General features: G+C 45.7%; 2 protein-coding genes across 3 annotated transcripts; both read left to right on the plus strand.

Moving 5' to 3' along the window:
- Window positions 1-291: 291 nt before the first annotated feature.
- moxd1l (monooxygenase, DBH-like 1, like) lies at window positions 292-15,760 on the plus strand. 2 transcript variants are annotated; one of them, XM_056294545.1, is made up of 14 exons: window positions 292-380; window positions 646-947; window positions 1,149-1,295; window positions 4,129-4,281; window positions 4,591-4,674; window positions 5,074-5,229; window positions 6,053-6,155; window positions 6,446-6,618; window positions 6,748-6,839; window positions 7,492-7,588; window positions 7,753-7,812; window positions 8,151-8,281; window positions 8,449-8,557; window positions 14,282-15,760. In XM_056294545.1, exons 2-14 carry the CDS (start codon window positions 675-677, stop codon window positions 14,450-14,452), a joined length of 1,749 nt encoding a protein of 582 aa, XP_056150520.1. In that variant the 5' UTR covers window positions 292-380; window positions 646-674; the 3' UTR covers window positions 14,453-15,760. The 2 variants fall into 2 exon arrangements, with proteins under 2 accessions (XP_056150520.1, XP_056150518.1); XM_056294543.1 differs by lacking the exon at window positions 292-380 and having other exon boundaries at window positions 453-947.
- A 223-nt stretch (window positions 15,761-15,983) lies between these two features.
- On the plus strand, window positions 15,984-47,981 carry rps6kc1 (ribosomal protein S6 kinase polypeptide 1). The gene is made up of 16 exons (XM_056294455.1): window positions 15,984-16,125; window positions 17,359-17,394; window positions 20,593-20,713; window positions 22,393-22,508; window positions 22,617-22,710; window positions 22,803-22,856; window positions 23,011-23,439; window positions 23,928-24,052; window positions 27,207-27,305; window positions 30,120-30,167; window positions 30,800-30,932; window positions 32,021-33,715; window positions 34,899-34,988; window positions 40,690-40,772; window positions 42,811-42,906; window positions 46,130-47,981. The coding sequence occupies exons 1-16, from the start codon at window positions 16,024-16,026 to the stop codon at window positions 46,229-46,231; spliced, it is 3,423 nt and encodes a 1,140-aa protein (XP_056150430.1). The 5' UTR covers window positions 15,984-16,023; the 3' UTR covers window positions 46,232-47,981.
- Window positions 47,982-54,512: the final 6,531 nt, after the last annotated feature.

Consider the following 54,512-nt stretch of genomic DNA (forward strand, 5'->3'; position numbering starts at 1 on the left):
AAGGAGAAAAAAATCATATAAAAATAGTTTTGCAACATTCAAAAATACTGTGTTTGAGGAATTCCTTTGAAGAAGTGTAGCTGTCCTCTCTGTCAAGGCAGACACCCTTCCTCACTACTCTGTCTCCTCATATAACCTAGCAGAGACATGAGGCCTGGTTACCTGTAGTCCATTGCCAACAGTGGTCTTATTTGTCTGTTGATGGACAAGAGCTGGCGCAACAGGTTGATATCAGTATGAAGGGTGGAGCCTGTGGACAGGTCAAATTCTCAGCCCACTGTGTTTCAAAGGGAAAACATAATTCTCTGAGCAATGCAGATTTCAACACTGGTGATTCAAGGTTCCCGGCAGAGTGTCAATTTAAGGAAGCAGAACTTTTGGTAACCTGACATTGTGCAATCTCTGACGATGTGATGCAGAAATCAATCGCTGCGTGAGAATTTGTTGGGAAACGGAGTTGAATGTGCTTGAGTTTAAATATTCAGAATCGTGGATCTGTGAGTCTTTCTCTAGCGACGGGAAAGACTGACTGATTCAGCATTACTCGACTGTTATACTTTGTGTTATAGTCTTCATCTAACTGAATAGGGGTGTGTGTGTGTGTGTGTGTGTGTGTGTATGTGTGTTTGCACTGTGGACAAGCAGTTTTAGGGACTTTGAGTGGCTCGGGCAGTATGTATACTATGCTTCTTTTCTTGTCCGTGTTGCTGGCCTGGCCAACGGCAGCAGGGGCACACAAGGACACAGAAATGCCCTTCATGGAGTACCTGGACCCAAACCAGCAGGTCAAACTGAAATGGGGTTTCAGTGAGATCCAAGGAAACATCACCTTTGAACTGAGCATCAACACGACAGGCTGGGTGGGCTTTGGATTTAGCCCCAACGGAGGCATGGCGGGATCAGATATTGTCATTGGGGGAACCGGACCTAATGGAAACTACTTTAATGTAAGCCTGGGCTGTATTCTAAATCCCAGAGTAGTTGACACTTGGGATAACAGCTGGGTTATCATTTCAAGTACAGTTTGTTAGTATCAAGTTATCAGCGGGGGCTGTGGTAGGTTGTTTGTAATTACTTCTGTTCAAAGACAAACAGCACAATGATAAGGTTTTAAGCTACCACAGTTTTGTTCTCTTGTTACATATTAGGATTACCATGCAACAGGGAATAACTTTCCTTTGGTGGACAAGCAGCAGAGCTACAACCTCCTGTCTCTGACTGAGGTCGAAGGTCAGACAACCATGACATTCTGGAGGTCCGTTCGCTTGTGTGATGAGGAGGACTTTCACATAACTGTAAGAAATCTCTTTCTCCATCTTGTTCTACCTCTACTGTTGGACTCAAAACTCTTGATATAACGTTATTGTTGGTGGAACAACAAACACATTTTATGCAAAATTGTATATCCGATTATAATATAGAGAGCGTTAAGATGTTTACTTGTGAAAATTGTTACCAGGCCAGTGGTGTTTTAGTTGTTTTGCCTGTGTATTCTTGATGGCTTTTTTCACAACCAGTCACACAATCTATTTTCTTTAAAGTTTTTTGGTCCAAAATCACAATTATTATCTGGGAGAACAGGTTTTGCTGAGGAATCAGTATGTCTCAGTACACAGTCCATTTGCACTTGAAAATAAAGCAGAGTTCCTGTAGATTTCCCAACCATTTCTGTACACCTCTACAGCTGGCATGCTGTCTGATGCCTCTTTATTTACAAGTTTCAATGCCAAGTCATTGTGGCGTATTATTTGCAATGCTTATACATGCTTGCATGTTTACTTCAGTTCTACATGCAAAGAGATTGAGTTTCTTATTCGCACACAAAAGTTGTTTTTTTGTGTGATTTGCCTTAATTACATGTTCATATACATATCTACTACTACTTTCGGCTGCTCCCGTTAGGGGTCGCCACAGCGGATCATCCGGTTCCATTTATTTATTTAATTTTTATTTCTGATTTTTCCCGTTTTTCTCCCAATTTAGTGGCCAATTGATCCCTATTTTAATTCAAACACCCACCCTCGTATTGCATGCGTTCGCCAACTGCATCTCTCCGGCCGGCAGTCTCGAAGGAAAGCGCCTCCCCACTTTCGTGACAAGGCGAATCCAAGCCGAACCACTGATTTTCCGACACACACAGAGACGCATTCACGTGACGAACACAAGCCGACTCCGCCCCCCTCCCGAAGACAGCGTTGCCAATGATTGCTGCTTCATCGAGTCCGGCCATAGTCGGATCTGACTAGACCGGGGCGCGAACCCCAGTCCCCAGTGGGCAACTGCATCGACACCAAGCCGATGCTTAGACCGCTACGCCACCGCGGACATCCGTTTCCATTTCTTCCTGTCTTCTGCGTCTTCCTCTGTCACACCAGCCACCTGCATGTCTTCCCTCACCACATCCATAGACCTCCTCTTTGGCCTTCCTCTTCTCCTCTTCCCTGGCAGCTCCATACATGTTCATATACATATATTGTAGCGAATTCGGGGGACAACGCAACCACAGGAACTGCCGCGGCCGGGAAGCGAACCCATATCGCCCGCACCGCAGGAGACATCGCTAAGCGCTCGACTAAAGGGTCCGACCCGCCAGCCAACGGCCAGCGTGTCTTCTTATCCATGCACGTTACACTATATATATATATATATATATATATATATATATATATATATATATATATATATATATATATATATATATATATATATATATATATATATATATATATAATGCCTTGTATTCAGTGTTATCAGGTTGCAAGAAGCACAGTGGCCAGAAGAGAAGGAGGTATAAAAAGGCCTTTCTTTCCAGGAAACACTTGAAATACAACATATCTTTGGAGAATAAAACTGAGGGCTAACAAGCACAAACACAATGACAGTAGAGTTTTGTAAAAAGCTGGCACTGTAGTCCAGACCAAGACAAGTCAAGTTCAGGTCAAGTTCGAGACTGGGGCGTATCGAGTCTGAGTCAAGTCTGAGATGTTAGAGAGGCGAGTCCAAATCAAGACCAATGAAAACAAACGTTATACACTAAAGACTGACACCAGAACTGTGCCAGTCCAATTTAACATCATGACTGTTACTATTGTAAACTACTAATAACACACGTTAGCCCCTAGCTAACGAGTTTGACCCTTTAGCCGAGCGGTTAGTGATGTCGCCTTGTGGTGCAATACACCTATATCGAATCCCGCACCGGGCAAGAAAATAATCGGTTACACTGTCGTAGTAAAAGTCAATATTTAACTACACTGTAATATCTACTTAGGTTTGTGTCCTCTGCTGAGGAAGGAATGTTTCAGATTTAAATTTTCCAACCTTTAAGAGATATAAATTAGTAATAATAATGTTAATGATAATAATGCTAATGCTAATAATGCTAATTCTAATAATAACGATAATCATAAACAAATGAGATTAACTTGTACTGTTGATCTCCTTAGGGGAAGTTTGATATTCATTCAAGAAGTAAATTACAGTCTTTACCAACTAGTCTTGAAAAATGGTCATAGATCCGCACTATCTGTTATGGCCAAGTCATTACATTGTGACACCCGAGATGAGGTGGAGACCTTCAAATATGGACTCGACCGGAATCAAGACTAAGTCCAGTCAATACACAAGCATTACAACCACGTGAACAGCTATTAATATATTTGTTATTCATACACGTATATATTGATTTAACATAGATTGCCATCTAACTAAAAGGTCTGACAGTAAACCTAATTTGTGTCAGAAGCCAACAACTATTTTATGCCACCCATTCTGTAGAGTCTATGCATATTGTACAGTCTTCTTCCACATATACATATATTTGTTATTTTCCCCCCTTTTTCTCCCCAATTGTACTTGGCCAATTACCCCACTCTTCCGAGCCTCCCCTCTGCCGATCTGAGGAGGGCTGCAGACTACCACATGCCTCTTCCAATACATGTGGAGTCGCCAGCTGCTTCTTTTCACCTGACAGTAAGGAGTTTCACCAGGGGGATGTAATGTGTCTTACAAGTGCTGGCACAGTGCAACGCAGATCTCATTTCTCATCACTCTTGTGTAATCCCTGTTGATTTGCTAACTCCTTTGCGGACAAAAGTCTGACTTTTCCCCTCACCATCTTTCATATAGAGCAGGCCCGTCAAACTGATCTATGCCTATGGGACCACTGATGACATCAGCTATCATACTACACGGAGAGGCACCAAGGAGGTCAACCTGCTCAACTATATGCCCAGGGTCAACATACCAGAACGCCATTACTTTAATTTCACTATGGACAATGTAAGAATAATCAGGTTAAGACGGTGAGATACACGATAACTTTTTTGGGCTATTCTGTGGTGTGGGAGTTCCCAGTTATAAATGCTTTAGTCATATGAAATGTTTTGAATGCTCACCTATTACCATCTTGAAAGGAGAGGTAATACACATTGCGACACATGGTTCAGTAATAATGGTATGAACCAATGTCAGTGGTGTTTAGATTAACCTGTGCAGCCTGCAACCTTGGTTCTTGTCCAAACTGAGAAATTGCAAAAAAAAAAAGAAAAAAGAAAAAAAGATGTGGTGTCTTTACAAATCCCGTTGCAGGTTGATATCCCTGCGGTGCATACTTACTACCACTGCAAGGTCATGAAGTTGCCAAAGCTCAATGGGAAACATCAGATCTATCGGGTAAGGTCATTATCCCTATATCACAAGTCACTGTTTTTCATAGCCAAATTAGTGCTGCAGCATTCTTCAGGCATTGAGAAGAGTCGCATGAATTTGTACAAAGATGGTCTCTGAGGCAGCAGTCTTGAAATTTCTCCAAGTTTTTTTTTTTTGGGTTCAGGTTTCAAACGTTATTCAAAGTGACAGGATGATTAATTTTTACTATGGGAGCCACATTCCAGCAAGAGTATGCTGTCACGTAGCTGGACCAGATGAAATACTGCCACATTTATATTGTTGAGGAGGGCTGAGAGGTACTCTTTGTCACACTTCATCATCATCGCCCTTTCTTTCCTCATTCCTTATTTCCAATCCATCTTTTAATTTCCAAAACCCCTCTCCCACCCACTTTGAACTCAGATTGAACCATCTATTGAGCACGTGGATATTGTTCATCACATGCTGCTGTACAGCTGCCCATCATCTGTCTCTGAGGCCTACAACAGACAGTGCAACAAGGGAGGTGATGAGGACTTGTGCATCAGAGTGGTGGCCACTTGGGGAGTAGGAGGAGGGGTGAGTGAGAGATACTTATATGGTGAGACACTTTTCAGCCTGTCTTTCCACTTACAGATAATTCTCAGCTGCTTAGCAAGGGCAACCCGTCTTGCCTTCAAACATTCCTCCATCTGTTTGCCCCGACTTGACTCTGACAACCCAGACAACAACTCATTAATCACAAATCAGGCATAACATGTACAATTAACACAGGTCTCCATTCACGTATCTGTTTTTATTTCAAAAGATCAATAGTAGCTTGAACTAGGGGTGTGCGGGTAGCGTAGCAGTCTATTCCATTGCCTACCAACACGGGGATCGCTGGTTCAAATCTCCGTGTTACGTCCGGCTGCGGGTGGGAAGCCAGGCATCCCTACAGACACAATTGTCCGTGTCTGCAGGTGGGAAGCCAGATATGGGTATGTGTCCTGGTTGCTGCACTGGCACCTCCTCTGGTCAGTCGGGGCGCCTGTTCAGGGGGGAGGGGGAACCGGGGGGAATAGTGTAATCCTCCCACGCACTACGTCCCCCTGGTGAAACTCCTCACTCTCAGGTGAAAACAACCGGCTGGCAACGCCACATGTATCGGAGGAGGCATGTGGTAGTTTGCAGCCCTCCCCGGATTGGCAGAGGGGTTGGAACAGTGACCGGGACAACTCGGAAAAGTGGGGTAATTGGCCGGGTACAATTGCAGCGAAAAAGGGGGGGGGGTCCAAAAGAAGAAGCTTGAACTGCTTCGTTGTGGGTTACGTGACTGTTTCTCCTTGTTGGGAAAACCTTTCCCAGTCAGCATCATTTTCAACTAAATCCAATACTGAGCCCTGAAATATCACCACCTCAGGCATTTGAATTTCCGGAAAATGCTGGCATTTCCATCGCAGGAGAGAACGCTGATGTCTTCTACAGGTTGGAAATCCACTACAATAACCCAACAAGCAAAGCAGGTAAACTAATTTCTACCATATCCCTGAGAACTTTTGGCTTTTTTGCTGATTTAAAGCAAGAACATCTTTCCATTTTTTCTTCAATTTTCAAGTTGTGTAGCTTAAAAAAAAGTCAAATTAGTTTAGCATCATATTCAAGTCTTGTTGTGTGCATTTGCAAACCATCTGGCAAATTTGTCAGGCTTTGCAAATGTTGCATGAAAATCCTGGCCAACAATCATAATAAATCTTGTCTTTGCATTCTGTGCCTATGATGCTATATTTTGTTATCTGCTGTCTTTCTCTCCCAGGTAGAAGGGACAGCTCGGGGCTGAAGCTATACTATACCGCCAAACTCAGGCAACATGATGTAAACATCCTGATGACAGGCTTATTGGTCGCTCCCTACCCGCACTACCAAATCCCACCAGGCACTGCTCAGTTTCACACGTACGGAGTGTGCCATACCACTGCCTTTTCCAAGGTGTGCAATTGTTTAGTTGTGGAGTTTGAAATTGTGCTCAACAGTTATGAGAGATTCACACGAGTGTAAAAGAGGGGACTTGTGGTCTCCTGGGTCCTCTTGCTTATGATCACTTATCTCCACCACCAGTTCGTGGAGGAACCTGTGCCTGATTTGCAAGTGTTCGCAGTGTCAATGCACACTCACTTGGCTGGGAGGAGAGTCAGAGTTGGCCATTTCAGGTGAGAGTGAGAGAGCGAGAGAGAGAGAGCGAGTGAGTGAGAGAGAGAGAGAGAGAGAGAGAGAGAGAGAGAGAGAGAGAGAGAGAGAGAGAGAGAGAGAGAGAGAGAGAGAGAGAGAGAGAGAGCGAGAGAGAGCGAGCGAGAGAGAGAGAGCGAGTGAGTGAGAGAGAGAGAGAGAGAGCGAGTGAGTGAGAGAGAGAGAGAGAGAGAGAGCGAGTGAGTGAGTGAGAGAGAGAGAGAGAGAGAGAGAGAGAGAGAGAGAGAGAGAGAGAGAGAGAGAGAGAGAGAGAGAGAGAGAGAGAGAGAGAGAATGTTGATAGAAGTTTTGTTTCAATAAGAGGATTCCACCGTTTGCAAAGACACCTCTTAATAAACTTGGTGCACATGTACAAGCAGTTATGTAATTTATAGGGACTCTATAAGCTAAACTAATAATTTTGCTAACCAAACAGTAACCTTAGTGAGGATGAAATAACCTCATCTTTGAAACAGTGAGTGGTGAGTTTAAAGGTGGCAAATAATTCTCAAAATGAAAGTGTGCCCTTTTTGACAGATGATCAATTTTTACATTTACGCTATACCCTCATTTTGACGGGTTTTCTTTTTTTTTCTTCCTGATATTTCTTGTCATTACACTCCTGGGCCCCTATAGGAATGGAACTCAGATAGACTTCATGAGCCTGGATGAGAACTACAATTTTGAGATGCAGCAGATCACTGCTTTGGGCAGCATCAAGACCCTCAAGCAGGTAAGCAGCCATTTCCTCCCCGAAAAACCACTGTATAACCAACCATACCTTACCAGGCAGTGTGCAGGATGTGTTTGGTTGTTTGCATTGTTATAAATATCAGTGTGATATTTATGTCTATACTGTGTAGTTTCTAATGCACCATTACTCGTGTCTTACAACAGGGTGATGAGCTCCTAGTGGAGTGCACCTATAACACAACCAGTCGCACAGGATTTACAAAGGTTGGTGCACATACAATACAGCCCCTATGCATCTAATGAACACCGCATTACTGCTTGTTTTTGTTTTTTGAAGGAGGGGTGCACAAAAAAATTAACATGCAAAAACATTAAAATGTTTGTCTAACCATGCTTTTGAATTAACGTGGCTCAAAACTGACTAGAAAATCCCCTTAAAGGCAGACTCCGGCCAGGACTGAATGGAAAGCATGTTTGACAACTCCTTTGTAGGGCTATACAGCTCTCTATAATAGGGAAAAAACAAATCAGTTCATGTAGTAAATAAAAACAGATTTACGTTTTCAAAACTCTGTCATGACTCGTTCTCTCCTCTCTCATAGATGGGATTTGCAACCACCGATGAGATGTGTCTAGCCTTCTTATTTTATTATCCTGCAATTGACATCAGTACCTGTGTAAGCCACCCCAATATGGAATATGTCAAGACCCAGCTGACTAAGCAAGACAACCAGTAAGGAGCGACAAAATCCCTCTCAAACAATCGCTCTTCTAATAGACATTGAATCATGCAGTTTCATTTATGGCTGAAGCTACAGCTTAGGCAATACAGTGATTTGTTTTTCCATGCAAACGTATCTTAAATTCTCCATATTAACTAGATCTATTTCTTTCCAACAGTGTGCTCGAAAGCATCAGCCTCAGCAAACCTTCAGACCAGGATGCTATTACTGATTATGAGAAATTATTGACTACTGTACCGCAGCAGTCGCTGATAAATGGATTCCCCGTAAGCATGTGAATTTTGTCTTGAATTTGATCATTTTAATTGTCTGTACTTTCCATTATGTTAGGGTTTGTGGAAGACCCCAAGCGCACGACACCAGACAGAGATGGGGTTAGCTGAAAACTGGCGTACTTTATTCCTTACGCGTACAAATAGTTAAACATAGGAAGGCAATGAGCGACAAGGAAAAAACGGAAAGTCCAAGGGGAAAAACTCGCGGGTAGTCCAAACGGGAACCAGGCAGGATACTTCCACGGGGAAACTTTGCAAGGGAAAAACATGAACCAAGGGCTGGGATGAGTTCGTAGAGAAAAGGACCGTGGGAGGAGAGTAGCCGCTACTGCGGGGAGGTTACAACACGAACTGACAACGGGGACGTGGGAGGCCACCAAACTTAAGCCCAGCCCTGATGACTAAGCCCGGCCCTGACGAGCCGATTGGCTGCCGGCGCGGGGTGGGTGGGCCACGGCGCGGGTTGAGCGAGCCATAACAGTACCCCCCCCTCCACGGGAGCCACCAGGCGACTTGCCCGGCTTGTCGGGATGGGAATGATGGAACTCAGTGAGCAGCCCAGGGTCCAGGATGAGCTGGCGGGAGACCCAGCTACGTTCCTCCGGACCGTAGCCCTCCCAGTCCACCAAATACTGGAACCCCCGTCCTCGGTGCCGGACGTCCAGCAGCCGGCGGACCTTCCACTGGGGGTGCCCATCCACGATCTCAGGGGGAGGCGGAGCCGGGGCCGGAGGCATCAGAGGACTGTGGGAGACAGGCTTAACCCGAGAAACATGAAACACGGGATGGGTCTTCAAGGAAGCCGGAAGCTTAAGACTCACCGCCGCGGGGCTGAGAACCTTCCTGATCTCAAAGGGCCCGACAAACCGGGGGTTCAGCTTCTTCGCGGTGGACTGAAGCGGGAGATCCTTCGAGGACAGCCACACCCTTTGGCCTGGTTGGTACGTAGGTGCTGGGGACCGGCGTAGGTTGGCTCCCCGACTGGCGCACTCAGCTGCCCGGAGCAGAGCAGCTCTGGTCACCTCCCAGATGCGACGACACTGGTTCAGATGGGCCTGCACGGAGGGAACCGCCACTTCCGACTCCTGCGCAGCAAAGAGAGGCGGCTGGTAGCCCAGGGACACCTCAAAAGGTGAGAGGCCGGTGGCAGAGCTGACCAGGGAGTTGATGGCATACTCGACCCAGGGGAGGAACCGGCTCCAGGAGCTGGGCTTCTTGGCGGCCACGCACCGGAGGGCAGACTCCACGCTCTGGTTCATCCTCTCTGTCTGTCCGTTAGTCTGTGGGTGATAGCCAGAGAGACTAACAGAGGCACCCAACCCCTTACAAAAGGCCCGCCATACCTGGGAGACGAAATGGGGCCCTCGGTCCGAGACGACGTCCAGGGGAAGGCCGTGGAGACGGAACACGTGGCTCGTCAGGAGGTCCACCGTCTCAGAAGCTGATGGGAGTCTGGGGAGGGCCACCAGGTGCACTCCCTTACTGAAGCGGTCCACCACTGTCAGGATCACAGTGTTACCCTGGGAGGGAGGCAGTCCGGAGACAAAATCCAACGCCACATGGGACCAGGGCCGGCTTGGAGTTGGGAGGGGCTGCAGCAGACCCGCGGGTGCCTGGTGAGAGGCCTTGCTGCGAGCACAGACGGAGCAGGCCCCTACGAAGTCCCTGCCGTCGTTCCTCATGGTGGGCCACCAGAAACGCTGAGCCAGAAAGGTGAAGGTGCGGTGGACACCTGGGTGGCAAGCAAACTGACTGGCATGGCCCCACTGGAGAACCCGGGGCCGGACTGCGTCCGGGACGAATAGGCGGCGTGGAGGGACGTGGCTCGGGGCGGGATGGGAGCGCAACGCCTGCCTGACCATGGTCTCAATGCCCCAGGTAACCACGCCAACCACCCTGGCCTCAGGAAGGATGGGAGTCGGCTCCTCTGTAGCTGGCTCCCTCCTCGGGTGTTGTCGGGACAGGGAGTCTGCCTCCGTGTTGCGGGACCCGGGGCGATAAGTCAGCGTGAAGTCAAACCGACTGAGGAAGCTGGCCCACCGTGCCTGCCGACCATTGAGGCGCTTGGTTGCCCGGATGAACGTCAAGTTCTTATGATCCGTCCAGATGGTGAACGGCTGTTCCGCCCCCTCCAGCCAATGGCGCCACTCCTCCAGAGCAGCCACCACTGCCAGCAGCTCCCGGTTCCTGACATCGTAGTTCTCCTCGGCGGGGAGGAACCGGCGAGAGAAGAAGGCGCATGGGTGGACCTTCTGGTCAGACGCTGACCGCTGGGAGAGGACAGCCCCCAACCCGGTGTCCGAAGCGTCCACCTCTACGATGAACTGCCTCTTGGGGTCGGGGTGGAGCAGGACCGGGGCGCTGGTGAACCTCTCCTTGAGGGACTGGAACGCAGAGCGGGCAGCCGGGGACCAGATGAACGGCTGGGAGGGGGAGGTCAGCCTGGTGAGAGGTTCTGCCACACAGCTGTAGTTCCGGATGAACCTCCGATAGAAGTTCACAAACCCGAGGAAGCTCCGTAATTCCTTCCATGATGTGGGATCGGGCCAGTCCACCACAGCCTGGATCTTGCGGGGGTCGGCCCGGGTCTGTCCCCTCTCAACAACGAAGCCCAGGTAGTCAACGGATGGGGAATGGAACCGGCACTTCTCTGCCTTGACGAAGAACCGGTTCCGGAGGAGATGTTCGAGTACCCGGCGGACATGCTGGACATGTTCCTCGAGGGTCCTGGAGAAGATGAGGATGTCATCGAGGTACACCACCACAAACTCGTCGAGCATGTCGCGGAGAATGTCATTCATGAGAGCCTGGAATACCGCCGGGGCGTTGGTGAGGCCGAACAGCATGACCAGATACTCATAATGACCCCGGGGCATCTTAAAGGCCGTCTTCCACTCGTCCCCCTTCCGGATCCGGACCAGATGATAGGCACACCGGAGGTCCAGCTTAGTGAAGACAGTAGCCTGGGTGAGGGGCTCAAGGGTGGAACTCATGAGAGGAAGGGGGTACTTGTTTTTGACGGTTATCTCATTGAGTTGGCGATAGTCAATGCAGGGTCGGAGGCCCCCGTCCTTCTTCTTCACGAAAAAGAATCCAGCTGCCACCTGGGAGGACGAGGGCCGAATGAGCCCCGCTGCCAAGGACTCGGAGATGTACTCGTCCATCGCAGCTTTCTCGGGGATGGTCAGACTGTACAGACGACTGCTGGGAAGGGGTGCCCCAGAGTGGAGGTCGATAGCACAGTCATAAGGCCGATGAGGAGGAAGAGATTGGGCCCGGGTCTTGCTGAAAACCTCACCTAACTCGTGGTACTCAGGGGGAACAGAGGAGAGGTCGGGAGGCGGGGTACTAGGGGCACGTCGGGGGGATGGGGCAGGAGCAGCCTGGAGACATTGGGCATGACAGGAGGAGCTCCACTCCATGATGGTACCGGAGGCCCAGGCGATGTGTGGCTCATGCTGCACGAACCAGGGGCGCCCTAGGATCACAGGGACTAACGGGGACTGGATGATGCAGAACCGAAGTCTCTCCACATGGTTACCTGCTATGGTGAGAGAGACAGGGTGGATGCGTTGGGTGACGCTGGCCAGGCAGCGCTCGTCCAGCACGAAGGCCTCCATGGGCTTCTCCAGCGTCTCTAGCGGGATGTTAGCCTGGGCAGCAAACTCCGAGTCCAGGAAACACTCATCAGCCCCTGAGTCGAGGAGTGCACCCACCGTGAGCCGCTGGTCAGCCCAGGCCAGGGTAACGCTAACTAGGTGGTTCTGTGGGGCAGGACGGCGGGAACAGGAAAGCTCACTAGGATCTCCCGGGGCCCCAGTGAGCCTAGTCTTTTGGCCGAGTGAGGCAGCCGGTGATCAGATGTCCCTTCTGGCCACAGTAGGGGCATTGACCCGCCTTGAACCGGGCCTCCCGTTCGGCCGGACTAAGGCGCGTGCGTCCCAGCTGCATAGGTTCCTCCCCCGTCGTGGTCTGGGGCGCGGGGGGAGAAACGGCCACAGGGAAAGTGGGGCGAACAGGAGTAGGGATCCTGTTAGGAGTGCTGGACGACGCAGGGCTCGCTCGCGCCTCCTCTCCCGGAGGCGTCTGTCGATGCGGATGGCGAGCTTGATCAGGTCCTCGAGGGAGGTGGGCTCCTCCAGGGTGGCTAGCTGGTCCTTGACAGCCTCGCTGAGACCTCTCCGGAAGGTGACCCGAAGTGACCGGTCGTTCCAGCCGCTCTCAGCTGCGGCCAGCCTGAACTCCACCGAGTAGTCTGTGACACTGCCACTGCCCTGCTGGATACTGCTCAGCCGAGCACCAGGGTCCTGGCCACCGACTGGATGGTGGAAAACCTTCCGTAGTTCCGCCTCAAAGGCCTCGTAGGTGAGGCAGAAACTGGCCTTCATGGACCAGGAAGCAGTGGCCCACTGAGCTGCTCAGCCTGTGAGCAGGTTGGTCACGTAAGCGACCCGGGCAGCATCAGACGTGAACATGCTGGGTTGGTGCAGGAAGACCAGCTCACACTGCATGATGAACGTGGCACAGGTCTCAAAGTCGCCATCAAACGGTCGTGGGCTGGAGAGGCAGGGCTCCTGGGGAACTGGGTTGAGCCCCACAGGGTTAACCGGGGCAGCGGGCCCAGGGGGCGGGTTACCCACGACTCCAGGGGCACGCTGGCCCGGCGGCTGGATGGTGAGAGCCGCCGTGATGGTTTGCAACTGCCGCAGGATCTCTGCTTGTTGGCTCACCAACGCCGCCTGCTGGCTCGTTAGGTTACCCACACAGGCCTGGAGGGGCGGGACCCGAGTCTGAAGATCTCTCACCGCGGCGGAGGTCGCCTCTAGCTACTGGGTGTGGGAGTTAGTCAGATGGATCTGTTCGATGAGAGCCGCTCGAAGCGGGCTGGCCGGTACGCTCTCTGTGTCGGCTGGGGTCGTCATGGTCAGTTCGTACTGTTAGGGTTTGTGGAAGACCCCAAGCGCACGACACCAGACAGAGATGGGGTTAGCCGAAAACTGGCGTACTTTATTCCTTACGCGTACAAATAGTCAAACATAGGAAGGCAATGAGCGACAAGGAAAAAACGGAAAGTCCAAGGGGAAAAACTCGCGGGTAGTCCAAACGGGAACCAGGCAGGATACTTCCACGGGGAAACTTTGCAAGGGAAAAACATGAACCAAGGGCTGGGATGAGTTCGTAGAGAAAAGGACCGTGGGAGGAGAGTAGCCGCTACTGCGGGGAGGTTACAACACGAACTGACAACGGGCACGTGGGAGGCCACCAAACTTAAGCCCAGCCCTGATGACTAAGCCCGGCCCTGACGAGCCGATTGGCTGCCGGCGCGGGGTGGGCCACGCCACGGCGCGGGGTGAGCGAGCCATAACACATTACTTGTATTAAAGCCCATTATATCATACCTATAGTAAAATGTTGTCATCTGGAGACATTAATGTTATATTTGCTACACTGCTACACCTGTCTTCATGAATAACTTTTAGTATCCTCTTGCATATGATGATGTGAGGAAACGTCTGTATTTATGTAACGGGCCAGACAGTCACCATCAAGTGGGTGACTTCCAGTACCCATGAACTAACCTTTTTTTTTATCATCATGCTGTCTTTGGCATGCAGATCCAATTGATGATTATATAAACAATCTATTGTTTTGTATTTGGATAAGTATTTGTAACAAGATTTCTTCAAACCTTGTTTTTTAAATCCTTTTTTACAGGCTCCCCCCCCAGTGGACCTAAACAGCATGATCAGGAATATGATGGAAACACCCTCTGTCATCTGTCAAAATGATCCTGTCATTTCCCGAGCAGCTCCCAAGCAGCTCAGCACCTGCTGGGATGTGACACTGGCAGGTGGCATAATGCTGCTTTGGAAGGCAGTGCTGTAAAATAGGGGCGGGCAGCTCATTTACTATTGTTGGCAAGTACAGCCAATAACACCTGTGACCCTCTGAGACCCAAGCAGTTTCTGGGCGTTTTTTTTTGTGTGTGCACTTTACACATTTTTTTTAAATCACTGTGAGCTCCTTTTTCACTGCAATATATGTCCTGCACCTCCATCAAAAATGTATTTTGTGCAGTGTAACACAGTTATAATAGCATGAATCATGAAAAAATAAAAAAACTCAAGTTGAATTTATATGATAATTTATTTTGTAAATAAATACATAAACAAAAACAAAATTTTCCCACAAATGTCAACAATATATGGGGGGAAAGGGGGAGGAGGCTCCACATGCGATACATATTAAACTATTGACATGTGTAATAATTATGTATTAATACACAATAATACAGCAGGATGTGACACAGCCTGCGATTCAGTTGCCTCAGACGCTGATTCGCTGATTTTTTTCACGTGCCCCTAAACCCGCTTGCACGAGCCTGTCATTGCACGCTTTCAGTTGCGCGGAAGAGCGCAGAATTTTATTTTTTATTTTATGTTATTTTTACAGAACCTGGCTCGTGCAGACGATTTATTTTTAGCGAAATTTTAAATGAGACACGTAGAACCAAGTAATTTCGATGAAACTTCGGTATTTACATCTTAGATTGTTATTTTCGATGACGGAACCGTTCATCTCTCATGGTGCATTCAAAGACCGTCGAAAATTTGATAACCCGACAACTATTTTTATTTATGAAGTTTCTGGCTATGATGAATGGTGTAATTTTGGCGATTTTTTTATTCAAGAAAACATATCCCTCGAACTCCCCGACGGTTTTTGGGGTTTCAGAAGGTTAGCATTTGTAATTTGTGATATTGGGCTTAAAATTGACTTGACTTGACTTAAGATACAGTGCCGGAAATTTTATTCTAAGAAAGACAGTCAGTTAACCTTTTAATTGTGAATTATAAATTCCATACGTAAATATTTAACTGTTTATTTCTTTCTGCATTAATTTGATTTATTTTTTTTAATGAAATGAATGGCATTTTGTTTTGCGCACAAATCCTTGCAGATATTAGCCTGGATCTGATATTGCATTCGCTTACACCAAAAATTCACAGTTTTACAGTAGTCGGAAAGGTCAAAATTTTTATATATAATGGAGAATATCATGTTATGAAGGGAAAATGCTGGTTGTATACATTTTAGTCATTTTCCAAATTGCATCCTTATGATAATAAGGACATGACTTACCATGTATCAGAGGTCATGCATTGCAATGTTTTTCTAAATAAATTTGTACTATGCTTACAATATATTTTCTGTTTCTTGCTCCATGCCACGTGTTATTATTGTTAGCTAGAAAACGACGGAGAATCAGAATGGACGCCCTTCGGCTGATGAAGACGTTAACTCGTACCCCAGCAGTTTGAGTGACTGTCCTCACAGGGGCGCTCTCACCGGTTTGCCTTGTTTATGGCCGTCGTCGGCTGCTTGTGTGACAGAGTTGATGTGTGAGGCTGGGCTCAGTAGGATTAGCGGGTTTTGGCAATGTTGTCACCATCAGAATGATATCGCAGCGGGAAAGAGGGGAAGTCGCTCGGTTTTATACTGTCACGGATCCTAAAAAGCACGATAAAGGATACACTGTGTACAAAGTCACTGCCCGGGTAAGTGGACCACCCTGTCAAGCTGAGCTACGGCTTAGCCGCTGCTAGCCATTTGCCTTGAGTTTCGATAGCTGAGATAGCGCGATGCTAACGTGAAAAGAGTCAGAGGAGCGCTGTGGATGCCGGTGTGTTTGGCTAACGATGACGCCCGTTTCGATGTTAGTTAGCAAACACATTCAATTTGTCAGAGTTGCTGATACGTTTGGCTTGAGAAAACGGAACGGCCGTCCAGCTAACCTAGTTTAACCTCCACATGAACTGACATGAACCCACCCACTGTCAGTGAATGACAAACGCAGCTTCAGTTAGTGCCAGTTGCCAGGGTAAGCTAACGATAGTATTATGAGCTAAATGCTAACGTTAGCCAGCCAGTCTGAAGCTGCCCAACTACAATATGTATGTATGGGGTGAGGCTATATCTCATGGCCAAGCCAGTGACAACTCGGCGTATGAATTTTCTTTTTTAATTTCTTGTGGCTATTCGCGTTTTGCAGTTAGCCAACAACAGCTAACCGGTTATCTTGGATTTATGTTAGATCCAGGTGCTAGTTTTCCTCCTAAGGTCCCAGACAAGAGCACCTAACTGTCAGAAAACAGTCGGTCACAGATGGAAGTGATGAACAAAAACAGCCTAAATCATCCTCTCTCCCACTCTCGTTTTCTCGTGGGTATTGTAACGATTTTTGAAGTTGCAGGGAAAAGGCCATATTTCTAAAATCTTAGACCACCTAGTTTCGATTCATCAACATGAGCTTTCTCTCCCATTAACAATCTCCACAAACTCACAAAAATCCAGTTGTGAGAAAAATTCAAGACCAGTCTTGATGTTTTCAAGCGAAATTGTGGAGCTGTTCTGTTGATAGTGGATGTGAGACCAATTTTGTGGACTCAGTATGGCGAGCTTATATGAATGTGGATACATTTTCCAGTTTACACCTGTTAGGACAGCACAAATCTGAACTCAGCGTCCACATTTTTGTCATGTTTGGTGGTGATGTCTCGTTCTTACACCCAGGCCCCCCATCCTTTATTTTACAATGCAGTCATTGTCAGACTCCGAGCTAGCGCCAAGAAAGAAAACCCTATATAACTAAGTGCTTGGTAGAGCTCTGAACCATCGAGGCAATCCACGATTGGTACTGTACAGCTTGGTGCAGTCCTTGTAGAGATGAATTAGCAACAGGGTTTAAATGTATAGAAAGCCATGAGCACTTTTCTCTCTCATTCCCACAGATAATCTCCAGAAAGAGCCCAGAGGATGTCCAAGAGGTAAGAAATCCAATGGCTGTTACTTTTCTTACGGTACATTTCAGAGAGTTCTTAATGTACTGGAATGTTTCGGTTTTTGAAAAACGATTGAGAGGAGCAATATGGAATGTTTCTGATGGGGTGTTTTGTACCAGGCTTGGAAGATAAGCATTGTAATATGGTGTAATATGTCACTTGGCTGTGGCTCCCTCAATGGACCAAGCTCAAAATCAAAATCATGTAATCAACCTACATGGCCATGTAGGTTTCCATATACATGGAATTTGACTCCGATTTCGTGGCTGTCTCAGTGCAGTTAACATAGAATGTTATTTGTCCGTCGCAGTGACAAGGAACATCTAGTCATTGTGTGATGGATGACAGATAACTTGTGCAATGATTAAAGTGAGGAAGAGTTGCGCATCATCAGCCCCACTCTCTCGTCCGAGACCACCTACTACCAGTGGCAAGACTAGCGAGACAACTGGCAACGGAGACGGATGCAGATTTTTTCTCAGGGTTTCTTCCCAAAGCCTTTCTTGTTGACGAGTATACCCGCAAGGCAGTGGAGGTTTTAAATCCGTTTTCTTTCTCCTAGTTTAGCTGCCTGATAAGGCTAACAAGCTTCATCTATCCAGGTTTGAAATCAGAGTTGACCTTCTCCTAGATTGGCTGCCAACCAAGGCTAATGAGTCCAATCAACCCACCCAGTTATACCACTGGGAACCCAGTTGCCCCCACAGCAGACTTTGTAAAAACAGGAGGTACCACGAGAAGGTGCTGCTGTGGACACATTTGCATAGGAGCGGCCATATACTAAGGTCCTGATGGACCTGCGGCGATCACTACACCAGGAAGCAAGTGGCCACCACTTCGCATTCCTTTTGGCAAGTAGGGAATCTGGCCCAATACTCGCCACCTCCCGTAACATAGAATAATAACACGACAGCACAACAATCTTCAGATATATACACAAGGTGAAATAAGAAGTGATAAAGGACTGTTCTCCCCCCTGCGCTCTGGGAGGCGCTACAGGAGCCTCAGAGCCCGCACTACCAGGCTCAAAAACAGCTTCATTCCACAAGCTGTTGCCCACCTGAACCTGGCTACCCACTGAATGTCTGCAGATATTTTTAAATATTTTGTACTCCAGCTCTTTTTTCTTTTTTTTAACTTATTTTTAGCTTTTGGTCTTCATGTGTGTATATCTTATACTGTGTTTGCTGTGTTTGTCTGTGTCTGTCTTGCACTGTTTGTTGAAGCCACAGCCCTCATTTCATTTTTAACATGTGCCTGCACATTGTTTTTAATGACAATAAAATTGAATTGAATTGAATTGAATTGAAAGTGCAATGGTGCAGAGAATATATCAGAGATTTTTCATGACCAGCCAAATCAAATCACACCTAATTCTACTTGGAAATGTTATCCATTCTCCTCACAGGGAGAAGTGACATAGTTGAACAGTGTTAATTAGTAGGCTGCCAATTGTTTGATACTAAAAAGGGAAGTCTCAATATAACAAATCCAAGCCCTTCATCTATGAGTCAGAGACGAATAATGGCCTACATCCACAGTCTTTCCATGTTAGCTGCTAAAATCCTGGCTTTAATATTTGTCTAACAAAATAATTTCCTCCAGTATGAGTTTATGAGCACTATTTTTAAATAGACTTCTCATTCAAGGTGAATTGAAAAGATGCTGGGAGTATGGGAGTTGTTTTTTTTTTCCTCTCCTTTTGGTGGCCATGGTGACTATCTGTCCCTTTTACTCCCATGTTGTGTCATTGAAGATGACAGTATGGTTAACTCATGTTTGTATCCTCTGTGATCTAGTGTGTTCAAAGCTTGGATATGAACTTAGTTGGTAAGTTTTCTGGTTGAAGAGCCATTCGCTAGCACACTCACTGGTATTCCAGAGTGATATAAGGTAAAGAAAGATTATGTTGGCTGTTTGCCTCATAAAACACAAAAATATAGTCAGGTACACATACAAACCTGAATAGGACAGGTCCTGGATAAAATAATGTATAGAGGGTACAAAAGGTAAGTTATCTGTACACATTGTGTGGCTAACTTTCTTACCTTGATTCCTCATCCCATGGCAATTATGGCGAGTTCCACAGCAGATACACATGCATATTTTGTTTATTTATATATACAGTGCCTGCCTCAGTATCGGAAAGTTGAAGCATACAGAGGTGAATGTGTGAGGACATTTGCGGTATTAAAGGATGCGGCGCCCCCTGTTGGTTTGCTTACCAAAATAAAGATTCCAGGCTGGAATGCAGCCAGAAATCTCAATACCTGGCATATGCAAAGCTGTTGTTTTGCTGTTGGTATAGGCTGACAACTCCTTCTAACCTCACCCAATACACGATGGTCATTATTGACTATGATACAGTGAAATTTTCACTGATAGTACCATTTAGAAACGATGTAATGCTTATGAAAATCGATACAATAAGATGCTGTGGCAATATTCAACTGTATCGATATTTTTTTTAAACCCCTCATACATATAAGTGGTAGACTTAGTAGTCGATATGTTAAGTTTCTCCAACACATGCATTTATTTGACACGCTAAGGAGAGGAGGTGTGGTCGGACCCAGCTCTAATATAACATGCATGATGCCAATTACATGCTGTGTCAGTGAGGGATGGAGAGAGTGAATACCGCTTGGAAAGGAACACATCTTCATTGTTGGGTGGTGCTCCTACTTGGGAGTGGTGCTTGTTCCAGTGTGCTCCACTTCAGCGGCCCAGCCTTGAGTTTTCCAAGTTGGGATTTCCTTAGCTTGCGCAGGTTTGTAAAAAGCTGTCTGTGTATGATGTTGTTCCTTGTATTTGGGTATATTGTGCAACTTGCCCATGTTGTGAGGTTCATGTGACGAGTCCATTACTTTAATTTGTTGGTATGTAGTTAATAGTATATGTTTTCTGCTACTTTCTCAAAGTGTTTCACCTAAAGGACTGTTTTTTCAGACTTTTATGGGCTTGTTTGACAGCATCATCTTCTGTTGATTGCAGAACTTGGAAAAGGTGGTGGCTCTGATGCACAATAATGTAGCTATTCTATGCTTCACCACTTCACTCATTGATTATTTCGGGTGTAATGTATCAAATTTGTACTTTTTCACAGAAAAAAACCTCTCTCTCTCTCTCTGTCTCTCTCCTCCTTTCTTTATTTCTCTCTCCCTTCCCTAATTTCTTTTGTAGATAACGGTATGGAAGCGCTATAGTGATTTCCGTAAACTACATCAGAACCTCTGGCAGCTGCACAGGGGCCTATGCAGCCAGTCCGAACTTTTCCCTCCATTTGCCAAGGCCAAAGTTTTTGGTAAGTGAGCTTGACCTGATATGTATTTATATTATGTCAATGGTAATGTGGCATAATGTAAATGTAGATTAATTCTTCACTACACTATAGTTGTGCCGTTACTGTTTGATGAGGAGACATGACTGATAAGACATTGGTTGAGTATCAAATACCCGAAATCCCAGTCTTGGACCCTTGGCCCAGTGGATAAGTACATCTTTGTACTCAGCAGGACATGGTCTAACATAATTCAACCATAATTTCACAGTTATTATTAAATATAATTGATCCTTTATGTACACATTTGTAGAAGTGTACATAAGTTTACATTGAAGTTTCTTGTGAGATAACAATTGCTGTATCTGTCATGATTGTAATCTGGTATCACGCTTACAGTAACTTTTCCTCCGGAGCTTGTTAAATAACAGTTTATTCATTTGATGCTTAACCTATTTTATGTTTCATTTTTGCATTCCTTTAAATATGTTTTTAATACTCGCCTGGGGTGTCAAACTGAGCCAAATAGCTTCAGGCATTCCTGCTGGGTTCTCTTGTTTTCTCTTTATGGGCCACTATCACCACCTATTGATTTTTTTTTAAAATGTCTCCCTCCATTTCTTCAGTTGCTGCGCAACAGTTTTTGACACCAGAGTTTTGTGCACCACCATATTTACTCGACATCTTTTTCTGCCTCATCCACACCCTACCACTGATGACATCATGGTTTTAACATGGCTCGCTAAGGCTGTGTAAGGCTAACAAAACTATGACTGGTTTGAAACACAAGCATGTGAAAAACAGGCGATCCTGTACTCAAAGGCATTGTCATCTAAAATCCAATCTAAGGCTTTATACTTGTTTGTTTGTAAATTGATAATTTATGGCTTATACATGTCTAAATCTCCACATCTATTTATAAAAGTTGTTATTAGGCCTCGTTAGTATATTTACAATAATGTCACATAGCTTTTGGCATCGATCTGTTTACAAAAACAAAAAAATAACGTAGCAATATGAGACCAGAAAGGGAATTGGAGGGGATGCATTCAAAGTTGGGCAAGGACAAAATCCCATCCCTGGTGCATGGCCAAGGACACAGCTGCTGTAGTTGTGATTTTGGCGACACCTAGAGGCATTGGATGGGGAATTTTTACAGTGTAGTTATTTAGTATATAAGGCTGAACAATATATTGTTCAGATCGACAATATACACGTGCAGTGTGAGGCAAAAAGTTATGTAAGGCTAAAAATCTTATTGCTTGATAGAAAATGAAATCTAGCAAGGTCTGCATTTTTATGACTACTCTTGATGAAAAATATCCTAGTGCATCTGACAAGTGTTGTAATTTAGTCTGTTTTAATGACTTCTTACACAACTGCCTTATTTCCTCTAAAGTCACCCTAATCATTGCTGGAGTGATTAATTCTTTGCAGATGGAGCTATAAAAGTTAAAAGCTGCATTTACGTATCAGGTAAAATTATGAAACTCGTTTTTATTCTTTGATATTGCTGTACTTAAATAGCAAACAAAATCACAATGTTGATTTTTTTTTCCCCCAGTAACATTCATTTAAGTAAACAATATTTATCTGAAACAATGTGTGTATTTGTGTGCGTGCGTGCGTGTGTGTGTGTGTGTGTGTGTGTGTGCGTGTGCGTGTGCGTGCGTGTGCGTGCGTGCGCGCACATCCCCTTGTAGGTCGTTTTGATGACTCAGTGATTGAAGAAAGGAGACAGTGCTCTGAGGACCTACTGCAATTCTCTGCTAATATCCCTGCTCTCTACAGCAGCCAGCACATCCAGGACTTTTTTAAGGTACACACACACACACACACACACACACACACACACACACAAAGAAGAAAATGCATACAGCTTTATACACAGAATCAATGCCCTCTTTAATTGGTTGATGGGTTCCAGGGAGGGGAGGTCCACGACGGCTCAGAGCTCATCGGACCAGCTGAGCCTTTTTCAGACTTCCTGGCTGACAGCTTATCAGACTGCAGCTCTGAAGGTAGGGTCAAGAAAAAATCCTGACATTCTATTTGATTTTACATCTAAGCACTTAATTAAGAATCTCTCACTTGTGCATGTCTCTATTCTTAGTTCACAGAGATATCAGTGGTGCGGAGGATTTGACAGTCACATCTGAATATGGAGGTAAAGTGTGTCCTTTCGTGTATGGTATCGTCTAGTCTTCGTTTTTCCAGATTGGTACTTTGGTAATCTACACTAGAGTTGGTCTGTGTATGTGTAAGAGAGAGAAAGAAAGGACTTCTGTTTGTGTTGACACCTGCAGCCTCTCCTTCTGCAGGCCTGTCCAGCGAGAGCGACCTGACCTCCCTGGCCATCGACACTGACTCTTTGGCAGAGGTGGACGATGGCATGGCCTCAGGCAGCACCTCCCCAAACCAACCGCCGGGGGGAGCCACAAGTATTAGCAGCAGCTGTAGTCCTCTCCTGCCTTCCCTGCACGAACGCCAAAGCCCCTCTCCTGCACTTACCTCAGCCACTGGTTCCATAACCCAAGCCCCAGAGGTCAGTTGGCCCAGCCGAACGGCGCTCTTCTCAAGCAGTCTGAAGAGAGCTAGTGGCACCAACGTCAAGGAGGTGAAATTGGATTACCTGGACAGAGCCAGTGAGCATATCCGGTTGGCTGTACAGAAGGAGACAGAGCAGGACTACCAGGCAGCTTTTTCCTATTACCGCAGTGGAGTGGACCTTCTCCTTCAGGGGGTCCAAGGTCTGTGTGAATGAGTGCTGGAAAGAAAAAGCAAGCTTATCTGTATATAAATTAGATGGAGATGGTTTCACCTCTGTCAAGTTTTCTTAAAATTTTGAACCAGTTTTTTTTTGTGTTTTTATAAGACCTTGTCATATTAGAGAATGTGGTCCATATTTATCTTGCCGATACCTAAAAACAGACAACAAAGACCCCCAAAACAAGAAAACAGGCAACCCAAACTAGATTTTATATATATATCTATATATATATACTATATATAGATATATAAAATATGTCAAGCCAACAGGTAATAAGCTAATAAGCTGGATAGCTTATTAGCTTGCAGTGACTGATACTTAAAGTTTTTTTTTCTAAAACCAATTAAAGTGTCAATCAATAACTTCTCCCCACTGTGACAAGTTTCAGATGAGTAAAAATGTTTGGAAATGCACCTTCTCTTTCGCCCTCTGTCTCCAACCTTGTTCTTTTCCCCTCACATCTTGCAGGTGAGCCTAGCCCCACACGACGAGAGGCCGTGAAGAAGAAGACAGCCGACTATCTGATGCGTGCAGAGCAGATAGCCAATCAGCATTTGAGGGGGAACATGGGTCAAGGATCAACACAGACGGTGGTGAGTGGCGGTGCACTGTAATTGGTCCTTATTGAAGCAAGTACTCCACCTCGCCGTTGGTCACCAGACAGGGTTACGCTGTGAGCTGGTGTAGAGTGGAGTGATTTCAGGATGCATGAATGCACCCTTGAGTTTACTTGAGGTGTCATGGGCCTAACGCATTGAAAAATTGTTGAAGTAAAGGACCCACTAAAAAAAAACAACAACCAGTGATACGCTGGTGTAGCAGCCCAAGATTTAACCCCTGGCTAGACTATAGCTGGGGTTAAAGTTGGCTAGCCTGTTTTATACCCCGGGTATATTATGGGCTACTTCAGTTTATACCCCAGGGTATTATTTAGGATTGGCTATTTCATAATCCCCTAGGCCAGATAATAACCCCCACACTCAGACCCAGGGTTAAAGTGGGCTTACCTGTTTTATACCCCGGGCATATTCTGGGCTAGTCCAGTTTATACCCCGGAGTATTATTTAGGCTAGGCTATTTCATACCCTTCTAAACCAGATTATACGCCCCACACTCGTATACACAAAATAGTCAAGGATACAGTATTCAATTTTGATTTTAATTCACACGCTGATAACACAACCTTATAAACTATCATATAACAGCTAGTGCCAACCATCTGATGAACCTTGAATAAAATGGAGGCTATAAAATAAATAATGAAATAAAATAAAAAGGCTGTATTAGTGAATCATACTAATCAATAAAGGGTGCCAGAGCCCCTTTGTTCTCTCTCTTATGCTCTTGTCAATGTAACCTATGTTTGGACTGGGTACATGCATGCCCAATCGAGTCAGTCCCGGTGTAACAGCCCAAGATACACCCGCTGGCAAGACTATACCCAGGGTTAAAGTGCAGACTTCAGTGAATCATGAGCTAAGAAAACATATATCTAAACACTGGGTACAACATTGAAAGTGCTCTGACACATTCTCAAGATAAAACGCGTGATCTGTCAAACTGGAGACTAAAGCTGGCAGGATATGTTAGCCACTGCATTGACTGGCCAACCTTGGTATATACTGCAACGTCACATCCCAATGAACTGGCTGTGGCCATGACTTTGGCATCAGTTGCGCATACTCCGTCCCGGGATATTCCAGAGGCAGTCACATAGCATAGTCACATATGCATTATGTTTTAGCCAAGGTTCTAGCCAAGCTCATGCTCCGCAAACTAACACTCGCAATAGCCGAACGGGTCATACCAGAGTCACAATGCGGCTTCCAAAAGGATAGAGGGACTGTTGACGTGATCTTTGTCACACGCCAGCTCCAGGAGTAATGCAGGGAACAGCACAAGGATCTATACATAGCATTCATAGACCTCTCAAAGGCATTTTGATACAGTTAACCGGGCCCTGCTGTGGCAAGTCCTGAAGAAATTTGGATGTCCACCCAAGTTTCTCACCATTCTTGGACAGTTTCACTCAGGAAGGATGGTCTGAGTGGTAGTGGGGAACCACAGTTCTGAGTCCTTTGGTGTGCAGACTGGAGTCAGACAAGACTGTGTGCTAGCCCCAGTCCTGTTCAATATCTTCTTAGTCTCTGTTACAACACTGTTACGAAGGAGGTTGGAGAAGCAGGCTGGAGTTACCACTGACTTCAGGCTCGATGGAAACCTATTCAACATCAGGATGTTTCAGGCAACCACCAAGTTGACCTCTGAGAACATTATTGAGCTACAGTATGCCGACGATTGTGCCCTGGTAGCTCACACACCAGAAGCTCTACAAAACACTCTGTCGGCAGTTGTAACTGCATACAGGAGAATGGGACTGATTATCAACACCCAAAAGACAGGTAATCTGTCAGTTGACTGCTGGCCTCCCAAACCACCCAACAACCTTCACAGCAGAAGGGCAACAACTGGCCACTGTTCGTGCCTTCAAATATCTGGGAAGTATGCTATCCGACACCTGCACAATGGATGATGAGATTCAGCAGCGCCTCAAACAAGCCTCAACATCTGTTGGCCGTCTAAGGAGAAAGGTTTTCCAAAACAGCAGCCTCAATCTCCTCACCAAAGTGCTTGTTTACAGAGCAGTGTGCATCTTCACACTACTCTATGGATGTGAGGCATGGACCATCTACAGCCACCATCTCAGAAGCCTGGAGGCCTTCCATGTGAGATGTCTCCAGAGGATCCTCGGCATTACTTGGGAGGACAGAGTGCCACACACAGAGGTGTTGGAGCGGGCAGGCAGCTGCAGCGTGGAGTCTACCCTAAACCACCATCAACTCAGGTGGCTTGGGCATGTTATTCGCATGCCCAGTGAACGACTCCCACGTAAAGTCCTCTATGGCCAACTACGAAGAAGCGGTTCAAAGACCAAATGAAGACCACACTGAAAAGATGTCAGATCAACTCCTCTTCTTTGGAGGAACTTGCTTTCTGGTGCTCTCACATCTCAGAGGGAGTGAAGTACATGGAAAACCAGTGCATACCACACCGTGTAGCAAAGCGTGTAAAGAGGCATGCTCGCAAAGCTACCCCTATCCCCTCCAGTACCACTTTTACATGCCCGGTCTGCAACCTAAACTGTGCATCCAGGATCGGACAATTCAGCCACCAAAGGACCCGCAAATAGGAGAAGATGGTCATCATTGGACACGATGGACAACCAGCAAGCAAGTCACGTATGCATTAACATAGTTTAATTGATAAATGAGCGAGAGACAGAGGTGTCTACTCACCATGGTTGCTGAAATTACTGCATGTCAAGAGCAAAACGACTTCAGAAGATTGAGTTGCACATAAAACTGTTAAAGTTTTGAAATGGCACCCTCTGTAACCGGGGGGGGGGGGATAATCTGGACTAGAGGGGTATAGTCTGGCCTAGCCCAAAAATACCCCAGGGTATAAACCATTCTGGGCTATTTTATACCCCGGGGTATATTTTAGGCTAGGCCAGACTATACCCAGGTATAGTTTGGCAGGGGGTTAATCTGGCCTGCTACACCGGGATTATACAGTGCATCATACCGTGTATATTGGTGAACAGTACAATTACTTGTGAATTATAAAATGATTTCAAGAAGAGGTCTGCAGTAGTAAGGACATATCAGATGTAAGGGCTATTTAAATATTACGACTGGAAATAATATTTAGAAATGTTGAATAAAATGTGTTTGTTTTGCACCCTAGGCTATGGGAGCGCAATGCTGCCATCCCATCAGCAGAGGAGGCCAGCAGAGTCCAGCAGAGGAGCTGAGAGCCTACAGGGTGCTTGGGGTCATAGATAAGGTCAGTAGTAATTCAGAACATTTTGTGAATCTATGTCTTTGAGGATTTCGGTTTTCCAAAAATTATTCTGACCAAAGGTTCTCCATTCTTCTTGTCTTGAGCAGCAGTGATTATTTGTGCATTGAAAGAACTGATGACTATATTGTTAGAGAAAAGTTGAGGTAGTGAAGAACTTTGTGGGAAGAGTATTTTCTGTCGACTTTGTTACACAAAAAAATCAATAATGTGTCCAAAATGTGTCTGTAAAATGTGTCATGTGTCTAAAATAAGATCTTGAAAAGGAAAAAAGTGTTCATATTAATAATATTTGTTAACACTTTGTATGAAGCTTGCGTCTATAACGCCCTATAAGTGTAGCTATAAGTCATTGTAAGATTCATTATAACCATGTATATGTCCTCACAACACCTCATAACCACCTTTATGATACATTATGTCAATTTAAGACGGGTTTATGCATTATAAATATGTCATCATTAGCCTGTTTATCTGTCAAATGTCATAATGCATCATAGCCAACTTGATTTGCTGAAGTTTTATAGAGATTCATAATGAGACTTCAGTGCTATTTCACAGTCTTCAGCCATAGCTGTTAGTCATTGTACTACACATTATAGGAAAGTATGGGCGTTATAGATGCAATAGATGCTTATAGGGCATTATAGATGCTTATAGGGCGTTATAGATGCAAGCTTCACAGAAAGTGTTACCGAATATTTCATAGTTGTGTATCCTGTAACTAGGCTGCAGTTCTATAAATTAACCAGCAAAAATCTGAATTTAGGTCAATCAGTCAAGTCAAGTTGCATTTTATATAGTACTTTTCTAGCTGCAGCAGCCACTCAAAGCACTTTACAGTCAATTAATACACACACACACACACATACCATACACCAATGGCATGTCAACTATGCAAGGTATATCATAAATATACCATTTGTACTCAGTACATCTCTTTTGACCTAGTCAGTGTATATGATGATAATGAATATTTTTAAAGGGGAATAACTTCTTTGTCTTTTTCTTTCAATTCTTTGAAGCCTTTGTAATAATTTTTGAAGTAGGGACTCGGCGTACTTGCAAATACATTTAAGGATGTTTTGCTTTTTTTCTGGAAATGCAATAGTCAATCAAACTACGCCCCAAAAGTTTCTCCTCCTTGTGTCCTTGTTGCACCCTCTTTTTTTTCCTTTTTTTTTATATGAGCAATAAAACTGAATAGATTTCCTGGATGGCATGGTAAGGGCTCAGTGTCTGAGTGTTTTAATGTCAGTTATGGGCACCACAAGGTCAGTTTAGGTTGCTGGGCCTCTCAAACAGCTGCCAGCGAAGCAGCTTCACCACTCAGCCATGAAATGACTTGGCAAGCAGCTCAGAGAGCCCTGCACACAACATTGAATCAATGATGCTCCACTTAGTCACACACACACACACACACACACACACACACACACACACACACACACATGTAAAAAAAAAAACCCCAAGGATAATGTTGACACAATACCAACATGTGTTATGCTACAGAGGTGCACACAGAATCCACAATATGTTAGAAACAAGTCAGCAACACGCTGCCCTGTAATACAAAAGCTTCATAGGTGCAAAGCCACTGCGCAGAAAAGATACAGCTTTCATCTCTTGCTCTCCCTCCTCCGCCTCCCTCCTTTCACTTTCAGTGAGGACAGAGGGGACAGATGGAGAGGGCTCCTCACCCTGCTACCCCTCACCCCCCTTCCTCCTTCCCTCCTCCCCTATCCCTGATGTTTGGGTCTTAATTATATTAGCGTCCTGGCTAGCACTTCCACTCTGTTTACTCACAGCTCCATTCATATCCATTTAGCCTGCACCTGTTTAGCCTCAGTCAGGGTCACATGGAGAAAATATGCTCACACACACACACACACACACACACACACACACACACACACACACACAAACAAAAGGACGCACTGGGGTTTGCACAGACGCACACGGTCATACACATATGCTCAAGCTCTCCCCTGAGAGGGCGAGCAAGAGGAATGGAGATGTCAGAGAGGGAAAAGGAGAATTGACGAAGGAAGGAAATGGAGATGTCAGGGAGAGAGGAAGAGAGCGAGGGGGGTACAGGGGAAGTGAAGTGAGACAGCAGGAGTGGTATGTGGAGTCACTATCCATCTTTGTGGAGGAATGATTTTATAGATGGGAGAGACAGGTGTTTGCAGATGCCACAGTTAGACATTATTTTTGTGTGCCATAAAACATTGCAAGGCTCTTGGTGACAGTATTCACTGAACATGTGCGTTTCACAAGGAAAAAAAAAAGGTTGATGACTGATCTGTGAACATAATTGAAAATGACCCTCCATATTTTTGTTTCCGTATTGGTTCGCATGTTCCTTTTTAGGTTTAGCAGGTAAGATGAACATTTTTTCAAGAGCCTACTGTGTATTGCAAATCTGGTAGCACAAAAGAACTGCATTATTTTTCATATCATTGCTCTTAGGTGTAAAATCTAACTGATTTTTCATACTATTGTGGTGACAAATGTCCTTTTTTGTAGACCAATAGAGCAAACTGTAATGGACAGTATTTTTATATTTATTATGTTGCATGGGTTATAAAAAGGGTTGGTCCATCCTGTGGGATAAGTTGAGTTGACACCATTTTTTAGTATAATTTGTGGCGCTACACTTTATCTCTCTGCATCCCACGGTTGGGTCTTGACCCTCTCATTAAAAAAACTGCTGTAGAGGACATAGGTTAGCCACTACATCATCTTTGAGTGTATATCTGTCCATTTTTGTCTGTTAATGGCTCTGTTCCATCACAGGTTCTTCTGGTCATGGACAAGAGAACACAGGAGATGTTCATTCTCAAAGTAAGTCTAATGTGTGTAGGTCTGATTGTGTGTGTGCATGCCTGTAAGTGTGTGTTCTAGCCATCCTGACTGTAAGTGTGTGTGTGAAGTGTGCCAGAAGCCCCTGTGTGTGACCTGTGTAATTGATTCTAATGGGCCTGTCCCTGTCAGCCCCTCTGCTCTCAGGCGCGAGACGTGTGCCAGATGCCAGCACACAGCACAGGCACAGATGACTACACGCATGAAAAGAACACAACACACACACACACACACACACACACACACACACACACACACACACACACACACACACACACAGACACTTGTGAAGTCAAGGTGTAGCGCTGATAGATTTGTGGGGCTGTTTTTAAAAGTCACGCTGTAGGTGGCTTGATGAATCCAGTGACTTTGGGTTGGCACGGAGCATAGCTGGCACCACAGTAATGGGAGGTTTCTCCTTTGCCACGATTCTCCTTTTTCATTTTACACACTTTATCTCTGCACCACCTAAGCCCATCAGCCCCCTTTTTATCCTCTCAGCCACATGTTCCTATTTCCTTTCCTATATTTTGAATTCCGTCCTCCCATTCTCAAAAGCTCATTCTTTAACTTCTCACTTTCTTCACGTTCTTCTTCCTCTGCCTTGTCTGCAGGGTCTGAGGAAGAGCAGTGAGTGTGGGAGGAGCAAGCGGACGGTTATGCCTAGCTCCGTGCCCAACATGGTGCGGCTGAAGAAATTCATTGTGTCTGAGGACACGGTCTTCCTGCTCCTGCAGTACGCCGAAGGTGAGGCGCATGCACACAAACTTGTTGATTTGTTGAGTTGTTTTCGTCACTTGTTTGTTTGTTTCAGCGTTGTGCTCCACCCTTCCAACTATCTTTTTTCTATCTTCCTGCACCTTGCTCTCCTCACTCTCCACCCATCTCCCTGCCCTGGTTCCAGACAGATGTTCGAGTGAGATGGGTGTGTGTCATAGGTCTTATTCTGAATAACAGGTGGTGCCACGCTTCATTAACTATGCCAACACCTGGGTCTCCTTAAAATCCACTCACCCTAGGCTCTTTTGTGTTCACGTTTGTGTGTGTGTGTGTGTGTGTGTGTGTGTGTGTGTGTGTGTGTGTGTGTGTGTGTGTGTGTGTGTATGTGTGTTGATGTAGGTGAGTGCATATGATGAAATGGAGTCAGACTTTCCATACCCCCTACCATTCAATCTGGTCTGCTTTGTTACCACCATCTACCCAGTCAGCAATATGGAAGTCATAGGGGGCTGTCCAGCACGGCTGTCATTTAATAAACCCAATCGCATGCCATAATAGCGTAACTTAAGCATAGTGACGTTCTAGTCCAGCAATTGGGAGAAAGCCAGCCTTGTGCCCAGTGCCTCCACAGCGTTGTATAATTTTTAGTATGGAAGCAGTTTGACATACAGAGAGGCGGTTGGACACATAGACAGGCAAACACAGCTAGACGAACAGAAAGACATGTATTGGAATGCAGTGACCTGAGTGACATTGGACAACACAACATGTGGGTGTTTTTACTTTCTACGCCATCGGGCTGCCCGGCTATCATCATAATCGCAGACTCCCTATCTATTCTCATCACACACACAACAGATGCTGGCTTCCAATCACTCACATTGTAGCCGTGTGTGCACATGTATGAATGTATATGCATTTGTCTGCATGGATTTCTCTATGTAAATTCAAAATTGCTTTTTCATCATAACTGTTTAAACTACTTTTAAACTACCTTTTTCAATCATTCTCCCCACCCTGTTTTTTTTTCTTTTTTCCTTTTGTTTCTCTAAATCAGTGTCATCCAGCAACTCCTCTGCTTTATTAATCCTCCGTTGCTTGCATTTTGTCCCCAGGTGGGAAATTGTGGTCTCACATTGGAAGGTTCTTGCGTAGCTCCAGCCCAGAGGAGAGCTTTGACATTCCCTTCATTCAGAAGAACCACACATCAGCAGTTCACTCGCCACATCATGCTGTGCTCCAGCTGGGCTTGGGTTCAGCCAGCTCTGGGTCTGGGCCTGGTGCTGGCTCTGCTTCTGGCTCAGAGCTGCAGAAGCAAGGGGAGAACCTCCTTGCTGTTCCCGCTAAAAGTTGTCTCCCTCCTGGGCTCATAGAGAGCTTGGGGGCCCAGACAGATTCTGGAGTCACCTCGGAAGAGGAGTGCACCAATAGCTACCTGACGCTTTGTAATGAGTATGAACAAGAAAAAGTAGAACCAGATGCCCTAGAGGAGGAGGAAGAGAAGAGTGGACAGGAAGTGCTGTCTTTAGATGCCCCTGCCGAGACGACTACGACTTCCTCACGCACTCGCTCGCTGCTTAGTAATGACAGTCTCTCTTCACCTATCAGCTCTCAGGAACTTCGCTTCTTCACCGAGCTGTCAGACAGGGGTGGCCAAACCCATGACAGTGAGCATTGCCGGGGTGATGGACAGGACCACAGTGAGGTCTTTAGCCCCTTACCCTCCCCAAATGTTCCATTGTCATTGGACCAGTCCAAACGCACGCCAATGGAGTTCTTCCGTATTGATAGTAAAGACAGTGCCAGTGAGGTGACTTGCCCTGACACATGTGAGCTGCGGCCCTCTCCTAAGTCCCTTCCCCTTTATTCTACCTCTGACCTGGGCCCAGAGGTCACTGAGGAATTGCCAGAGATGGCACAAGAAGTCAAGGGTCACATTTTGGAGCACTGGGGGCTGGACTGCAGTGATAAAGGCTCCATTGAGTCAGTGCCAGTCATCTCCTTTCAGGAGGCTGTAGTGGAGGACGAGGGCCAACCGCCAGACCTGTTGGTCAACCTGCCTGTCATAGATGGGACTAAGGATACGTCAGAGGAGGAACTAAAGATATCAGGGGTGTGTCTGGGTCTGGAGGCTAAGGCCTCACCCCAGAAGTTCACCCAGCCAGATGTTTTACAGCTCCACAGCCAGCTGGAGGAGGGAGAGGGGCAGCCTCGGGAGCAGGAACTCCCATCGTTGTGTACTTTCTCTGCCCCTTGTGAGATAAGCCATGCTTCCTCCTCGCCCTCCACCTCACTGTGGGATGACTGTGGCCCGGTGTTTGGCCAAGAGGCCACAGATAAAATGATGGCTGAACCCGCATGCCAAAATGATGCCCTTCCCCTTAGTGATCCCATTAATGCTGTATTGATAGCCCCTCTATCTAACACAAAGGACATTCTTATTGACAACTCACTTACTGAGAAGCTAGATCCCAGCACAGGTGGAAACATGGACTTGATTCCAGACCTTAGTGGCTGTCGCAACTCTGTCTGTGCCTCAAATGGGGCTGAAGCCTTTGAGACTGTTTCAGGCCCCAAGGCTGACTCATCAAAAGATACTAAGATTACAGGCAGCAGTGAGCATGATAAAGATGTGTCTCGACTGTTTGCGGAGCTGGATGATCTGTCTTTAGTAGTGTCTCAAGCTCGTATCCCAGAGGAGTTTGTGCGATGCTGGGCTGTGGAAATGATAACAGCCCTAGATGCTCTACACCAGGAGGGCATCATTTGCCGAGACCTGAACCCCAGCAACATCTTACTCAACCACCAAGGTTTGTCATCTAAAATTTCCACAGCAAATTTTTTGCTTGTCACTGTGCTCTTGACATGAGCTCCCAGAAGAAAAAAAAGTATCAGTGAGTATTTGAGGGTTTAGTTAAGTTCAGCCATCCTCTTGTCTCTCAAATCTGCACTTGTCCAGCGTATGTAGTGTTTGGACTTTGTAGTTACTGTAGAGCTAAGAGTAGACTTAACCGTACATTATGACTCTCAAAAGTATGCTTTTCCCTGCGTGTGAGAAGGTATTGAAAAAATCACAGAAACATTAAAAATGTTTTTCAGGCTCCCAGCATTTCCAATGTTTCACTTCCCAGGAAAATCAATCCTACGAAAAAATGGAAGCCAGAACTACTTACTGCCTGCTATTTGTTTGCCACTCAACTGCACAACAGAACAGTTTGGTGAAGTAAAAATGGTAGATGTGGAACAACAATCAAAAGTTAAATTCAAAACTCCTCCACCCTTGCATGGTATTCCATATTCCAATTCACTGTGTGGATACCCATGATTTGATAGACTCATATGGACTTACTTTTTTGTCATCATCATCTCCTCTCTTAGAGTTATATTTGATTGAGGCACCTGACCTGTCAATCAAACCATTATCAACTCTAGCTTCCAAAATGAGAATTCTCCCAGGTGCAAAGTGTCTTTGTTTTACCAGGAGGTCACAGATTCCTCCCTCACCTTTTTCTATTGTCATCCCCCAATCATCTCTTTCCACCTTGTTATCAGCAGGCGTCTAATTAGCTGAGTGGCTGTTTTCGTCTCCCTGGTGGTAATTATTGTTCTAAAGGGTCCATCAACGGCGTAGTGTGGTGCATCAGTCTGGCTAGCCTAGGCTAATGGCCTCGGCTACCTAATGACACCATTAGTTCTAATGATAGCGCTAACGGGTAGTGGCTAAACAGGAGTAATCGCTGGGGTGGTGTGCTTGGAAAAGCTTGGGGAAGCAGGGAGGGAGGTGGGAAGGACTGGAGGAAGGAAGTTCTCCAAAGGTGAGTAAACAGTTTGAAAAGCAGATAGGCAGAGAGACACTTAACTGTGTGGTTGGAGAAAGAGGTTGGCCAAGTGTTGTTTTACACTTCTTGATCAAAGGGAACATTTTCCAACTGCCCCCCCACACACACACACACTCACCCACCCACCCACCCACCCCTTTCCTTTTCTCCGTAGGCCATATTCTGCTTACCTACTTTTGTAGCTGGAGTGAGGTGGAGGACTCCTACGACAAGGAGGCCGTTGCCAACATGTACTGTGCTCCAGGTAAGAGAAGCACACACGCATTCATGTTAACTCTAACATGCCCTTCTTTTCTCAACTTTAAATCTATCTCGTGTCCTCTTGTCTTAACAAATCTAAAACGTGAGTCCCTTTTTCTGTGTTTGTTGCTTAATAAGTTCGTGGGAGTGTAATGCTATTCAGGCATGCAAGGGCATAAGTAGGCCACTGTCCAATGGTCACAAAGGCTTCATTCATTGCCAGAGGCACATAACAGTCACAGCATACACATACAGCTCTGGAGAGTATAAAGGAACACTACACTATGAACCCTTTTGTCAGTAATAGTGATAGATAGGCTACTACTGTAGAGCACTTAAATTCTGGTAGAAAAGAGTTTACCATCAAATTCTGACTTAAGTTGAGGCTAGAAGGTTAACACACCTTAAGCATTCATGTTCATTGCAATGGTAGCGATTTTTAGTTATTTAGTCTACTTTCCCTTTCTGCACATCTCTGAATCAGGTAGTTCTTTGGATATCAAGTGAAAGATTCCTTGGGCTCCAGAGCCCGGTAGTGGCAGCTTTGAGAAGCTGGTTCTTGTTGCACTTCCCCTGATGTCCCATAGAGTGTGCTGTTGTGCCACATTGAGTCAGCAGTGTGGCGTTCGTAACCCTGCATGATGCCCCCAAAACGGCTTGTGGCAGCCCTGGCATGCTGTTTATAAGCTGTGTAAAACTAACTGCTGCGAGAGTACTTGCCACACCCATATTTAACTATTCAACACTGTTTGTGTGTGTGTGTGTGTGTGTGTGTGTGTGTGTGTGTGTGTGTGTGTGTGTGTGTGTGTGTGTGTGTGTGTGTGTAAATAAAACAATGAATACAATGTTGCTATGACCTTGTGACTGTTACTTTGGAAAAGTGGATTGATTGCAGATACTATGTGTGTAAGAAACATCTGTCTTAGAATTTGTTGATGGCGAGAAAAAAGAAAAGAAGACTTAAAAATGTCCTGAGGTTTTCCCATTGACCCTCACACCCTACCTTCCTCTCCCACACACTTAGATTAAACTGTTCTCTTGTATTCATCCTCCCATGCTCACGCCACATAAGTTACTTTGTGGTACTTTAAATCCTCCTTGTGTCCAGAACGTATGCTGCTGTTGTAATAAGTCTGAAAGCAACAAATGCTGCATCTATTATCCAAAGTGTATATTTATATGCCTCTGGCAACCGTCTCTTTAAAATCCTACTAATGGAAATGGAGGCTCACAGGCAGGCATTATGTCCCAAAGGCCAGTAGTAGATGTCCCAAAGACACAACAGAGCTGTTTAGAATTGAGGTGGCGAGCTGAGACAAGATTGGCATGTGTGTTATATTGAATTTTATCACGTTCTTATTATCAGAAGCAGAGTCACATATTAACAAAATTAGACTGTCACTGATAAACCGGTTAGGTAAGGTCCGAGTTACTTTGAGTGGACTATTAGCACGGTAATGTTGTGTCGCTCTAGCATGCAATGTCTTTTCTTAATTTCAGTGAGATATTGCACACAAGAGTAAAGGGGGGAAAAACTCAGAATTGTTTCAATTTTCTTACTTACAAACACAATAAGTGCCACAGAACACATAGAGAACCCATACCGCGGGGGGGGGGGGGGGGGCTTGGAGCAACACAGCATTAGGAGAAAGCTAGTTGTATGTAATAGGACAGTGTAAAGTTATCAACGAACTTGACAGAACAAACTTGACAGAACAGTGGAAGAAAGGCTGTTGAGTTCACATGTAACTTGCTCTGTTCAAAACGGAAATTAAAACTTCACTTTGCATCGTTGTTACAGAGCATTTTTAGTTTTCTAATAGGATGGATAAAATAGCCTTTTTGATGATAGAGACTCTGCAGGTGCCTAATTTTAATGTGACAGAACAAGTAAAGTGAGTTTGTCAACTGATTTAATTGAAAGGGGGGTTGACCTCAACCCTGGTGAGAAACTTCCTGTTAGTTTAACTGCCACCGAGTGAAGGTGGATCAGTGGCTGTGTTGTGGTACGTTGTGTCAACCACTAGGGGGTCTCATGCCCTGTCATCAAGTAAAAAGACCACTTTCATGTTCATGGACTCGATCCTATTCCTCCTCTGGCAACTTTTTCTCATTTTCTTTCTCTTATTCTGTCTCTTTGTTGTCCACCATTTTTTTTTTGTCATCCTCTTACTTTGTTAGCAGAACACAGAAAATTGCCATCAAATCTGTGTTTCTGGTTTTACTTCTTACAAACATGCACACACTGGCCTTGGGCTTACAGACACAAGCACACATGTGCAGGAACAAGAACACACACACACACACACACACACACACACACACACACACACACACACACACACACACACACACACACACACACACACACACACAGAGGTTAGTGAGCGTGTGTTTCTCCTGCCCTTGTTATGTATTGCTGTTTATCCAGACAGGGTCAGCTCTAGTGATGGCTTCATTCCTAATGACAGATTTATGACTGTTTGCCAGAAAGCTAGCAGGGGGTCTACTGTGACTTTGTGTGTGTGTGTGTGTGTGTGTGTGTGTGTGTGGGTGTGTGGGTGTGTGGGTGCGTGCACGCATGTGTGTGCGTAAGAAGGGAGGGCAACATGTTTTGCAAAATGAACACATTCACACCCAAAAAAAAACACAGGAGTGGACGTGGAAAATACAGTGGCAGGGTATCAATTTGTTTATTTTGCGCCACAGCTTATTTACTTTCTCACAGTGTCACAATTACTGATAAACATCAGATGGCTCATGGCCCCCCCCCCCCAAAAAAACCCAACATATGAGGTGTTGAGAATGACAGTTTAGTGTGACCCAAATTGACAAGCATTGCCGAAGTAGAAATTGTTCATTGTTCTGTTAAGAAGGAAGCGATGTCATAACTGACTGGCTGTTGTCAAAGTCTAGGAAGAAGGGACATTTTGTATTTCTCACCTCTTAACTGTCGCATGACGGACAGATACTTTAATTGTTTTCCCCTTGTTTTTGTCATTGTTGTTGTTTTTCCACTTATGTTGCCATTAGCTGAAGGTCATATGCAAGATTAAACCAAAGAGGAATCTAAGTTCCCTTTATTTTTCTCAGTCAGAGCTTGCTGTAGGATCTAGAAGATATGTTGTGTTCTGATTTGCTGTATATTCTTTTTTCTTTTTTTTACCCTGTGCAGGCAGAGACTGAAAGATTTTTGTTCGCATATGTCAAAAATCCTTAATTTTCTGCATTGAGATATTCCAAACTTTTGGGTTGTGTGTAAGGGGGTAGGAGGTGTGTGTGTATGCTTATATGGTAAGTATATGGCTTGAGGACACCGAAGGTCTCACAGTATGGATCTCTCTGGCCACAAGGCTGCCCCACCGCACCTCACCGACTCGCACAGCTGCACTTGTGTTACCTGCATGTCGTCTTCATATTTCAAAGCAAAGCGACTACCTTGCATGAGAGACGTGGCAGGTATTCCTGGAACTTCATTAATTGCTATTTTCTTACTTCCCCCTCGCTCTCACATCACTTCCTCTTTCAACAATGGATGTCAGTTGGACTTTTAGGGAAGTCTGAAAGGTACGAGAAGAGAGAAAGTTCCTTACTGCTCCCAGGAGAGAGGAGATGGGGCATGATTAAGATGTGATATGAAACGGGAGGGAACTGCCTCGTTGTTGAGGGGAAAGGGAAGAGGAGGAGGTGACGAGGTGAATGCGCTGTGGTGTCAGTACTTTTCTCAGCCCCCCCCCTCCCGTTCCTGTTCAAGTAATGTAAGGTTAGGAAATGTTGAAAGACGCAGGTGAAGTTTGAACTCGGTGATGGCATTGGAAGTGTTGAACTTATAGTAAAGTGACTGAGCGTTTATCATGCTACGCAGAGTGGGTTTGAATGACCCATGGCCTGTGGATACAGCTAATTTCCCCCCTTCCCATCCTCTTTCTCTCTCCCTCTCCCTCGCTTCCTGCCTTATTCTGACAGAGCGGTAAGTGTAGCCAGCTCCACTGTGCTCTCCCTGCAGCTCCTTAGACATTAATCCATTGTGATGACAATCGACCTTGCTCTGAGACGTGTGTGTGTGTGTGTGTCTAGTATCTCCCCTCCAGCTCATAACCACGCAGGTATCACTAGTCCGTTCAATGACGATCTTCTCTCCTTGGCTGTCAAAACAGTAGTCCTGGGGAGCCCTGAAGACTGGTTGCTCAGTTGTGTGTGTGTGGTGTGTGTGTGTGTGTGTGCGTGTGCGCGCGTGCGCACATGCACGCACACTGGAACATGTGAGTCGTATCATACCCCAGTCTGGGGATCTCTAACCTTGGCTGCAAGAGAGCTGCATGGCCCCCTAGAGCTTCTCGTGGCCTCCAGGAGGAGAGGGGTCTTTGTCTCTGCTGCTCCCCCAGCTGAGAAACCTGTTCTCTGGGCACATGCAGCCACGACCCTTGGTCCCAGCCCCCCTGGGTGACCAGGCTTTCTCTGGAGAGACGAGAGCAGAGAGGCACTGAGCAACACAAGGGGCCATCTGGTGCCTGGTGGAGCAAGTGTATACACACACACCACATGCACACACGCACACACACACACACAGGCACAGACACCCACATACATTTGACCCCAGCACACGAGTAGCTTTCTCCTACTTTCGCTTTTTGCAAACATGCACATACACACACAGATAGAGTGGAGTTCCAGCAGCCCCTGAGCCAGGCTGCCTGCCTGTCAGACTAGTTGTGCGTCTGACTGTGGGAAGAGGGGCGCCAGGGGCCGGGCTCCGTACTGAGGAGTGGATGGAGGAGTGGACAGACCTCTTGTGAAAAGTTTTCACCTTGTGCGGCTTCAGCAGTGTTCGAATACGTGCTTGTGCAGGAGTATGTGCAGTAATTGCTCTCAGAGTAAAGCCAGGTAAAGATGGGGCGGGTGGAAGCGTTAGTCCAAAAAGACGAGTGAGTTGTAGAGGAGGAATAATAATGTCTGTGCAATCACTCGGTTTCACCGATTCCTTTTTATTCACCTAGATATCGAGATATCTGCAAGCAGGTCTTTATTGTAGCTCACGTACGGCAGGCGCTGTAAGTGATCACTGCTTCTATATTTCTTGATGTGGGTGTGTGTTATGTCAGTTTGTGTGTGTGTGTGTGTGTGTGTGTGTGTGTGTGTGTGTGTGTGTGTGTGTGTGTGTGTGTGTGTGTTTGAGGTCAGGTCATGCAGATGGTGTGAAGTTGCTGCACAGACGGTTTCCTCAATTCAACTGCTTTTTTTATTATGCAAATCGCCCTTTCATGAGGCACACATTTGTGTGTGTGTGTGTGTGTGTGTGTGTGTGTGTGTGTGTGTGTGTGTGTGTGTGTGTGTGTGTGTGTGTGTGTGTGTGCCTGCACATGTGCGAGAGCGTACTCACATGTTGAATTGAATGTCCTCCGAAATATTATGTGGCTCCACATATCACTCTGAAACCGTGTTGAATGTTTGATGGGGTTAAATTGTGAGACGATGCAACACACCTGAAACCTTCTCGTGCAGTCTGAGAAAAGGTCTGATGTGTTGGGCAGTTAATCAGTACATGATTAGGAAATACAGTTCTCACCTGACGCATTCTGCACGATTTTGTTTTACTCATTGGTGCCCTCCCTGCCTTTTTCTACACAGCCTTCATTTCATTGCTTGTTGTCTGATTCTATTTTTGCCTGTATTACAGCTTTTATTTTTTCCACTGTTTGTTGCAGAGGTGGGAGGGATCAGCGAGGAGACGGCAGCATGTGATTGGTGGAGTCTGGGAGCCATCCTTTTTGAGCTACTCACAGGCAAGGTAAGTCAAAAATGGGGGGGGGAGTTATGGGGTGTCTAGGTGTCTTGGCTTTCAACTCTCCTGCTCTCTATGGTTGTGCCAGGTTGTGTGTGTGTGTCTGTGTGTGTGTATTTTAGCAGTAAGCAAATTCAGTTTTGCTGTGTGTGTGCGTGCGCGCATGTGTTTGTTTGTGTGTGAGACGCATCTTGGCCGCCGTCTCTTTCTCTGGTTCTCGGGGAGTGCCAGAGGCGTTGATGTGACTTTCTCCCCCAGTCTGAGCTCCATCTGCTGGGCCAGGAGGTCAGCTCTCCTTGGGCTTCTTTCCTGGCTCCTGGAGCAGCGCTGGGCTGGAGTACACTGACCTCAGATCAGCGTAGAAGGTTAAGACCAGGGCAGCTCTCGAGGTGCTGCATCTCTGTTGTGTCTGTTCTACGACCAGGGTTAGTCGAGAGACCGATTTCCAGACAGGCCAGGGACGAGCCGGGGAGACATCTCAGAGCCTTTTGTTTGGAAGAGAATTGATTGTCATTAAAAATACAGTCACACATTTTTAAAACACACTCACACCTTTTCAGCAATCCATCCTAGTCATAGCTTTGTGCTGTCTTAAAAGCAAAACACACACACACACACACACACACACACACACACACACACACACACACACACACACACACACACACACACTTAAAAGAGATGCTTTACAGGTGCAGAGCACCCCTTCAATTTTTCATTGTCTATTAAATTTGAATAAGTTCTAACTGTTTGCCAGCAGGCATATTTCCATATCAGCCATCAGCGATTCCCATCAATGGCCTGAACACAAGTCACGGGGTGTTTGGGCTCCTGTTATTGTGGTGAATAATATACACACACACCCACTTACCTGAAAAAACTCGCTTGGCTCCCCAGATGTCTCCTTTGATAATTATGTCCGAGTACAGCCCTGGCAGATAGACACAGACACAGACACAGACACACACACAGACACACACAGACACACACACAGACACACACACACACACACACACACACACACACACACACACACACACACACACACACACACACACACACACACGGTGTCTCTTGATCCTTGCAGGATAAAATCCTGCCTGGAGCAGTCTTGACTGCTGTTCGGATCCTGGCCATATCTCCTGCAGCACGTGTTGGAGAGAGAGAAAAGACAAAATTACCCAAGCCGATGGAGAGGGGTGGTATCGAGTTTTCTTCACAGTGCCACCAATTTTACACAAGCGCGCACACACACATCACTTTCCACACACTCTTTTTTTCCCCCCGCGTTTTTGTTGTGACAGTTTGGTTTGTGTGGCGTTTTATCATGTAGCGGTTACAGGCGTCACTGTCAGCTATTTGGACGGTTGTTTTAGTCTTCAGTTGCAGAGAAGTACTTCTCCTGTTCCAAAAAATGAATGCACAAGCAGCCATATTCACTATCTCTCCCATTTTTTTCTCTTTAACACTTTTTCTTCATTTATTTCTCATCATTTATAAAAGACAGTAAAAGGTTTGTTGTTTTAGCTTGACCCAAATGTGGCATCCTTTCACATACAGATCTTAAACCACAATGGGACCAGGTTGGATGAATAATGGTTAAATCAAAGTAAAATGAAGGAAAAAACAACAACAACATATTATGCATTGTGTGATTTTCTGTGATTATATATGACTGTGTGATTATGTTGTTATGTGATTATGTAATGTTTTCCCATTGTATTCTTCCTCTGACTGGCTTACTGTCACACGCACACACATGCACCACGTACCAGTTCCAAGAAAGAGCAACAGGAGTGAAATCATTCTCTTGTTATGTTTGGTGTGATCAGTGTTGTTTCAGGTGTCCTGTCTCTCTGGTCTCCTCCTATTTGTCCGGTCCTTTGAGCTCCCACAGTGACCTAGGCAGAATGGGTGTCAATACTGTACTGTACATTTTTTTCTGTATCATAGTAACATCTCTCTCTCTCTCGCTCTCACTCCCTCTCTGATCTTTATTTGCTTCTCTCTTTCCTTTTTCCATCCCTCTATCTCTCCACCTAAGTCTCTGCACCAGTGCCATCCGGCAGGCATCAGTCGCCACACGGCTCTCAACGTCCCCGAGAACGTATCAGAGGAGGCCAGCTCTCTACTGGAGCAGGTGAGATCCTCCGAGATCCACCTTTGTTTCGTGTTGTTTTCCACATTTGGACCGTGTCCACAGTTTAAAGCTTTAGCTAATGGCTCAACATTCAGATTTCACCTCAAGGTTTTTATTGGCAATTTATGTTTTCAAATCCAGATGCATTTGGAAAAAAAAATGCTGCCTATAGTCAAACTTGCCTTTGGTTGCCAAGGGCCATTAATGCCAGCCAAAGTTAACCTTCTTTGTGAGGTTGAAACTGAGGTCTTGCATACACCAAAGCTATTGGGTTAATTCAAAGATCCAGGGGTGTCTGTCTCTGTGTATATCTAGTCAGCATAGCACATAATATTGCAGTTTTTGTTGTGGACTGGGTTAGATTTTTCAGAATTCTTGTACTTTGCTGACAGATTACCAACTTCTATACATACATCCAGTCTATACATATGGTACACATGATGGGTATATCCTTTGCTAGCAGAGCTTGCACTATGCTAATATCTCATAGCTAATTGCTAATCCCAACTGGTAATCTTTAGAGATGTATTAATGTGACTAGCCTGCACTTATCTTTGGTTTAACGCCATTCAAATCTGCCACAAATCCAATATGCATGCACTATGAAGGATCAGACATACAAACACTACATGGCATCCCTTAACTTGGGCCAGGTCTTTTTGATAACAGACATATAGTTTGATGCCTGGGCTGAATTTGCCAAGCTCATCATTTGTTTTAAATGAAAGGGGCCATTGTACACTATTTAAACTGAACGCACATTAATGCTATATCATCTTAAATACACTTTGCCCATAGAAAATATATGCCCCCATTCCATTTTTTTCCTTCATTTCAATCATTTTGTTTTTTGATGGCTCCAGGATCTGCCCCCCTCCCATCACTGTTCAACACTGGTCTCTAGCATTTTTACCCGGAAAACTACATACCCCCTTAAATCCTTTTAAATGGTTCTGTAGGGATTGAGTACAGGACTTAAAAGTGCAGTATTAAAAAGTATCTTGTAGATGGGGCATCCGGGTAACGTGACAGTCTATTCCGTTGCCTACCAACACAGGGATTCGAACCGGGATCTCTGGTTCGAGTCCCTGTGTTACCTCCAGCTTGGTCGGGCGTCCCTAGAGACACAATTGGCCGTGTCTGTGGGTGGGAAGCCAGATATGGGTATGTGTCCTGATCGCTGCACTAGTGCCTCCTCCTCTGGTTGGTCGGGGCGCCTGTTCGGGGGGGGGACTGGGGGAAATAGTGTGATCCTCTCATGCGCTATGGCCCCCTGGTGAAACTCCTCACTGTCAGGTGAAAAGAAGCAGCTGGTGACTCCATGTGTATCGGAAGAGGCATGTGATAATCTGCAGCCCTCCGAAAGTACCTTGTCAGAATGTGTCACAGATGAATCCTGACTAATAGAGGAAGAATTACAAACTAGATCATTGACAGGAATTTTATACAGTGGTGTGAAAAAGTGTTTGCCCCCTTCCTGATATCTTATTTTTTTGCGTGTTTGTCACACTTAAATGTTTCAGATCATCAAACAAATGTAAATATTAGACAAAGATAACACAAGTAAACACAAAATGCAGTTTTTTAATGAAGGTTTTTATTATTAAGGGAAAAGAAAAATCCAAACCTACATTGCCCTGTGTGAAAAAGTGATTGCCCCCCCCTGTTAAAACATAAATTAAGTGTGGTTTATCACATCTTTGGAAAGCTGAGTTCAATTTCTCTAGCCATACCCAGGCCTGATTACTGCCACACCTCTTCTCAATCAAGAAATCACTTAAATAGGACCTGCCTGACAAAGTGAAGTAGACCAAACGATCCTGAAAATCTAGATATCATGCTGCGCTCCAAAGAAATTCAGGAACAAATGAGAAACAAAGTAATTGAGCTCTATCAGTCTGCAAAAGGTTATAAAGCCATTTCTAAAGCTTTGGGACTCCAGCGAACCACAGTGAGAGCCATTATCCACAAATGGCGAAAACATAGAACAGTGGTGAACCTTCCCAGGAGTGGCCGGCCGACCAAAATTACCCCAAGAGCGCAGCGATGACTCATCCAAGAGGTCACAAAAGACCCCACAACAACATCCAAAGAACTGCAGGCCTCACTTGCCTTAGTTAAGGTCAGTGTTCATGACTCCACCATAAGAAAGAGACTGAGCAAAAATGGCCCGCATGGCAGAGTTCCAAGACGAAAACCACTGCTGAGCAAAAAGAACATAAAGGCTCATCTCAGTTTTGCCAGAAAACATCTTGATGATCCCCAAGACTTTTGGGAAAATACTCTGTGGACTGACGAGACAAAAGTTGAACTTTTTGGAAGGTGTGTGTCCCATTACATCTGGCGTAAAAATAACACAGCATTTCAGAAAAGGAACATCATACCAACAGTAAAATAAGGTGGTGGTAGTGTGATGGTCTGGGGCTGTTTTGCTGCTTCAGGACCTGGAAGACTTGCTGTGGTAAATGGAACCATGAATTGCTGTCTACCAAAAAATCCTGAAGGAGAATGTCCGGCCATCTGTTCGTGACCTCAAGCTAAAGCGCACTCGGGTTCTGCAGCAGGACAATGATCCAAAACACACCAGCAAGTCCACCTCTAAATGGCTTAAGAAAAACAAAATGAAGACTTTGGAGTGGCCTAGTCAAAGTCCTGACCTGAATCCGATTGAGATGCTGTGGCATGACCTTAAAAAGGCGGTTCATGCTCGAAAACCCTCCAATGTGGCTGAATTACAACAATTTTGCAAAGATGAGTGGGCCAAAATTCCTCCACAGCGCTGTAAAAGACTCATTGCCAGTTAGCGCAAACGCTTGATTGCAGTTGTTGCTGCTAAGGGTGGCCCAACCAGTTATTAGGTTTAGGGGGCAATCACGTTTTCACACAGGACCATGTAGCTTTGGATTTTTTTCCCCCCTTAATAATAAAAACCTTCATTTAAAAACTGCATTTTGTGTTTACTTGTGTTATCTTTGTCTAATATTTAAATTTGTTTGATGATCTGAAACATTTAAGTGTGACAAACATGCAAAAAAATAAGAAATCAGGAAGGGGGCAAACACTTTTTCACACCACTGTACCTTCACGTACATTTCTTGAATTCCTATTTCATTAAAATTCCATCTTTTATGTAATGGTACATGTAGATTTTGGACTGAAGTTCCTAGATGCAGTATGAATTATTCATGCGTGTCTTATACGTCTGTGTTGTCTGTCTATGCAGCTCCTCCAATACAACCCAGTGGAGAGGCTTGGGTCAGGGGTGGCAGGTGTGGACGACATCAAATCTCATCCCTTCTTCTCCACAGTGACCTGGCCCAAGTAGACTCTGTGACTTGGTGTGGGTGTTGCATGTTGTTAAATGGCCTGTCCTTTGTAGACCCAACACAAATAAACACACAAATACACTTGTGCACAGAGATTGTGTCACTGTGCAGGTTTCCATGAGGTCAACGGTGACACAGCCATCACCTGTAACTCTGTCAGGCCCCTCAATGACTTTACATTTTTGTTTCCCTATCTTTTGTTACAGTTGTCGTGGAGTTTGCCAAAGCAGCAGTATTGCCTACCTTGCACATTGCTTCTCCTTTTATCAGTTAGATGTTTTACTATTTCTACTTTCTGATGCAGGGACTAGTCGACAGGACTTTTCGGTGCAATAAGCGGCAAGTGCTTGTGTTGAATGGTGAGCCACGCTGCAGCAGTGTTTCTCATTCAATGCATGTGCAATAGCTGTTAGCCAAAATGGAAAGACCGAGAGAGGGAACTTTTTACTTTTGGTTTTTGGTTATTATTCGTTGACATTCAGTCCACATAGCTTCCCTGCGTTTAGTAAGTAGGTTTGGCCGCCTCAAACCAATCCAGATCCCAGTCACTCCGCCCCCCCCGCCCCCCAAAAAAAACGAGGAAATGCGTAGATCCACCATGTGCAATACACTCTGCCTGGAACCACTTCCATCATTCCTCCCACTCCTGTCAGGTCATCCTGCGGGTGACCTGACAACAGAGCCCGTTAAGAAATTACAGAACAGAGACAATTTAGGCTTTAATTAGAAGCTGGGGTCCTGATGCTCGGCTGTAGATATAGACACTGAATATCTTTTTTGTTTGATGAGTTGTTGTCCAACATACAAAAGAACAAATATACACACAAATATATCGCCAATCAATCATTTTCACACACTAAGAAATGGATGGATGGATGGATGGATGGATGGATGGACGGATGGATGGATGGACGGATGGACGGATGGATGGATGGGTTGGATGCTATGCAGAGTGTGTGAACAAAGTGTAAAGGATTGGTAGAGAAATGAAATGTTGGTGAGTAAGCTGTTAGGACAAGGCATTTCTTAATCTGTATCTAAAACCAGTCGTTTTATAGATTGTAATTGTTTATATTCAAGGGTTGCTATTCTTTTTTTAATCTAAGGAAACCTCATGCAAGTCTTTATCGGCAAAGTGTATAGGAGTTATATAAATTTAATACCAGAAAGCTATCGAAGAATAAATAATTGATGTCGATAATTTTATTGCATATTGTGATGATTGAAAGCTATATCTGGGTCTTAAAGGTGTGATGATATTTTTTTTAACTCTATTGAACATATACCCTGCACCCTTTATTACCTGGCTGAGTTGCTGGTCTCGTGTAAAACCAGTGCAAGTTTGCCTTATGTCACAGGCTTAAATTATGATAATTTATTTAAAATACAGAAAACGCCGCCATGGGTAATTCCTTATACAATATATCTTTTCATATATTGAGACAAAAATACTATGGCGTTAGAGCATATTGAACTGTCTTTCATCGAATCTACAAATACACTCCACTTTATAGGCTGCACTCCACTGCACTACTGTACCGTTTAATGTGTTTACAGACTGGTAATGTAGAGGGGTCGTAGTCCAGTTAAGGGTCATTAGCCCTGTCCTCTGACACACAAATCACAATGAGATCCCACCATTTGTTTTCTGGTTCCTGTTGAAGTTCCCGCAATGCCGTCTGTGCTGTATGTCTACAGAACCGTAGCTGCACTCTGAGGGAAAAAAGATTCAATAAACGAATACTTGGATGGTCACACGCAGCTGTGCCTTGTGTTTATGTTCGTTTTAGAAGTGGAAGATGGTGTGTGTGTGTGTGTGTGTGTGTCTGTGTGTGTGTCTGTGTGTGTGCGTGCATGCACATATGCAGACGTGCATGCACGTGCAATGAGGCTACAGCTCCTCGATGACCAGGACTGATGGCACTTGTGAAAAGCTGCTGCTGATGTTCATGGGAGCCAACTCCAACATGGCATGGTCCGTCCCCCAGCACCCACTGATGCCAGTGGGGATGCTAGCAGCATCTCTCTGTGTACCTGTTAAGTTCCTAATGTGTTAAGAGACTCTTTAATTTGGACAATCGGGACAGACAAAAATGTCCTAGTAGACATGGCTGACGTAACATGGTGGATATCAAAACTGCTAAATTGATGTAAAGATTTGATTAATTGACCATCTCAAAACGGGGTTTGGATGGGTAGAGGTTTGTGCCCTGCTTCCCCTTTGGCCCTGCCGCTGCCCCGTGTGTAGCCATTGTCTACATAGCAGAACTAGTCGGGGTGTGACTTACACCAAGTCCTTCGGAGGAGCCCTCGATTCATCACGAGAAATTGTCTCCCAACACAAGTCAAAATGTCAAATATATACTTCAATTAGATTTTATACTGTTATGTGCTTCTTTAGGGGGGGTTCAAAGGTCATCCGCGTGTGTTTGCCCCCGACCTCCCCCCACAGTTCATTGTCTGGATTTGGTGTCAGTTACAATCCAACCAGTTAAAACAATAAATAACTTATAATCGTAGCATTCGTTCTGTATTCAATTCAAATACAAGACGTAGGAACCCTCTAAAGAGTTTTTACTGTGTGTGTTTTTTTTTTAATTCACATCCCTGGTTGACTGGAATGGAAGTAAAGTCAATGTGGCGTTCATCTCAAAGGGCACACAATCCTTCCAACACACCCAGGCACCCAGGCCAGGGAGTTGTTAGATGAGCTTGTGCGTTTTCGCTGGTGTCAGCCTCGCTGCCGCATGGTCACATGGAGTCTGGGCTGATTAGTGCTCGCCATAAGACCCATCTCATCACACACACACACACACACACACACACACACACACACACACCATAAGACCCGTCTCATCACACACACATACCGAGGGCCATGGGTTCACTCTGGCTTACTAAAGAAACCCGTCAATCACACTGTGTGTGCGTGCGCCGAATGGTCATCTAACGTGTGCTAATGCAAGTTATACTGTGTGTGTGTGTGTGTGTGTGTGTGTGTGTGTGTGTGTGTGTGCGTGTGTGTGTGTGCGTGTGTGTGTGTTTGACAAATCAAAGGCCACTCACTTAATTCAAATCTGTAAAATGGTTAGACTTAATGCTCACCAAAAGTCACTTGCTGCAATGCAATCTCTTGTCTTTGTATTGGTAATGACTTTTTCTGCTCCTTGTGTGTATTGCGGTTCAGCACGATGCGATGTGATGCGATGCCCTTGGAACATCTAAAACTCTCTAAACTGGCTCGCCTTGGGAACAATGACTCCTCACACACACAGGAGCCAAGGTGCTTATGTGTATGAGAGTCAGCGAGCGAAGCCACAGGGAGGAACTCTGTCTGTTCGGGGCAAGATTAAGAGGACGTGCCAAGGACTCCCATGATGCAACACAGGCTTCTCGTTCTGAGCCCCGAAAGCGTCACCCAGAACCGCGGGCTGAGACCGACCCCCGGGACCCCGACCACTTCCTGGATCTCTCTCAGGTTTGCTTTCTTTTCTTTCCCTCTCGCTCTCACTCTTTTTCTCTTCTCTTTCTCTTGTCGTACCTTACCTTACCTCGATCGTCAAATGTTCCTCCCTCCCTCACACACACACACTCATGCACGCACACAGACACATGCAGACACACATAGACCAACACGTGGGCAGCAGCCAAATGGCCTGCCCTCTGCTTCATATTGCTGGTGGTCAGGTTTTGTTTTTGTCTTTGGCGGTTTGACTTTCCTCCACAAAGCCCAGGAGGACTCCGGTAGCTCAGGGTGAAACACACACACACACACACACACACACACACACACACACACACACACACACACACACACACTCAGAGTTTTGCTTTGAGACCCCGGGCATCTTCTCCAGCTTCTGTCAGAGCCATGATGTTATTATGAGGAGACACAATGCCTCCTCATTACCCACCACCTCACACCCCTAACACACACACACATACACAAGCTGTCCCCCTCCTCTGAAGCCACTCCGTCAGCTGTACAGACAGAGCAGGATGAGGTCTGTATTGTTCAGGTGGACAGTTTTGGAAAAATAAGTAATGGGGGAAAAGGGCAGAAAGCTTTCAGCCGACCTTCTCAAACACGGGTCACAAGTGGAGGACGTGTCACAATTTCAGCTCTATTTTTTGATCCTGGTTAATCAAAGTTTACCTGAAATCATTATTGGAAGAACACAATCATATGAGAGGCATGTCTCTTAAAACGGGTACTGGCGGACCTTGCTTAAAAATAACTTTCACTTTCTGCTAAAAGCTTCCACTGGTAAAGTTGCATAAGTGAATAATTTGCCCATTCCCCTCTTGGCAAGTGACAATAACAACCTGAAGTCACAAGCATTCAGTTCTGTCTGTACAGCGTTAACCTCATTACCAAGCCGCCGGCAGCAGCCCATCAGTTCTCACTTCCTTTGGTAAAATAAACTCATAACAATTAAAGTGCTGTGTCGCTGGTTAGTGATAACTGTTCAGAGTGATCGTCTGTCTCGCTAGTTTGTAAGTAGCATCGTAACGCAAAATCAAGACAGAAAAAGAATAAATTCAATTCGATTCAGTGTAATTTCAGAAAAAAATACATACATACTCTTAGCAATACTTGTGTGTTTTCAAACACAAGTCATCAAAATATCTTCTGAATCTTAAATTACATTTATTAGTTCAATTAACTTATCAGATTACCAGTTAGACGAAGATGTCCCTGTACCCTCAACTAACCTAAGGTCGTCTCATGTTTTGTTCTGTTGGAGTTTTTTTTTTTCTTTCAAGAACTGGCCTAAAAAACAAATAAAATCTCTACAGGAGGGACACGACAGGGGTGTACGACACCTTATATCAGCTTTCATTTGGTAAATGTAGCCAGGATCTTGTGTGGATGTGACCCTTAAGGAAGTGTGCAGTCGTCTCACAGCGGGGGTCATGAACTTTTTGTTGACAGTCCCGAGACGTCGACGGCCCCTAGGACTCCCAGTGAGACTTCATTAGCCTCGTGGCTTTCAACCATAACACTTTGACAACACAAACTGGTCATAGAGAGGTCGTCAAAAGCATTAAGTGTTAACAATGGTGTTCTGCACTGAGTTACCTTTTAATTTTCGATAAATATTGGGAGAAAACGGCAGGGTGAGGAGCCAAGCCCATCTGACATCTGACCTCTGACCTTGTGATAAACAGTAGACAGCAGCAGTGTGATATGATGAAGCAGCTGAATACGTGTCCAATACGGTCTGGTATCTCTGATATGGGCACCAACCCTGGAGTAGGTTTCAGGTGAGGGAATAGTTCAGACATAGACACAGTTACAAAGGCAGAGAGAAAGAAAGAGAGACGGCGTGTGAGAGAGAGAGAGATGGATGGACTAAAGAGAGATATGTACAGTCTAAATGGCCGCCAACCTTAGGAGGTAGCCCAGTTCACTTCAAGTCAAATTACTCAAGGTGACTTGTGGCGTGAAACGTCCTCCAGATACCTTGACTCAAAGTGGTGGTTATGTTCCCCGCTCGCAGCGTTGTCCTGTCTCACCTTTCCCGCCACATTGGATTCAGGGGTCTTTTTATATAAAGTGGTTCCTGCGTGTGAGTCACGATATGAGAGGCTCAGATGGTAAAGGAGTCCCACCCGGTGCCCAAAAGACGTGTCACTAGTAATTCCTCCCCCCCAGACCTGAGGTGTCTCCTTTCATTGCGCGTTGGGTCTCTGTGATGTGTGTGGAAGGGCCGTGTGCGGGGCCTAGGCATGCCGTTAGCAGCTCGCTAACATAGCATTAGCTCGGCGGTCATCTCAATGGGCCTGCGCTGTCTCAACGGCTTCCTCACGCTCGACTACACACACCTTCTGTGGCTCCACACCGCTCGTTAGCCCAACACACATACACAAACCGCCGCCACCCCTTCCCACATCCCCACTGCACCCTCACCTCCTAAGCCTCTTCTTACCCCCCTCCCTCGCTCTACCATCCACTTTTTCTCTAGGCCAGGGGCTAAGAAGGTCTCCGCAGGAGCTCCTCTTAGTGCCCTCTTCTTCATACCCTTAAAGACATCACACACACACACGCACACGCACACACACACACACACACACACACAGAAAGAGAGAGAGAGCATAAGAGGGAAAGAGTGTGTGTGTGTGCGCACAAGTGTGTGTGTGTGTGTGTGTGTGTGTGTGTGTGTGTGTGTGAGAGAGAGAGAGAGAGAGAGAGAGAGAGAGAGAGAGAGAGAGAGAGGCAATGATGGAGGGAGATGGAGGGTGGGGGTTGATATATATGGAGAAAGATGACAAGAAAAAGAGAAAGAAAGGAAGACAGGGAGAGAGCGGGGGGGTGTAGTGCACCATCAGATCACTTCCACCCCTCCTTGTGTCTGGACTGTGGGGTTGCCGGGGGCGACCTGGAGGGGAATGTGACGCCTGTTAAGGAGATGTTCCCAGGAATGTTACTAGAGTACCGCCTTGGAAGCAAAGCAACCGGCCGCTAATCTGTCTGTTCCTCCGAGGGGCAAGTCTTTCTGGCAATGAGATGCATTCTGCTACCACACACACACACACACACACACACACACACACACACACACACAGCCCAAGTTACAGTCACACTGCCAGACATCTCCCTCACCCTCAGGGAAGAGAGAGATGGAGCGAGAGGAGGAGGTTCAGAGGTGAAGGCTGGGGACTGGAGAGGTAGACGACATGTAACATGTACCGTCCTCAGGGAGGCAGGGACCGGGAGGGGAGGGCAGAAGGGGGAAGCGGTGGGATGACGTATCAGAACACAGCTCGTAGTTTACAGATCAAATCAAACAAACTGAGAGCAAATAACAATGGAGAGTGACATGGAAACGGGGGAGGATAGCTTTAGGAAAGGAGACGGGATGGTAGACTAGGAGAGAAGAGAGGAGAAAGGAGAGGAGAGGAGAGGTATGTCAGAAGACAGAGGTTGGAGCCAGGTTTGTCAGGGGTTAGTGGAGGTGACAAAGTGCGGGATGTGAGTTAACCGCACTTCAGGGGTAGCAGTGAGGGACTAGTGTGCCTCTGTGTGTGTGTGTGTGTGTGTGTGTGTGTGTGTGTGTGTGTGTGTGTGTGTGTGTGTGTGTGTGTGTGTGTGTGTGTGTGTGCGTGTGTGTGCGTGTGCATTTGCACATCTGTCTGCGTGAAACTGATGTGGTGGTGGTGGTGGATGTGGCAGTGGGGTTGAGGGTAAGGGGTGACGGGTGGGGTGAGACGGGTGGAGAGCGGCGTTCTTCGGGGAGCAGCGAGGATCCTTGGAGCCCTGGCACCTTATGGCATGGCCTGCAGTCAAACAGATGCTGCCAGCCTTGAGCAGGGCACGGATGAGAGCAGTTAGCGGCAAGGAGAACGTGCCTGTCTGACCGCAGAGTGTGGGTCTGTGTGCATGCACCTGTGTGTATGTGCCCCCTCAAAGAAAAGGAATCATGGATTGTGTGCTTAAGTTATGCTAATACCCATTTGTTGTCTTCCGCTAATTGCACATTCACAAGTCGTTGTGATGCCCTTTGTTGTGGGCTGTGGTTTACTGTGGCGTGAATACCTAAAGGGGTCGTAGCTGTTTTTCTGTTTGTCTCCAGTCTAAAGGCTGCACGTGTGCTGACTGGTTGGCTCCATCCCATTCTTGCCTTTCCTTAGTTTTTCTTTACGAGTCATGAGAGTATTGGACTGATAAAATGTGTCATCAGAAGGAAGAAAAACCCATACACAGTGTCTTAATTTAAAACCCATACACAGTATCTTAATTTAAGTGTGGCTGCCTTTGGTTCGGTAAAATATCCACTCTGGTGGCTGGAAGGAGGGAGGAAGGGGAGGAGGACCAGAGCCAATTCTCTCGCATTCTTACTTGTTCTCTCTCCCTCTCTCTCTCTCTCTGTGATGGCCCAGTCCCTTACACACATTCTCTCTCTCTCTCTCCCTCTCTCTCTCTCCTCTCTCCCTCTCTCTCTCTCTCTCCCGCTCTCTGTCTCTCTGTGATGGCCCGGTCCCTTACACATTCTCTCTCTCTCTCTCTCTCTCTCTCTCTCTCTCTCTCTCTCTCTCTCTCTCTCTCTCTCTCTCTCTCTCTCTCTCTCTCTCTCTCTCTCTCTCTCTCTCTCTCTCTCCTCCCTCCCTCTCACTCTCTCTCCCTCTCTGTGATGGCCCGGTCCTTCACACATTCTCTCTCTCTCTCTCTCTCTCTCTCTCTCTCTCTCTCTCTCTCTCTCTCTCTCTCTCTCTCTCTCTCTCTCTCTCGCTCTCTCTCTCTCCCTCCCTCTCACTCTCTCTCCCTCTCTGTGATGG

Source organism: Lampris incognitus, chromosome 15 (assembly GCF_029633865.1).
Source record: "Lampris incognitus isolate fLamInc1 chromosome 15, fLamInc1.hap2, whole genome shotgun sequence".
Taxonomy (NCBI): Eukaryota; Metazoa; Chordata; class Actinopteri; order Lampriformes; family Lampridae; genus Lampris; species Lampris incognitus.

Coding starts and splice junctions, on each gene's coding strand:
- rps6kc1 (XM_056294455.1), top strand. CDS start 16,024: ATGATATCGCAGCGGGAAAGAGGGGAAGTCGCTCGGTTTTATACTGTC. Junction 17,395..20,592: donor GCCCAGAGGATGTCCAAGAG/GTAAGAAATCCA, acceptor TTTCTTTTGTAG/ATAACGGTATGGAAGCGCTA. Junction 42,907..46,129: donor CCAGCTCTCTACTGGAGCAG/GTGAGATCCTCC, acceptor CTGTCTATGCAG/CTCCTCCAATACAACCCAGT.
- moxd1l (XM_056294545.1), top strand. CDS start 675: ATGTATACTATGCTTCTTTTCTTGTCCGTGTTGCTGGCCTGGCCAACG. Junction 1,296..4,128: donor AGGAGGACTTTCACATAACT/GTAAGAAATCTC, acceptor TCTTTCATATAG/AGCAGGCCCGTCAAACTGAT. Junction 7,589..7,752: donor GCATCAAGACCCTCAAGCAG/GTAAGCAGCCAT, acceptor GTCTTACAACAG/GGTGATGAGCTCCTAGTGGA.